Here is a 72,089-nt window from a genome sequence, read left to right as displayed (position 1 = left end):
ACATACACAAAACAACCACACACCCAACATCGCAACCCGTTCATGCCAACCACCCAACAACGAACCATCCAACGTCGCAATCCATTCATACCACCCACCCAAACACAAAACCAAGAACCAAACCCCGCAACCACAACCGTCTATAGCCCAGATGATTCATATGGGTCACGTCATCGTAGCCCCCCACCATTTAACACCCAACCACTGTTTAACTATAGTACGCCCCAAGAACCATTGCTTCGTTTTCAAAACGATTCAATGGGCCAATTTGGGCAACTATACCGTCCCCAATTCACCCAACCCCAACGCCCTAACTACGATAACATGGGCACCGAACTCCATTACGGAAGCGCCGTTGGCCAGAGCCCCTTCGGATATTAGGAGCAAATGATGACACATCTGTCAAATACCGCCGGAACTTCTGTCGGACCTTCCAACCAGTCATCGCTCGATCAGGTCAGCACCCAAAGACCACAAACACCTCAAGAAAATCGTGGGAGACCTCGGAGACAACCTAACGCACCGGGATATGGAACCGGGGGACGTTATAATCGAGCGGGTCATTAGGTTTTTGATCTTTCTAATGTAATCAATTAGTATATATTTAATGAAGTTATTTTATTTTTATTTTTATTTATTCTGTATTAAATAATAAATTTTAAATATTAAAATCAAAAAAATATTATAAAAAAAATATAATTAAAAAAAATTAAAATAGAAAAAAATAAAAATAAAATAACAGGAGGGGGTGTATGCGCCAGATGTGGTGGCGCATACACCCACCACACACACACACTAAGACGCCATTGCCCTTGGCACCTCCTTTAGGAGGGCCAAGCAGGCGCCACATGCATTGGCTTCTCCTTTAGGAGCCCAATGCATTGGCGCCAATACATCTGACGCCTCCTCTCATTTTTAGGGGGTGCGCCAACTTCCCTGGCGCATCCTCTCCCAGACATGGTTATTTTGGATTTTTTTTTGAAAAGTTGGTTATTTTCGTATTTTTTTTGAAAAACATGGTTATTTTAAAAAAAATTCGAATATATTATTTGACCCAACAAATTCTCTCATCATCCAAAGTCTGACATATCTTCATTTTGTCTTCATTCTCCATTGATCAGAATAATTGTAACTCTTCCTTCCTCCCTTGGTAGGAATCTTAGCTATGATATTAGTTGTTAGAAAAATAACACATAAACAAATATTGGCGTTACATAAGCACATTCATAAAAGAAGCAAAAATTAAAAAATAAAACCCACAAATTCATTATTCAACTTCTAATCTTTACAAAATAAAATTACAAACTCTCTTATTAAATTTCAATTTTTAAGGAGAAAATTGCAAAACCTTTAAATTATAATTTTTGAACGGAAAAATTCTATTCAAATTCTATTCTCTTTCCACTATCCGATGTGAGACTTGGGTGAATATACTATTTGACCCAACAAATAGACAATGCCAAAAGAAGAAGGCTCTGACTTGCTTTAGCTACCATACAGAACAATATCAATTTCCTCGGTCTTGTATTGAAGATTTCAACATTATATTAGGCTCTCATGAGCATAGGGGTTCCACTCACCAACAAGATTACCCATGATAGATTTTGTCAACTAGACTGACATTGTAACACCCTAATTCTCGATTCAGCATTTAATAATATAGTTCAAATAAAATTTCACAATTAGAGTCTCACGCATGCTGCACCATAGCATAAAAACATCAACACAATATAATCATTTAAAAATAAGCAGTAGAAAATTATCAAATTTGACATATAAGTCGTAACATCAAAGAAACTCCAACATAAATAAGGCATAATGTAAATAAAAAATGAACAGTTCATCTTTAGTGCTACATATCATAGTGATTCCTCTAAGACCCAATAATAAAAAAGATAAAGAGACATTTACGCCATCCTTTAACTCAAGTTGCTACTATGGTACTTGATTGTTTGTACTCCAGAAGAGCACATACGCCATAACAATAAAAAGGGGTGAGAATACACCTTACAAATGTTACTAATGAAAATTAACAGCAGAATAGTAAACGAGACAACAACATATATAATATTCTCACAAAAACACAATCACAATCCAATTTATAATGCAAATGCTAATGCACTAACTCCTTCATCAATATGCATGTAGTACCGGGTTTTGGGGTCAGAAGTTTATTACTGATTGCCCTTGTCTCTGGTTCTTCTATGAACTGTGTCCCTCTCTGGATATGAGACCATCATTGTCCCTTTCTGAACCTGACCTCACTAGGCCGAAGTCTTATCTAACTTCAAAATTTATGCATGCATGATCATGTACAGCAAACAAACATTCAACTCAAACAATCATAAAAAATAGTCTAAAAAATCATCTTCAAAATATGGTTTCACTCTTGAACCATAAGGTTTCCAATCATAGGCCCAACTGTAATCTCACAGGATTACTAATCTAAAAAATATAATTTAAAATAATTATTTTACGGCTCAAATGGAGTAAAGATATGTTATTACTCAACAACTCTAAAATCAACCAAAATACTTATAAAATCAACCAAAATACTTATAAAGTCTCAAAATTTTATTATATTCTTTATAACTCAATAGAATTCTTAAAAAAACTCAAAAACAACTCTTAACTCTCAAAATGACTCTAGAGTATTCAAAAATATTCTTAAAAAGTGTTATATTAACAACTCTAAAGTGTTCAGACAAGGTGACCCCTGCCATCTTTCTTATTTTGCCTAGCTAAAGAGGACATCAGCAAATGTATTTCCATGTTTGTCAATAATGATAGGCTGAAGCTTATTAAAGGAAAAATGTATGCCAATGTTTCTTATGTTGATGATGTTATGCTCTTCTTCAAAGGTAGCTCCTCTAACATTCAAGTTCTTTCTATTTTTTTATAGAGATATTCTTGGATTTCTGGCCAAGTGATTAACCTCACAAGCCAACTATCTATGGCGGTTCTATTTTACATGTTAGATTGGTCCACATTGTTGACTCTCCAAGATTCTCTATTGGTACCTTTCCGTTCTCTTCCTTGGAGTTCCTATTTTCAAAGGTATGCCTAAGACTGCTCATTTTCAACATATGATGGACAAAATCAAGATCAAGTTGGCCTCTTGGAAAACCTCTTTTTTATCCTTTGTTGGTAGGTTTCAACTTTTGAAGAGTGTGGTTCAGAGTATATTAATATACTCTCATTATTTATGCTTAGCTGGTGAGTTTAACAAAAGAATTGGAGATATACATGAGGAATATATTGTGGAGTGGTGACTTGTACAACAAGAAATCAGTAATAATGGCATGGAATACAATATGTATTCTAATAAAAGAAGATAGTCTAGAGCTTAGATATATTCCTAAGATTAATAAGGCATCTAGTTTAAATCTTTGCTGAGATTTTTTACACTCAGATGATCAATGGGCCATTTTCCTAACGTCTAGAGTTGCTATAGGGAACAACTTTATTAGGTATCACATTTCTCTTCTATATTGTTTGGCATTAGGGATAAGGCTAATGTTATTAAAGAGAATGCAACTTGGTTGCTTGGTGATGGCAAGTTCATCAGTTGATAGTATGTTGGGAAGCTCTGAGAAATATAAATTGTGCCATGAAGGAGTTCATATTGAGGAGAAAGATGCAAATGTGAGCTCTAACATCAAGTAACGCCTTCGTAAGGTTGCAAATGGTTACTTCACAGTGGTCGTGAAAGTGTTGGGCTTATCAGGTGTAACTCCCTATAATGCACATACTAGGAAGGTTTTAAAGGCTAAACACCCTTACAAACCACCTCTCTCCATGCCGACCATTTTGTTCTCTGAAGCTCTCTTAGTTGTTGAAGTTGCATTAAGTTATTTCCCAAAGGGACTTCATGTAGTAGAGATGACTTACGTGCTAAACATTTATTGGACGCAATGTGTGGAGAAGGTTCTGTTGTATCTAGATATCTCTTATCTACAATCACTCTAGTTGTGAACCTATGGTTGGGAGGGAGATGCACGATGAGTTTGACAGGGTTTGTTGCTTCAACACCTTTGACGCCGTTATTGAAGCTTGATGGTGGGATATGACCAATTGTCGTGGGTTCTATTTGGATATTGTTGATATCCAAGGTTGCAATGAAAAGGTCAGTAAGGATGTGGCACGATATCTTAATGACTTCTAGTTTGGTGTTGGGGTATCGGGTGGTGCTGAGGCAATTTTGCATAGTGCCAATAGGGTGTTGAGCAAGCGACATGAATATGGATCTTTGACTATGCTCACGGTAGATTTCACGAATGCTTTTAACCTGGTAGATCGATCATCCATTTTGCAAGAGGTGAAGGTGAAATGTCCATCTATTTCCTTGTTGGTTGATTTTCTCTATGGTCAGGCAACAAGGTTATACCTTAGGGATGGGCATATTATGTCAGTCACTGGAGTCCAAAAGGGTGACCCGTTAGGGCCTCTCCTTTTTCCCTTGTGTTAGGCCCACTTATTCATCAGATCAGTGACAATTGTAAGTTTCTACTTCATGTCTGGTACCTTTATGGTGGGACCATCATATGGGAATCAAAGCAGGTGGCTAAAGCCCTTGACATCATTTGGGAGACCGGACCAGGATTAGGTCTTGAATTGAATATTCATAAAATTTAGATCTTTTGGCCTTCGTGTGATGATAGTAAACCGCAGGGGGCATTGTTTCCTTCAAATATCGGGAGGTCGATGTTGGGGATGAAGTTGATTGGAGGGGATGTTAATCGAGATGAAGGATTTATCGAGGGGTTGTCCATGAAGAGATCGATTAGGGTTATTGAGCTCATGCATCTTCTAACACAACTAAGGGATCCTTATAGTGAGATTCTTCTACTTCGTTCTTGCATGAGTATCACCAAACTCTTTTTTGGCCTTAGAACATGTCAACCTAATCATATGGAGAAATCAACTATTTGGTTTGATAAAGAGTTGTGAAGGGCGGTTGAAGACATCGTGGTTGGAGATGGTCTTTTCTTTGAGGACCTTCATGGGGGTTTGAGTTTCAGCAATAAAGGCTTCCTCATGCGCGTTTGTGGCTTCTGGGGACCAATCTTGGGTGTTACAGGATCATATATTAAGGGGCAGTGAGATATATGGTATGTACCTTGATTTCGATAGAGCTTTGGATGGTCTTAGTGATGTGATTCCAGATTTTAACCTTAGCGGTTTTACTAGAAAGGACATCGTCCCTTCTAAAGCACAATATGTTTTGGAGAGTTCCCTTTTAGTAAAAGTGTTTAGGACATGAATGTAAAGTTTGACACGTCCACAAGACAAAAAACAGTCTTTGGTTGTTTGCAAGCAGCACATGCTCAAGATTTTCTCCTTGCCATCCCTATTGACGATCTATGCCAACATATGTCTTCGTTAGCGTATCGTACCATCCTTAAATACCGACTTATGATTCCCTTATTTCCTGTTGATGAGGTTTGCCCTATTTTCCACAAGGTGTGCTTGAATATATTTGGGGAACACATTATTCATTGCAAGGAGTTTCTAAGATTCAAATACCGACATGAATTTGTCAGGGATGTCCTATTTGATATATTTAGGCGTGCATGGGAATCTGCGAAGAAATAGACGCTTGTGAATTTCTTGGCTGACCCATAGGAGGGGAGATCGACTATTAGGTCAGCTGATGTTCTGGTGTATGACTGAGTTTGAGGGAAACATGCATGTGTCACCTTGATCGGAGTTTCCCCATAGGTGGGACTAAGGACTACAAGTTTTATTGCGGGATAAGCAACTCTCAAAGCTGTTTAAAGTAAAGTGGCCAAGCATGAAAAAACGTGTTTCAAAAATCAACATAGTTTCATGTCATTTGTCTTTGACACCTTTGATTTTCTAGCATTAGAAGCAATTGATTATTTACAGAGAGCGTAAACTCTCATACATAACAATATTGTGTCACCTAGGACAATAAATGTGATATTTAAGAGAATTGATTTTGCCATTTAAAAAGGGTAACGAAACAACTTGTTATTCTTTTACCACCTATTTCTATATAATCTTGATAATATATATTTAATTTATAATGCATGTTGATATTTCAACACTTACATACTTCACTCTTTCCAATTCTTTAGGATATTATGACGGTTTTCATTATTGATGATATTTTTTTTTATGATTATTTGATATTATTCATCTCCAACTTTTATACAACTCTTTTTTACTATTTTGCAAAATGTTTTCTGATCGTCAATCAATTTTCCCAATCTTAAAATTTAATCAATTATATAAGTTAAAACAAACACTTTTAATAAAATAAACATTTTAAACTTTAAAAAACAAACTTTAAAAAACAAAGTACATGCTTATTGTTATATTTCCAATATGCATAATTGAATTGGTCGATACACCTACAAATCGAGACAACTATGGTTTCTATGTAATCATAAATAGGATGATATCAACACAAAAAACTAACTCGTCTACACGGTTGGAAAATATAATCTTTCTCCACAAATTTATTAATGACTCTTACCTTTCTTTTAAGACATAATGTTTGCATTTTGCCCCAGGATTTTTATAAATATTAAAATGACATAACAATCTAATTGAAGTTGAAAAAACAACTTAGGGAAGAATCATTTTGAATTCAATCATCATCCAATGGACATTGATGATGACACGGTTCGGAATTAACGTCGTGCTAACCACCATTTTATACATAATTTAAAGTAGTTGTTTTTTATTGAAAATTGTGGCAGTTTCAAAGGCCATATGTTCACTTAATAACAAATATCTACAAATTATACGTTGGCTAAAACTGCTAAATCTTGTGTTAATTATATCATTTTAAACTATAGTATGGTATTAGCCAAAATAACATTGTAAAAATCGATACAATTTTTAGATAAATTTAATATTTTTAAATATGTTAAAATAAATTTAAATTTTGAGTTTGTTGGAAAAAACCAGAAATGGAGTGGTGAAAAACAGTGTGTTTGGGAAAGATGAAGATGATAATGTGAATAGAGAGAGATAGAGAAATAGAGAAAGATTGATAGAATTGAATCATATGACATTAACCTTTCAACTATGACATACAATGTCTATTTATAGGGTACAAACTGGAACCACAAACAGACCCAAGAATAACAGAAAAAAACAGAATTGCAAAAACAGCTTATTTCCAAAACAACTTATCCAATAAACTGTTTTCATTGCAGTGCTTTTTAAAGCTTCTATCAAGCATTTGAATTATTAAGGACTTCCAATACACCACCTTAATTCAAATGCTCCACACTCATCATGCTCAACTTCTTCACAAGTCTCTTGAACACATCACTTGTCACGCCTTTCGTTAACAAGTCCGTGACTTGTTCTTCGCTTCTGCAGTACCCTAAACGCAACTGTCCGGAGCTCACCAATTCTCTCAAATAGTGGAATCGCATTTCAACATGCTTGCTCCTCCCATGTGCTATGTGATTCTTAGCAAGGTTTATCGCTGAAATGTTGTCCACAAGTAGCAAAACATCCCCATTTCTACTGCTGTCTAACTTCTTACATAGATTCACCAGCCACACAGCTTGACATGCACACATCGACGCTGCTATATACTCGGCCTCGCAAGAAGAGAGGGCTACAACCGATTCCTTTTTCGAACACCAAGAGATTGGTGCCTTACCGAACATAAAGAGATACCCCGTCGTAGACTTTCGATCATCCTTATCTTCGCACCAATTGTGTAGCACCTCAAATTTGCACCTATCATTGTACATACATTCTCATATTAGGTCATAACATAACATGGTCCACTGCATAGCATTGCATTGTCCCATTTGCCTCAAGTGCAAGATCATCAAGAGAATTAGGTTAAACTGATCAGGAGATCAGTCAGTCAAGCAAGCAAGTGTGTTTTTCATTGAGCCAAGGCCCTAGGGTTGGTCCAACATGTTCACATGACTTGGGGATCCATTTGAAGTGTTTAGGTCAAAGATTGGATGTTCAGAAGTCATCAGTCCATGCACAATCAGTCAGAAACCCTAAAAAGTCAAACTTGGTCAACTGTGGTTGATTTTATGGTTTTGATGGATGGATTTGGTTTGAGAGAGTTTATTCATGTCCAAATAGACCTCATATATCATGGCAAACAATATCACTGGAGAATTTGAAGCCAAACAGAAGATTTCCAAAAATAGAAACTGGACCTGTAATTTTAACTGCCAAAAATGGAAACTTCTTGATCCCAAACTTACATCATGATACAAGCTTCAAATGAATTTTTGCCCAACATGAAAGTTGAAGATCTTGTTCTCCCATTTCCAAAAAGTCCAAGAACTCTCAATTCCCATGTATGGTTGGCAAGATATGATCAATTCATTTTCAAAAATTCTTGAACTTCAAAAGGCCATATCTCTCAAACCATTTGGCCAAATTTGGTGAGGTTTTTTCCAACAAGTCATATTTAATCCCCTCTTTCCAAAAATGTCATCCTCATGCACCAAAACATCACCATGCAAAATGGCCTTTTTGAACTTGCCTTATTTAATTTCAAGTGAAGTTAAAATTTGACTTTGTCAAATATTGATTTTTAAGCATTTTGGCCAATTGGAACTTGTTTGAAATGTTATTTGAAGCTTGCCCAAGGCCCAAACTCGGGCAGAACACACACCTCCATGTGCATTTGGTTCAAAATTAGCAAAATGGCAAATGGCTTCATTTAAGATAATCATGCTTAACATTCACTTAGCCAATGCTAAACAGTCAATATATAACATCTTTTTCTGCCATTCCAACCCTAGCAGCTGCCTCAAACTCAGAATTACTCACTCTCTCTCAAAATCGATTTTCATCATTTTTCCAAAATCTGTCAAGAAATTCCAAAGGCCACGACCTTACCATTGTTGTTCCATCATTCAAACAACATTGTGAGCTCTTTGCAACCACATTTCCACATCTGTAAGCAGCCTTGGTTCAACTGGTTTTTCAAAGCAACTTCCATGGCAGATCTGGATTGAGGTATTTCCAAGCTTCATTGAGCCAAAGTAACTTCACCATTCACCTTGTAGAGGCTAAATCTTCATCTGTTCGAGCTCATACTAGCCAAATAGCAACTGAATCCCAACTTTCTTCAAAAACAAGTAAGAAATCGATCTCTCTATTTCTCAAATCCATGCCATGCTTAGTGTAGATCTTTTGTTCCTGAGCATTTTGATCTTTGAATCGCATGAAATAGTTGAGTAATGGTTGAGATATTTTGAAATGAAGTTTGATGTTGTTTTTGATTCTTGCTCGATTCATGATGTGTGCTGTGTTTTATTGAAAATCATTGTTGGATTCATGTTATTGGTTGTTTGCTGAGCATTTGTGTGTATTCAATTTTGGTTTCTGGGAAAATTTTGCTGAAACACGATTTGAAGATGATGAGTATTCATGTTGTTCATGATTAGCAAACCCTAGTTTCCATTAGCCTTGCCCAGAAATCTGTTTTATACGTCGCATGGTTACTGTTGGCCCATGAGCCAATCAAAACATTTCCCTGGCCGCGCCTAAACGGCATCATTTGATTAAGTGAGTTCCAATATTACAGCTTTGCCATCCGGTCCATTAATAAATCCATTTTAATTCATTTAATTTCATATTTTACTTCATTTGGCATGGCTCACTTGCAAAAATCATAACTTATCCATTTCAAATCCAAATTTCACGGGAATTTTTGCATCATCTTCATCATGATCCCTAGTTTTTTATCATAATTTTTGCTGATTTTTTGGATGAGTAAATTTTAAATGGCATTAGGGTTTGTAGAATGTGACCGAATTTTGTACATCTTGCCAAATCTCTTGTGAAATTGTGATGCATTATCCATTTGATCTGAAATTTTTTGTTCTTAATCTACACTCATTCATGTTTATTTTGATGTAAAGATCATGAATTTATCTTATGTGGTTTGAGAGTTGTGAATTTTTGAAGTAGGGTGTGACAACTTGTGTCACACCATGGATGTGCAATTTGCTGATTTTTGTATCCATGCTTCTTGACCTCCAAATGAATTGATTTTTTGCATGAACCTACTCTTATATGTCTAGTTCACTTGTGATTTTTCTTGGAATTAATTATGCCATTTCCTAATTGTTTGAGATTTTCTCCCCTGTTTGACCAAAATGTTGACCTTATATGATGCATGTTGCCATTTCATTTGTGAAATCCTCATACTTTATTAGATGGACATGAATTTTACATGAGATAACTAGACATCCTCATATTTGCCATGGTTTTAGTCCCATTCATTTATCATACACCATCTCTGATTTATGATTTTTCTAAGTTGATGCATGTTTGGTTGACTTCCTTAAGCATGTTCAAAATTGCTTTGACTTTCTGATTTTCATTGACTTCCTTCCACTTGTCCAAATGTGATGAAATTTTACATGCTTACCATGCTATGTGTTAGGATTGATCATGATTTATTTGGTGATTTTTGGAAATGTTTGAGTTGACTTTTGATGCAAGTCTTGCTGTTGACTTCTATAAGCCCTCATTTGCCATGCTTTGACTTCTGTTGCTCATGAAATGATGATAGTGATTGATATGAATGTGAACCCAATTGGCATTGATTCTTGATTGTTTGAACATGATTTTGGATGCTTGCCCTTTGCTGTTTTGACTTTTTCATTCCTTTTTGACCCTAGGCTTGCCCTAGTGGTCCTGTTACTCACCTTTGAGTTCATGTTTTCAGGTTGACCAACAAATGACCAATGAGACCAATTCTTTTTGATTGAGTTTGCTTGAATATCATTGTTTAACTTGTTTGTTTTGTAGGTGGCTTGGCTCACATGCCTTAAGCCTTGTGCCTTGCACATTCATTTGCTTCTGATTAACTGTTGATGTCTGTTTCCTTTTGCTTTGTTTTGAAGTTGCATACTAATGTCTGCTTGACTATTTCAGGTGCTTTTAGTTGCTCAGTTCCTTGTGAACTTTTGCTTTGCTTTGCTTGTATAAGCAATTTGCATTGAGGTATACTTCTAATCTTCATGTAGTCTGGAAGACCTGGCCTGTTACTTGGCCAGGCAACTGTCTGAAGTCCTCCTTAAGAGGCAATGTTTGTGTATGTTTATAATTTGTCCCCGTACATAGTCAAAGACCTCCTAAGTGAAGAGGCAATTGGCAGAACCCAAGGGATATGCAACCTATCCCCTGCTATTCTGTGTGTCATCTGTTTTGCTCACACCACTGTGTTGATGCATTGCAGATACAAACCCAAGATCTTGTACAATTGTACAGTTGAGTCAGTATCAAATGTGTAGAAGGGTTCCCACTTTCTGAACCCACACATTCTTGTCTTAAGCTCTCCCAGGCCAGGGATAAGAGCTGTGAAGTCTTATCTTCACTCACCCTTCATCTGCTTCACCTTAGCCCCTCAATGGCAAGGTTAAGAGCACCATTTACCCCGTTCCAGAGGTTTGTTTGTTGAGGTTGATATGACCCCTCGACTAAAACCTAGCCCTGATGTTTGAGCCCCCTTGTTGGTGTGTTTATTTTATGTTGTATGTGCTTGTGTGGTGTGATTGTATCCCCTAGGTTTGTTAGACTCCGCGTAGTCTCGTTTGCATGTCAATTAAGATAGCACGGTTCCTTCGTATAGGACTTCCTTTCTTGCTTGAGCTTTCCTAAAACACAAACAAACATTATCCCCTCTAAAGGATACGTCCACTCCTTCTACTACAGGTGAGTAAGTCTCCAAAGGTCGAGCATCCGGTAGATTGCGTAGTGACGTTGTCCACTTAAAAAACACAAACCAACAGTAATAGTTTAGCCGAACTACGACAACTCTGATTCTCATGTCCAGATGAGATACGTAGGCACGAGATGCGATGTCTTGTCGAGTTTGACTAACAACTAACACTAATTCTCTTCTCTCGCCCTCGTTGCGATTGAGACATTCTTTTCTCTCACCCTCGTTGTGATTGAGATCTCCCCTTTCTCTTGCCCTAGTTGCAATCGAGACCCTTCTTGCTTCCTGTGCAAGTTAGGTTTGGTGTGGCTTGCTTCCTGTGCAAGTCATGTTTAGGATAGGCTTGCTTCCTGTGCAAGTTAGCTAGAAACCTTAACTTAGGGTCGACTTTGCATGACAACATCTAGGCTCGAGTCGTAGTCTCCCTAGTGTTGTGTCTCCCTCTGTTATCTGGTTAGGCTAAGTTCTTTATCCCTGCGTAGGGGAACTACGTCGCCCTGATCTTCATACCAGATGAAGTGTGTAGGCAGGAGATGAGTTGATCTCTCCGGGCGCCCTTTTTCTTTTTCGCCTTTTTTCTTTTTGTGTGTGTTGTTTGACAGTTGCTAGGCTCGAGTCCCTGACTCCTTAGCAATTTGTTGTCTGTCTGTTTGGGTGTTGCTTGACAGTTATAGGCTCGAGTCCCCGACTCCCTATTAACTTGTTGTGTTGTTGTGTGCTTGGAAGCTGATGTAAGACCATCGAGTGGCATTCGGGTTCCAGTGTGTGTGTGTTTTGGTTCGGATGCTGATGTAAGTCCAGTGATTGGCATTCAGGCTCCACGTTTGCCTTTGCCTGTGTTTGTTTGTGTGCGTGTCAGCCGAGCTACGAATGCTCTGATTCTTCTCTCGTCCGAGAAGATACGTATGCATAGGATGCGACTTCCTAGCGAGCATGTGTCGTTTCCCCAGTCCGAACTACTTCGACTCTGATGTCTATGCCTGATAGACTAAGTAGGCCCAGGATGCGATATCCTGCCGAGTCGGTCTTGTCTGTTTTCTTGTGTCTCTTTCAGCCAGTGTGTGTGTGTTTGAGCAGTGTTTTAGCAACCATTTTCCTTTCCTTTTGTGCGTGGATCCCGTAGAGTACTACGGATGCGTAGGGGTGCTAATACCTTCCCTTCGCATAACCGACTCCCGAACCCATTCTCTTTGGTCGCGAGACCATGTTCTTTCCAGGTTTACTCTGAGCGTTTCCTTTCCCTCTTTTGGGATAAATAACGCACGGTGGCGGCTCTGTTGTTCTTGTTTTCCCGCCGGTTTTTCGCGTGATGCGACAGCTGGCGACTCCACTGGGGAATAAAGAGAAGTTGACCTGTGCTGGTCCATCTTCCCTAAGCGAGTCTCTCCTAGCGCTCTCTAGGTTAGGGCTTTGGTTGCTTTGCACTATTTTATTGCATTCTTTGTATATATTTGCATTTACTGTTGCATTTATTGTTCGCATTAATGTTTGCATTCATTCATATTCATTTGCTGGCTGTGTTGTGTTTCTCTGTTTGGGGTGGGAGTTACTCGAGGTAATGGGCCCAATACCCAGGCTATGAGTGAAATCTAGGAACCTTAGGAATAGAGTGATTCATGGGAAGCGGGTGGTATTGCGCCACTCAGCGGAACATTGATATCACGAACAGTTCAGACCCTGGTGGGATATTGTCGTTGCATACTTCAGGTGTGTATATGAGGATATTCTGCGAAAGGTTATTTATGCTGTGTTTCTCTCGACCTTACCCTGGCCTAGACTACACCCGTGAGTGGGGGGGATTGATCATTTTAACAGGTACAGTTGGTGACTCTCGGTACTGATGGTGACTATGGATTGTGGACATTTATTTCTGGGACGCCGGAGTTCTGTCCGTGGTTTATCAGCGGGTTCCGTTTATTTCGGATCCCCGGGTTGAATTTGAGAGTACCTGTTCAGAGGAGCTGGCTGTCATCCGTTCAGTGGATGTTCCTGTGATGATAGTGATGTAATCTCCAGTTCCGTTTATTTCGAAACTCCACAAGTCGGATTTATGGTGACTCGGTTCTCCAGATTTGGGTTCAGATGCCGGTTGATCAGATTGACCTTGGGTTTCAGATGAATTGTGACTCCGAGTTCAAACCGAAGCTTTGACCCTGTGCCTTGAGACGCACAGCCTGACCAGTCATGTTCGCATCATTTGCATCATAGCATGTTTATTTTCGGAAAAATAATAATGCATGAAAAAAAAAAACCGAAAAAAGTTAACTCGCATACGCATATCCTTTATCAGGATCATTCATGATAAAATAGCATCCGCATCATGCATATCATGCACATATCATCCTTGCATTGCAGACATGTTTGAGAGAGACTTCTCACTTTGGTTCCCGACTGAGACAGGATTGCTGACCGTCGTCCGCATCGGTACTCAACCAGCCTCAATCATCAGAGAAGTATGGATCAAGTCCAAGCTGAGTTGGCTGAGATGAGGGCAAACATGGCCCAGTTTATGACGATGATGCAAGTAGTTGCTCAGGGGCGAGAGGAGCTGCGTGCCTTAGACCAGAGACTGGAAGCCATGATTCCACCAGTCCACCGTGCTTCACCAGTGGGTGTACCCGTTCATGAGAATGCTGCTGTCACTATTCTCGTCAATGATTATGCCGTGAGTGATGAATTGAAGGGGATCAGAATCAGTGAACAGCCTCTTGCTGCAGAGACTGTTAACGTCAGAGCAACCCGCGCTCCGGTTCGCCATCGTCCAATGCTTCCAGTTCTAAGAAGCCATACTCTGGGGCACCCAAAAGGGGAGAAAGTGAAACAAATGCTGTGCACCGTCGGAGGAGTGCAAACAGAGGACAGAATCGTCATGCTGCTGCTGTGACTATTCCAGCTACTCAACCCCAACAGCAGAGAAGGCCAACTCAGCAATATCAGCATCAACAACATCGTCCTCAGCAGCAGGCTTCCCAGCCTCACAATGGAAATCAAGCCAGTACGAGTAATGAAAGGAAGAAGATCATTTTTGATCCAATCCCCACGTCCTACGCCGAACTGTATCCCTCTCTGTTAGAGCAGAACTTGATTACTCCCAGAGACCCGCCGCCCATACCCGTCAACCCTCGGTGGTGGTATAGGCCTGAGCAGCATTGTGTGTATCATTCGGGTGCTCCTGGTCATGACGTGGATAGTTGCTTTCAGTTGAAGATGAAGGTTCAAGACCTCATGAGGTCAGGTATTCTGAACTTTGAAGACTTGGGTCCCCGTGATAATCAAGCTTGAAGATAACAAGTCCTGGGCTGGCGCCGACTTTTCTTCAGAAAGGTTGTTCAGAAAACAGAAGCCGCTGATGCAAGAGATACTGACAGTTGTCATCCCTGGGGGGATCTATCACAATTGGGTCACTGTGGGCGTTCCTACAGTTGTTCATAAGTCAGAGTAGTAATCACTTTGTTTAAAAACCCTTCTCCCATGCCAAAAGGAGAAGTAATGACATTGTTGGCAATATTTTGTGCAATGATATTTTCATTCAAATAATTCATGTTAAAACATTTGCTTTTCCATTTGTTTTCCCTTTTCGCTTTTTGCATGAAATTGGTGATCACAAAAAACCCTAAAAACAAGAATAAAAGCAATCTTTTCATCTGCATAACAATTGTCTTGTTTGATTTTCAAAGTGTTTTTTATACTCAAAATCTTTATGCAGGTTGTTTCTCAAACCCATTGAACATAGTGATCAGACGTCATCTCCCAATTTTGAATTCCCTGTATTTGAAGCGGACGAAGATGATGTTGAAGGGATTCCTGACGGTATTTCCCGATTTCTTGAGCGAGAAAAGAAGATCACTCAGCTGCATCTCGAGAATCAGCAGAACAGCCAACTGGGGCATTATCAAAAAAAAAAAGAGAAAAAAGAGAAAAAGAGGAGGGTGCAAAATAAAAAAAATAAAAAAAAAATCAAATCAAAATCAAAAGAAATCAAAAGCAAAAGCAAAAGAAAACAAAAGAAGATAGCACCCTCAAAGTCCCAAGTTGACTGATGCTGAATTCGATCGAAAGGAAGAGATCAACTGCCATGTGTCATGGTCAGTCATGTCAGCAGAGAGTGAAAAAAAAAAGCATTCAACAAGAAGGTCAAGCCTCGTGTGTTCCGAGGGACCTTGTGCTCAAGAAAGTCTTGCCTCTCGTGCCCAAGTCTAGGGGCAAGTGGACTCCAAGCTATGAACGTCCAGCCTCTTCAGGCAATGTTTTGACACTTACAACAATGGATGGAGAAGTTCACTCGTCCTGTGAATTCTGATGCAGTCAAGAAATACTTCGCCTAAAAGAAAAAAAAAGCAAAACAGCTCGCTAAGTCGAACACCCCAAAGGGCGACTTAGGCAAAAAGGAGCGTCTCGGTGGATTGAAAACCCGAAAGGGCGATCCAGGCAAAAGTTAGAGACATTGAAAAAAGAATTTGCATCCCGCTAGATTGAGCACCTCACACTGGGGCAATCTAGGCAAAATTAGGGATTTGGCAAGTAACTGCATCTTGACAAGACTGTGCTCTATATCTGTCATCCGTCAGGGGTTCTCGATTCGTCGTCAACTGAAGCTCCGAATACATCGAAAATTCGGAATGGTAGAGGAAAGGTCATTATGTTCAATGTAGCCCTCTCCAATATATATCACCGATTTCAAACTTGTACAGATCTATGGAGTCTCGCCCTTTGCAGACTACCATTCCATCACATCAATTTGAGCTTTTATCCCATTATTTGCACTCTTATTTGTTTTAACTCAACAAATGTTTTGCATGTTTTAATTGATAAAGTATCATTGTTTTCAAAACAAACAAATTTTTCAAAAAAAATTGTTCTTTAACAAAGTGAACATTCACAATGATGGAAGGATACTTAGGAGATCTGCAGTGCTCTCCCAAGGGTGGTATGATTACCAACAGGTAAGACATTTGTTTGTATCTCGAGCATCGAGCATAATTGTATCTTTTCCCGTAGAACCTCTTACGTTTTCTCCTCAGTGAGGTCTCTTAGTGCAGTGTCGGTTGAAGTTGTTCATCTTCATGTCCCCGGCAGTACAACATTCTTCCTCCAGGTCCCTGTGAGCCCTATCGTGGGGCATCTCCAGTAGGTTTGTTTGAGCCCTACCGTGGGGCATTCCCAGCAAGGTTGCTGTTGAAATACTTTTGTGGGGCAGCTCCCCTAGCAGAACGTTTACTGAAGACTTTAACTTTCCTCTCTCCAGCAGAGCAGTCTTCTCCTCTCCCCGCAGGATGGTGTTGTTCCCTGATATCCCGGTTTCCAGTAGATCGTGTTTTCTCTCTGGTGTTTTTGGCCTTCCCTATGGAAGAAGAGTAGTACCGGATGGTTGATTCCCGGATCTGTGTATTGAGCGTGTCTGTTTGTCAGCACTCATCATACATTTTAGGTAGAATGCATACATGCATAATCATAGCATTTGGATACTCATGTTGCAGCTGTTGCCGTGTATCTGTTGATTGTTGTCTCTTGCTGTTTGGTGATAAGAATCTCTCCAATAGATTTTCCCCTAGCAGATGTGGGTGTGTCTGATCTCTCCATGTAGAGCCAACCCCTTAAGCAGAAAGTGTCTATCCTTTCCTGCCATTTCCCCACTGAGATACATCCTCGTGGATGACGGTTGCTTCCGTTCCCTCCCTAAACGGGATGGGTTTTCCCTATTGAGTTCTTTCCTCATTAGGATGAGTCTTGTTTCAATCTGCCTTTTTGGATCGATCCTAAATTGGCTTCCTGTTGGCTGTCTCCCGTGCTTCCCTGGGGCATAAATGAATAGTCGCTCACTAACCGGCACTCATTCATCTTATCCTCAGCGGAATTTGTGGGCCTCTACCTACAAACCGGTAGTTGTAAGTCCTATTGTCGTGGTTTTCTACCTACAAGCTGGTAGTTGTAAAATCCCACTTTCACCCCCTAGCAGAGGTAACCTTTGTGGTTCATTCTGTTTGTTGGCCTCTACCTACGAACCGGTAGCTGTAAGTCCTTTCTTTACGGTCTTCTACCCACTACCCGGTAGTTGTAAATCCTTTTTTCTCACTCTGTCTCTCAGCAGATCGTTTGTTGGCCTCTACCTACGAACCGGTAGCTGTAAGTCCTATCTCTGTGGTTTTCTACCCACTAGCTGGTAGTTGTAAAATCCCACGTTCTCCCCTTGGTGGAGTTAATCCTTTGTGCTCATCCTATCGATGACTGGTTACTTTTCCGTGGTTTTCTGCCTACAAACCGGTAGATGTAATCCCCTCCTTGCAGTTATCAGTATCTGGTTTGCGGTGTTGATTTCTTTTCCCCTCTGGATACTTGCCTTGATCAAGCAGTATTGTCCCCTTTGGGTCTTCCCCTTCTTTTTGGATATTTGCTCCGAGTTAGCAACTTTATCCTCTTTTGATTGGTCATCTTTGCATACCTAGTCCTGGTACCGATGCCTTTCTTTTCGGTTGTTTATCCATTTAACAACCTGCAATCCGATTATGGATAATTTTCCATGCGAGTGTATTATCTACGTTTTGAAGGCTATAAATAATATATCTCATGCACTCTCTGGTCAATCTTTCGATTGTTATCTCCAGCAGAGTAAGATTCGTATTCCTTGTGGAATCGAATGTTCATCCTTTAACAAGTTTGCTTTCGCTCTCTTCAGGATGTTTTCGGTCGTTTATCCATTTAACAACCTGCAATCCGGTTATGGATAATTTTCCATGCGAGTGTATTATCTACGTTTTGACGGCTATAGATAATATATCTCATGCACTCTTTGGTCAATCTTTTGATTGTTTTCTCCAGCAGAGTAAGGTTCGTATTCCCTATGGAATCGGATGTCCATCCTTTAACAAGATTGCTTTTCTAGCCCTCTTCAGGATGTTGAGTGTTTTGGAAAACAAACCAATTCACGCTTTGGTCGGTCACCCGTTTCATACCTACAACTCGGTATTCTTGGTGTTCCTTCCTGTTTGCTCGCTGTCGTGACCTTGTTCCCCAGTGAGACCCCCTGCAAGTGTTCAGCCTTGCCCTGTCATCTTGTGGATGTCAGTATCCCGTCAGCACCCGCGTGTGTTGTTTCTTTGGTGTCGGTAAACACCATCCTTCGGTGATTTCCAGTCATGCGTAAGTGTCTGGTCTTCTTTGGTGTCGGTAAACACCATCCTTCGGTGATTTCCAGTCATGCGTAAGTGTCTGGTCTTCTTTTGATATCGGTAAACATCCTCTTTCGATGTTCATAACGTCGCTCTCCCTTTCGTCCTATGACGTCTGGTTGAGTTTTCCTCCTCTCCGTTGGTGTCGATAAACGTGAGTCTCCCTTTCGTCCTATGATGTCTGGTTGAGTTTTCCTCCTCTCCGTTGGTGTCGATAAACGTGAGTCTCCCTTTCGTCCTATGATGTCTGGTTGAGTTTTCCTCCTCTCCGTTGGTGTCGATAAACGTGAGTCTCCCTTTCGTCCTATGATGTCTGGTTGAGTTTTCCTCCTCTCCGTTGGTGTCGATAAACGTGAGTCTCCCTTTCGTCCTATGTGTAACACCTCAAAATTTGCCCTCCTCTCTTGGGACTAAGCATTAACATATTGCATACATTTTTAGGTCATTAGGCATTTCATATTGCATACCATGTGGTTACATTGTGCAAGCCATCTTCCCAAGTCTTGATCAGAAGATGAGGAAGTCAGAAAGTGCAAGCCTAGGGTTTTACTGATTGATCACTGGCCATCTGAGGATTGGGCTGTGAATTAGGGTTTCAGGATTCTCCATGGATATTGGTCTTCATCTTGATTGAAGTGATACATCATCATCATCATGGTTGGATGTCATCAGAAGATTGAAGCTCATTCCTTGAGATTAGGGTTTTGACCACTAGTCAACCCTAATCAGTTGTATTGGGCCAGTCAGGGCTGGATCAGGAGATGAGGTTTCTGAGGATTATGGGGTTCATTATGTGATTATATGGAGCTTATTGAGGCTAGGGTTTCACCCTTGAGCCATTTCAGTTGAAGATTGGGGCTCAATTTGATCTATGCATTGCCAGATTCATCTGTCAGTTGGAAAAGTCAACTGTGGTCGACTGTACATGATCTGATGGATTTGGAGGTGGAAATGAGTTGGATACACTTCATTCATGTTGGAACAAGTGTTATTTGACTTTGCAAAGCCTAAGAATAAAGAAAATCAAGTCAGGACAAAAACTGCCAAAAATAGAAAGTGACCTGTAACTGAAGTTTCCAAAAATGGAAAGTTTTGGACCTCAAAGCCACGTGTCCAAGGAAGCTTCAAATGAAAAATTGTTCAACATGAAAGTTGTAGATCTTGTTCTCACCTTTCCAAAAAGTCCAAGAACTTGAAAATCCCATGTATGGTTGGAAAATTATGGCTCAGTGAAATTCAAAAATGACCTATAATCAGGAGGCCATAATTTCCACATACTTTGTCCAAATTGCAAGTTCTTTATATGCACAAACTCCATTTGACATGTACTTCAAGGGTGCATCATTGGATTTGTCCAAAAATGGCCAAGGCAAAAAGTCACTTTTCAACTGGACAACTGAATTGGACCAGGGGCAAAATTGTCCAACTTTCAAAATAATTGGAATTTTTGAATGGGACTTTTTGCTACACCTCATAAATGGCATTTGGAGTGTGTTTGAATCATCACTTCATGTATAGGACTTGTAAATTGGAATTTGGCTTGAAAAATGCAATGGCTAAAATTGGATTTTGCTACCACATAGTGAAGTTGAGAAATAAGCATCCAATGAGAGTGAAACAAGTTGCAATGGTTCACATATGGTATTTGGAGGTTGCATGAGCTGTCAAAACAGGTGGCATGTGCTGTCATGAGGAAATTCCATTTTTACCCTCATTTGGGAATTGCATTTTCACTAACAATGCCAAATTGCTAATTACATGATTAAATGATGGATTAAGCTCATGTATATAAACTTAATCATTGCATAATCATAACAGAATTCACACACTCCAAGATTGGATCTCAAAACCATTCCAATTCTCCAAGATTTCATCAAGAACATTGAACTTGAAATCGACATTTCTTCATCATTCCTCAACCAAACTTCAAAATTCCTTTTGATCTGAACTCATATCATCATCAACATCAACTGTTTTTGGAATTCGAAGATGGAAAAGGCTTGATTCTCGACTGTTCAACATTGCCTCTTCCATGGTGAATTCGAATTGCAAGCTTTAGGAGTGAAATCAAGTGAACCTGAGCTTGGAACTCAACTTCTTGAAGCTTGTTGCGCAGCTGTTTTGGACTCATAGGCCTGTAAACGTCGCGAACGGTACTGCCATTTCCAGGTTTGGAGTTTTTTCGAGTTTCAAGATTCAATGAATTGTTGTGTGCTTTGTGTAGAGCATTGATTGTAGAGCACGATGATAGTTGTAGCTTAGCAAATGATGAACCATAGGAGGAGAAATCTAAGTTTGAAGTTATGAACACAAACCCTAACTTGCACGATTCGTTCGATTTAGGAACTTTTAGCCAAAAATAAGGTGATATTCATGTTCCTCATGTTTAGACGGTTAGAACGGATATCTATTTGTCCATTTCCTTGAACTTTTGTTGTTCTTCGAATTTTTGGAATTCTGGAAAAGTTGAAGCTGAAAACGATGAAGCTAGGCTTGTAGATCTTCAAACGCGTTTGAATTTTTAAATTTCTTGTTTCCCGCTGGCGCCATGAGTTATTTACGAAAATGCCATTGCAATTTTAATTAATTTTAATTAATTCTAAAAAATTCTAAAAAATACTTTAGCATGTTAAATAATTCATAAAAAAATATAGGAAAATCAGAAAAATATGGAGTTTTTTTCTATGACTTCCTTGTTGACTTTAGAATTTTTTTGACCTATTGGTCAAAGTTGTGCATGATATATTTTTGGATTGGCCTAGGCTTATTTCACATGTGCTTATTTTTGACACCTTGTACCAATTTGATCATGAAATTCTCATAGTGTTAAATAAATTCTTGAAAATTTTTGTGATGATTCTTGACTGATTGATGCTCATTTCCATGTAAATTTCATGAATTTTTGATACCTGGTCATTGAGCAGCAAATTTTGGAACTTAGGTGTGACAATTTGTGTCACACCTCATTATGTCAACTTGCTGGATTTTTTTGAGTGACTTATACTTGTTGTATTAATGTGAAATTTTGCATGATGGTTGATTAACATGTCAAGATGCTATGTGAATTTTTGTGGAATTTTATGTGGCATTTTCAAATTTATTGCTATTTTTCATCTCTGGTGATCATTTATGCAAGCTCATGTGACATAGGTTGGTAGATTGAATGGGAAATGCTCATGTGGTACTGGATAATCATGAAATTTGACATGCTTGCAATAGACACATGATAGGACACCCCTGTTTTGGTCTCATCCATTTCTTTTTTGTTTTCATTGAGTTATGAATTTTTGAAGTGGAAGCATGTGTTGATGTTGTGATTTGGAGCCTATAATTGTGTCTGTTTTTGTTGATTTTCATTGACATGGTTCCATTTGCCCAATTGAGCTCAAATTTGACATGGTAGACCTTGAATATCCCCTGTTTAGGTGTAAATTATTTGAGAATTTTTGGAATTGTTTTGATGTGGATTTGAATGCAATAGTTCTGTTTGTATGCTTGGTGCTCCATTTGAACTAGTTTGCCTTATTTTGTGCATAACATGAGCATGATGAATGATATAAACATGAGACCAATGATGTTTGCTCTTGTTTGACTTTAATTTGAGATTGGTTGGTGGATACCTTGCTGTTTAAGGATTTTTATTGCTTTTGGACCCTAGGCTTGGCCTAGTGGTCTAGTTGCTAATATTTGCTTGATTTTTCAGGATCAAAAGCATAATGCACATGGAGAATGAATCAAATTGATTGAAATGATGTTGTTTGATGTTTGCACACTAACATAACATTGTTTTGTAGGTGGTGAAGCTTGGGCTTAAGCTTTGAGCTTGCCTTGTTGTACATTGAGTTGTATAGATTAATTGGTTGAACACTTGCTGTTTATGGTTTGTCTGTCTGATTACTAACTGTGTTTGATTGTTTCCAGGTACCTTTAGTTGCTCAGTTCCTTGTGAACTTTTGCTTTGCTTTGCTTAAGCAACTTGCATTGAGGTATAGCTTTCTAACTTCATGTAGTCTGGAGACCCGGCTGTTACCGGGCCGGGCAAAATGTCTGAAGTCCTCCTTAAGAGGCAATGATTGTGGTTGTTTATTTTTAAGCCCAAGCAGGTGAAAGTCCTTTAAATAAGGCAATTGGTGGAAGGTAGGGGTATGCAGTCTACCCCCCACTATTCTGTGAGTCTTCTCCTTGCTCCCATTACATGGTTGTAGCATTGAGATCAAAAGCCCAAGATCTGTTGTGTCAGAGTCATCGAGTATAAAAGGGTTCCCCTATTCTGGACCCATGCTCATTTGTCAGCTCTCCCTGGTTAGGGATAAGAGCTGTGAGGTCTGATCCTCACTTCACCCATCATCTGCTTCACCTTAGCCTCGTAATGGCAAGGTTAAGAGCAAACACAGCCCGTACAGACGACTTGCTGAGGCAGTCAAACCTATTGTGTGAGCCCCTTGTTTGGCTATAGTGCGTGCTATGTGGATATCTGATTGACATGATTGTTTGAGATGCTTGTTCTCATTTGATATATGATTGTATGCTTGTGTGCTAGCTTCTTTCCTGGTTAGGATAGGCTTGTTTATGCAAGTAGGATAGAAAACTGAACTTAGGGACGACTTTGCATGACAACATCTAGGCTCGAGTCGTAGTCTCCCTAGTGTTGTGTCTCCTTCTGTTCTGGCTAGTAATTCAGTCCCTTTCAGGGGAACTACATCGCCCTGATCCTCGTTCCAGACGAGGTATGTAGGCAGGTGGTCGTGCGAGACCACTCCGGGCAACCTTTTTCTTTTTTGCGTGTGTTTGTTTGTTATCTGATTGTGTGTTTGGCTCGGATGTCGACGTAAGTCCAGTGATTGGCTGTCGGGCTCCACGTTTGCCCTTTTGAGTGTGTTTTGGTTCGGATGCCGACGTAATTCCATCAAGTGGTTGTCGGGCTCCATGTTTGCCACCCTTGCTTGTTTGTATGTTTTGTGTTGTTTGGCGTGCGTAAGCCGAACTACAGTGGCTCTGATTCTTGTTCCAGACAAGATATGTAGGCATAAGGTGCGATACCTTATCGAGCTCGTTCCTCTTAACCCCACCTGCGTTCCCTTGTGTGTGTGTGTGATGTTTAGCAACCTTTTCTTTTCTTAGAACGTGGATCCCGTCGAGTACGACGGACGTGAGGGGTGCTAATACCTTCCCCTTGCGTAACCGACTCCCTTACCCTGTCTCTTTGGTCGCGAGACCATGTTCTTTCCAGGTTTCTCTGAGCGTTTCCTTTCCCTATCTTGGGATAAATAACGCGCAGTGGCGGCTCTGTGTGTGTTTTTATTTTGAGTCTCGCCGGTTGATTTTTCGCAGGATGCGACAGCTGGCGACTCCACTGGGGAACCTCCGATGTAGACCTATGCTGGTCCATCGTCCCTAAGCGAGTCCTTCCTAGCGTTCTAGGATAGTTTAGGTTGCTTGTGATGTTTGATTTATTGCATTTATTATTCTAACCACTGTTTATATATTTGCATTAAATACTTGCATGCATCATACTATCATGTTGTTGCCGTCCTCTATGCAGGTGATTCTGTTATTTGGGGTGGGTGTTCTGAGTGGGGCTAAAACCCAGGCCCGAGTGTACACTTAGGATTAGTGTGGGTCTCACGTTCCTCATTTGCTATTTCAGTATAATGTTGCAACGTGACATACCACAAGCCGGACGAGGTTCAGTCGATAGTGCTTTCCATTGTGGAACATTTCACTTTGGCTTAGTTACTTCTTCTGAGCTATTGACTCTGGTGACCGAGCATTTCCCGGATCTTTGGTTTAGACGGTCTTAAGGGAGCTACAATGGCACACCCGAAAGGGCAAACCCATTGAGTATCTCCGCCCGATTGTCGAGGCTATTGTCCGCCTTAGGGTGACCTGTTTAGAATTTACCTGTGAGGGGAGGGTGATTCTTTCAGATGCATATCCAGATGGTGACTTTTGGTTCTGTGATTCAGAGACATATTTATAAGTCGGATTTATGGTTATTTATTGCCGTGACGCCGGAGTGCTGTCCGTTGATTTATCAGTGGGGATCCGTTTATTTCAGGATTCCCCGGGCCGAGATATTCATCAGTGGGGATCCGTTTATTTAAGGATTCCCCGGGCCGATTCAGATGATTATTGGGTAACTGCTCAGAGGTTATCAGGTGATGATGTTGATGATGTATCTGTCTTCCGTTTATTTCGGAACCCGTGGGTCAGAATTGTGATTGTTTAGTCCTCAGATGGTTATGATCAGTTCAGAAACCCAGATTCAGTGCAGATGATCAGATGGCTTGGAGGATGGCAACGCATTGCATTCATTCATCAGCATCATTACATTTTGCATTAATCGCATCTAACCCATGTTTACCCATATGCAGGGACACTTTTGATCGAGATTCTGGTTGAGAGACTTTCTGTTCAGAGATGAGGACCGGCCTGAAAAACAACATTGCTTACAGTTTCTTCGATCCAGAGATTGGTGTGCTCAAGGATATGATAGCATTGATTACTCCTGACCATGTGGGGATGTTTCGGGAGGCATATGGTAGTATCCTGAAGATGGTTTTCAAACTCGGGGACAGTGACAGAAGCGCCATCCATACCCTTCTCCAGTTCTATGATCCTGGGCTAAGATGTTTTGTGTTTCCAGACTATCTGTTGGGGCCTCTGATGGAGGACTATGCTAGTATTCTGGGTATCACGATTCGAGACCAAATTCCTTTTTGTGCTATTAGAGTAGATCCAGATGTCCTTGGGATTTCACGTGCTCTTTATTTGAGTCCGGAAATGGTCAAGGAAGGGTTGAAGGAAAAGGGAAAGCTACTTGGGTTTCATTTGAGTTTCTTGGAGGCTAATGCCAAGGAACATGCTGCAATGGGTAACTGGAAGACGGTGTGCGCATTGATTGCTGTGAGCATTTATGGGATTGTTCTGTTTCCTAACCAGAAGAATTTCGTGGACCATAATGCTATCAGGTTGTTTATGCAGAGAAACCCTATTCCTACCCTGATTGGAGATGTCTACTATTCAGTGCATAACAGGAATGAGAAGAGGCGGGGTGGCTTGATCAGATGTTGTTCCCAGTTGCTCTTCAAATGGTTCATGGGGTATTTGCCTTCCCGAGGTGCCTTTGCTCAGATTGATCCCAGTGTCAAGTGGTCCTTCAGATTGATGGGTCTGCGGGCTGATGACATTGCTTGGACTCATAATGGCTTGGCTGGACAGGATTTCGTATATAGCTGCGGGAGATTCCCTAATGTGCCTCTCATAGGAATTCAGGGTTGCATCAATTACAACCCAACACTTCTTAGGAGACAGATGGGGTTTGCTGTGGAGGTTCCTCCTCTTGAGAGGGAGATGCAGGAGTCCTTTTACTTCTCAGCAGAGGGCGATCAGGCCAGGCTGGTACAGGTGTCTGGAGCATGGCGCAATATTCAGAGAAAGGGCAAGGTTCCTTATGGCAAAGTCAACTGCCAGTATTCTCCTCTTTTCGAAGATTGGTTGCGGAAGAGGATAGAGCTCACATTTTTACCATTCCCTGGAGGTGATTCTGTGTGTCCTAGGATCGAGGGTCCAAGTTCTTCTGTCAGTATGGAAGAATTCCTCGAGATGAAGAGGGCCAGAGATCAGCTACTTACAGAGAAGACGGAATTGGAGATGAGTGTGGCTCGGGTTCAGAGGGTTAATCAGGAGCTCAAGGGAAAGATGGAAGATCAAGACAAGCGACATGCCCTGGACGCAAAGCGTTTTGAGATGGATACCGCCTATTATGGGAAGATCAGCCAAGCTTTAGCATCATCCAACCGGGAGCATGACATCACAAAGGAGAAGCTGTTCAGAGCATCAAAGGTGATTGAAGATGAGAAGAGGAGGCAAATCCTAGTCAGGGATCAGAGGGATGAGAGAGCCAGAGTCCTCGCTGCAGAGTGGGAAGCGGAGAAAGCAAAGATCAGGGCTGAGAGAGATCATTACATGGCAGAGAGAGACCACTACTTCAGGCAGATGAAGATTCATCAGAAGGAAGTTGGAAGACTACAGCAGGAGAACACAGAGCTCAGGTTCGCCGCAGAGTTCGCAAGGATGGAAGACGAGATAGGGCCACCTGCGGGACCCTCGTCCAGTTAGATCTTTCATTTGTGTTGGATTACCGTCAGGCTTGTCGACGGAATCCCTTTGCTTGTATTTCTTTCCCTATTCTGGAGGATTGTATTTGATATATCTGGCTTGATGTATGACTATGGCACTGTTTGTGCACTCTTTGGTTATGTGATGGTTATTTTCATTCAATGATTGGTTTTCAAGCTTTATTTGCTTTACTGTATGCACTCACATAAGCACACACACTGTTGGGGGTATTCACGCTAAATCATATCTCCGATCTGCACGATGAAATCAAACACTGCAAGTCAAGATATTAATGCCGGATTATTATTTGTCTCAATGATGCCAGGATCGAGAGACAAGGTGTTCCTCATGGGGATAGACATTGCATTCATGCATAATAACTTGTTTTTTGTTTTGCAGGTGTCAGTTTCTAACCTGTTTTGATTGACGCAGGAAGGATGAATCCGCCCAACGCCGATATCCTCGAATTGAAAGAGATGGTGAGGGATCTGTTCAGTGTGGTGCAAGGGCTTGCCTCGGGGCAGAAAGCCATGGCTGAGAGATTGGAAAAGATTGAGAAGTGGCTAATGGTGGAGAAAGTTCTGGGAAAGGCTCCGCCATTCGAAGTAGCCAATCCTCCTGTCGCTATAACCCAGAAACCCCCTAGCAGTGGTCAGCTTAAGAAGGAGGTTGAGCCAAATGGTTTGCCGGCAAGGAAAGAACGTGGTAAAGATCGCTATCACCCTTATGCTGCCACTGCCACCATTCCTGTTGGTGGTTCATCTGCATCACAGAAATATCCGTCACCTCACCCGGGAGCACAGAAAGCTGGGAACCGAGTAAGAAGAAGGGGGGTTGATCGTCAATTTGATAAGCCACCCATACCGTATGCTCTTCTGCTGAGGAAGTTGAAAGCTCTCGGAATGATACAACTGAGGACATTAGCTCCATTAGAACCTGGTCAGAGGCCTCCTAATTACGATGAGAATGTCAAGTGCGAATTCCATTCTGGAACACCAGGGCATGACATTGAGGGTTGTAAAGCATTCAAGCATGCTGTCCAAGACCTGGTGGATTCCAAGGCCATTAATTTTGCACAATTTCCCAATGTTAATATTAATCACATGCCCGCGCATGGTAAGATGGAGGTGAATGCAATTTCCAGGGATAGGAAGATGATTGGGTTGGCGAATGGGGATCAGTTAAAAGCTCCGAGGCCTGTGGTCCCAAAGCCTTGGAGGGAAGAGGGGGCTTTCTCTAGTGTTGATACTTGTTGTGTGGCCGTCGCCACAGAGGGGTGTGTACCAATGGGGGATATGACCCAGAAGATGAAGAAGGTGGAAATGGACGGTGGGAAATTTGGAATACCCAGTTTGGCAGCTGAAACCGTCACGGTAGAAAGTGCCACTGGTGTTGAGAAAAAGAAAAAGCCGTCCATTTCTTCTTACAAACAGGCGTTAGAAGTGGTGAGAAATGGAGGGATCCCAGGCTGGGGACAGATCATAGGCATTGTGGTAAAGGCGGATATGTCTGGGATTGGTTATCATCCAGGTCAAGACTCGTCTGAGCAGAACAAAGGACGTCGTCCGTCATTCACTTTTGTCAGTGCCGGAATGCTAGATTCAGATCATGCATATGCAGTGGGTGAGGAGAATGACAGTAACTGCAAGTTTGAGGGTTGGATAAAGCCGTGCGTACCAGGAAGCTGGAAGGCTTAAAAAGATCAGCACTGACACTCGTCCGGAAGAGTAATGATTTCCTGTTTTTGATTTTATCTGCATGAAAGCCATACGTTTTGCCCGAAACGTAATGGTTCATTGTAAGGGCCACCTCATGTTCATAAATTTGCATTTTCTGCATCATGAATAAAAGGATGTTTTTCAGTCAAAAAACGGTGTTCCCTGTTTTTCATTTATTTTTGCAGTTTAAAAACAAATAAAAATGGCAATGTTTGTTTTCTGTTTTTTCCTTTTTGATTTGTCTTGTTCCGAATTCAAAAATAATTCTCCGGATCTCGTTGATAACAATTTGGTTACACCTCATATGACTTCGACAAACCGATCTATCTTGCTGAAGAAGAAGACGAAGAGGATTGTGATCTGCTGGGAGATTAGCCAGGTTGTTGAAACAAGAGGAGAAGGTGATTCAGCCGCCCGAGGAGCGGGTTGAGATTGTTATTCCACGCACCGCCGAGGTCAGGAAGGAGATGAAAATCCGAGCCGTTTCAGAGGCAAGTTGAAAGCAGGATGGTAGGCTTGTTGGAAGAGCATGTGGATGTCTCTACCTGGTCATGTCAGGGTATGCCGGGACAGATACCGATATCATTATGTTCAAGCTACTATGGAAAGAAGACTGTCCTCTTGAGAAGCAGAGCGTCGATGCCACGTATCAGGGTGACTTTGTTTCATGATGTGACTCATCATGATATCGAATGCTATGACATGATAGCAAAGTCCCAGTCAGAAGTGGGGCATCTGGCGGACCGGGGCAGGTCGTTTGACCAGTTGAGACAATTCAAACTGAGGTTGAATTCAAGTGAGTGCACTATCAGAGTGCGAGCCGGTAAGCTGCTGGGGGTTCATTATAAGGGAGGAATCGAGGTTGATCCTGCAAAAAAAAACAAAAAAAAAAAAAAAAAAAAAAAAAAAAAAAAAAAAAAAAAAGAACAATAAGAGAAACGCCTGAACCGAGAACATAAAGGAGGGGTTCGTGGTTTCCTAGATAGATTGAACTACCTGTCATGGTTCATATCTTATCTAACAACCACGTGCGGACCTATATTCAAGTTGTTGAAAAAAAAAGAGATCAAACGGTCAGGTGAAATGATGATTGCCAAGGGGCATTGAAAAAATAAAAGAATAAGTTGCAGGAACCTCTGATTCTGATACCTCCCGTGGAAGGAGCAATTGCTAATCTGTACTTGACGGCCTTCGAGGGGTCTACGAGGTGTATTGGGTCAGCATGACGCGTCTTGTCGAAAAGAGCATGCAATTTACCTTAGCAAAAAGTTTATCGACTGTGAAACAATACATTCACTGTTCGAGAAAACTTGCTGTACTTTGGCATAGGCTGCTCGCCGACTGAGACAATGTATGCTGGTTCATGCCACTTGGTGGATTTCCGAGATGGGTCCGATCGAGAATGGGTTTGAGAATCCAGCATTGACCGGACGGGTTGCGAGAAGAGCAAAAGAATGTTGACTGATTTGTGATACTCTCAGAAAGCTATCAAAGGGGTATGGTCTGATTACATCGCTCCGCAACCCATTGAGGATTATCAACCGATGAAGTTTGAGTTCCCTGATGAGGACATCTCGAGGTGCTCCAATCGAAAGATTGAGAGTGACCGATCCCGGAGGAGGGGCCTGACCCTGAATCCGAACGGATTCTGATGTCTGATGGGGAGGTTAAGGTGAATAAGCTTTTATTGCCCGGCTAACGTTTGAGTGTACCCACAGTAGTGGCGGAGTACGAAGCTTGTAGCCCAGGTACTGAACGTCGGTACGCACATCTACTGGGGCAACTCCTTTCTCATTGGTATATGGGATGGAGGCGGTTTTACCCGTTGAGGTTCAGATTCCCTCGTTGAGAGTCCTGATGGACGTGAAATTGCAAGAGACTGAATGGGTAAGGACCCGGTACGAAGAGTTGAGCCTGATTGAAGAAAAGAGGCTGGCAGCCATCTGTCATGGGCAGTTGTACCAGCAAAGGATGAAGCGTGCTTTTGGCAGAAAGGTGCGACCTCGGGTGTATCACGTAGGTGATATGGTGCTGAAAAGGATCCTTCCTCCTCAAAACGATCGAAGGGGCAAATGGACGCCAAATTATGAAGGTCCATTCGTGGTCAAGAAGGTTTTCTCTGGCGGAGCCTTGTTGCTAACGACCATGGATGGCGAGGATTTTCCATCCCCTGTGAATGCGGACGCAGTTAAAAAATACTTCGTATAAATTGACCCGCTGGACGAGAAGAACAAAATAGTCCAGGCAAAAATGGGCATCCCGGCGAACCAAAAACAGAACAAGGTTCGGGCAAAAATTAGGGATAAAATGAAAAAATGTACACCCGGCAAGTCGAAAACCTGGAAAGGCGACTTGGGCAAAAAAGGGTATCCCGGTGGACTGAAAACCCGAAAGGGCGGTCCAGGCAAAAGAGGGATTGAAACGAACAACTGCGTCTGGCATGATCGTTCGCGCTTTGGTTGAAGCATCATGGATAATACCCGGTAGGGATCGGTTGGAATCGTCTTGTTCAGAAGGCAGAAAGCAAGGAGAGTCTGAGGACATATGGGGTGTAACTGAGTTGGAACTCAATGAGATCACGGGTTTCACATTGCCATTAGGATAGATTTTTCCTTTTGAGCGCAATTACCTCTTTTCAGGAATTGCTTCCTTTTGTATTGCTCATTTGAGTCACACTTTTCAAATCAATAAAATGCACATTCGGTCAAATAATTTTGTTTTTGTTTTTCATTACCGCTTTGATTGCAAAAACATCCAGAAATTTTTGATAAAGAATCTTGCATTTTAAGACATACAGGTTTCCTTCCAATGCATGTTTATAAGATTGAAAGCTTGAAATCTTATTTGGAAGGTTGAGTGACCCAAGTGTTGAAATCTTGACACGCCTGGGGCACGGTTTTATCTGACGATCTGTTTTGCAGGAACTGTTGGATATTTTCACTCACTTGCAGGTTGTGATGTGGAAGCTTTATAACAGATCCCCAGAGAGTTCGCTCAGGAACGAATGAATGAAGGGATGATGAAGAGACGTTGAGACGTACGACGATCCTGGATGGTAATCAAGAAGACTCTTCAAAGTCGGAAGATTTGAAAGTTTGTAGAAATTCCCCGCAGAGTCCGATCAGGAACGAGGGCATGAAGAAAGGACGGAGAGACGACGAGACGTCCGACGACCTTTGAAATTAACCAAGAAGACTCTTCAAAGTCGGAAAATCGAATTTCTGTATAAATCCCAGGAGTACGTCTCTCGTCGAGCGCGGAGAGACCTGGAATATAAGATGATGGAGCAGAAAAGGGCCAGACGAGTCTGGGAATTTCTCAAAAGTGGAAAGCTGATATGAGTATTGGAGGTAGATACCGTGGTTCGATGAGTCGGCGGGTGTTGTACCAACTTTTCTCATTTCCCAGCTAGGTTCCCACGCAGAGTCGTAGGACTAGCTCCCCAGCAGATCCCAGGTCTGTGGACTTCTCCAGCCGAGTCAGGATGGTTGTCTCGGCAGGGTTACAATGGTGTTTCCTCAGCGGCCAATTATGAAGGTTGTTATCCCCGAGTGGAGCGGGTTTCAATGAAATATATCTCCAGCAGTGTTCATCCTATCAGTGGATTGAACGAGTTTCCGTAGCGGACGGAGGGATTTCTGCATCCCCAGATGAGCTGATTCTTCCTATGGATTGCATGGGTTGTCCCAGCGGAGTATCTGTGAGCATTTCCCCAGTGGAGTCGTCAGGTATCTGTGAGGGTTTCCTGGAGCAGAGTCAGGTTTGATATTCCCCAGCAGGTCAAGGCTATTGTATCCCCACAGAGTGTTGGTGGTGCTTGTTCCCAGCAGTTTCTCGGGCAGATTGGGTGCAAAAGAGGGTCTTCCCCAGCAAGGGTTGTTTATTCCCAACAGCAGTTATTCCCCCAGCAGGGTGGAATCGGAGCGGTGACGAGTTCCTCAGCAGAGAGTCTCGTATTCCCCAGAGGAGTCCCTTGAGGGGGATGTTTTTATTTTTATGCATTCATCATGAAAAAATAACATGGCATATTGCATAGAAAGATAAACAATCGCGTAGCATTTCCATAAGTATGGAGCATTACGCAGAAAAATCAATCATGCATCATTGCAAGCATAAGCTAGTCTCAAGCCGTGGTTACCGTTTGAGAAGTGTTTTTGCCCAAAGGTGAAGAGGTGTTACTCCGAGGAGTTCAGCATCGTGATTGAATCGAAGATATTTCCCCAGTAGTGCGATACTGGAGGAGGAAATGTTTCCGTCGAGCTGAGATGGGAAATGTTTGGTGTTCAGCGCAATTCAAGCCGTGGTTACCGCTTGGAGTCTTTATTTCGCTTGAAGATTTGGGTTCACCGAAGGTGAAGATGTTACTCTGAGAAGGTTAGCATCACAACGTCAGATCAGCAATGTTACCCAGTAGTGCGATATTGGAGGAAATGTTTCCGTCGGACAGAGATGGAAATAAAGTCAGAGGAAAGGTTACGCGATCAGCGCGATTCAAGCCATGGTTACCGCTTGAGATTTGGTTTTGCCGGACAGTGAAGACGATACTCCGAGGAGTTCATCATTGTGAGTTTGGAACAACAGTATTTCCCAGACATCAGTAAGTGTTTGGTCGGTCATTGTTCGATGTCCTGTCAACATCATTGCTCGATGTCCTGTCAACATCATTGCTCGATGTCCTGTCAACATCATTGTTTGATGCCTGTAAGCATCATTGTTTGATGCCTGTAAACATCATTGTTTGATGCCTGTCAACATCATTGTTCGATGTCTGGTAAACATCATTATCCGATGTCCAGTAAACATCGCATTTTCTCCCAGTCATTGTTTAATGTTTGGTCGAGTTTTCTTTGATGTCTGGTAAACATCATCGTTCGATGTCCAATAAACGTCGAGTCTTCTCCCAGTCATTGTTTAATGTCTGGTCGAGTTTCTTTGGTGTCAGTCAACATCATCGTTCGATGTCCAGTAAACGTCGAGTTTCTTCCCAGTCATCAGTCAGTGTCTGGTTGAAGGTGGTACTCTGAGGAGTTTAGCATCATGACGTCAGAGCAGCAATGTTCCCCAGTAGTGCGATATTGGAGGAAATGTTTCCGTCAGACAGAGGTGGAAATGAAATCAAAGGACGTTACGCGATCAGCGCGATTTCGGGGTTCAACTGGAGAAAAGGAAGTGTTGCGGCATTTTCTGGGGTTCAAATGGAGATTGGAGTTGAAGATTGTATCCGGGATGAGGTCCTTAGGAGCGTCTTCTGTTCATGTGTCACCTTAGGCTTTGGCGGATGCCAATGGAGGTCGTTATAGGTGTCTTCTGAGGAAGAGTTACACATGTTACCTTCTTTATGAAGGTTTACCCTCTGACATGTCGCCCTCAGAGTGGTTTGGTGTTATTTCCGACGTTGCCAGCGGAATTATCACGGAGAAAAGGAGATGTTGAGGCATTTTCTGGGGTTCAAATGGAGAAAAGGAAATGTGGATACATTTTCTGGAGACGGGGTTCAAATGGAGAAAGGGAGATGTTGCGACATTTTCTGGAGAATGGGGTTCATTCTGGCGATCGAGAGTTATCGTCAGGCGACTGGGGTTCAAACTGGAGATGGGGTTCATTATTTTGGCAAAGAAGGAGTGCTGAGGCATTTTCCGGGGTTCAAATGCAGAGGTCCGAGGATCGTTTGCGCGGAAAAAATTTCGGGGTTCAAGAAAATAAGAAAAAGAAGCAGAGAAACGTTCGGGGTTCAAGAAAATGAAAAAGAGATAAGAAAATTTTCGGGGTCCAAGAAAAAGAGAAAAGAAGAGTTGATAATCCCGCGTGGATGTGTGGTGTTCAGACCATGGTTATCCCTGAGTTACCATTTATTTTGGTATCCAGGTCGACGTTGTTCAGAGTTTGTTTCTTCGCCGATGCTGACAGGCGTTAATTATATCCCATCAGAGTGCAAATTGTTCGTCTGTTCTTGGTATTCAATCACTCTTCATCCTGATCATCCGAAAGCCGAGGCTATTTCGTATCGACAGGTTCACAGTGGATTGAATAGGGGCAGCTGTAACACCTCAAAATTTGCCCTCCTCTCTTGGGACTAAGCATTAACATATTGCATACATTTTTAGGTCATTAGGCATTTCATATTGCATACCATGTGGTTACATTGTGCAAGCCATCTTCCCAAGTCTTGATCAGAAGATGAGGAAGTCAGAAAGTGCAAGCCTAGGGTTTTACTGATTGATCACTGGCCATCTGAGGATTGGGCTGTGAATTAGGGTTTCAGGATTCTCCATGGATATTGGTCTTCATATTGATTGAAGTGATACATCATCATCATCATGGTTGGATGTCATCAGAAGATTGAAGCTCATTCCTTGAGATTAGGGTTTTGACCACTGGTCAACCCTAATCAGTTGTATTGGGCCAGTCAGGGCTGGATCAGGAGATGAGGTTTCTGAGGATTATGGGGTTCATTATGTGATTATATGGAGCTTATTGAGGCTAGGGTTTCACCCTTGAGCCATTTCAGTTGAAGATTGGGGCTCAATTTGATCTATGCATTGCCAGATTCATCTGTCAGTTGGAAAAGTCAACTGTGGTCGACTGTACATGATCTGATGGATTTGGAGGTGGAAATGAGTTGGATACACTTCATTCATGTTGGAACAAGTGTTATTTGACTTTGCAAAGCCTAAGAATGAAGAAAATCAAGTCAGGACAAAAACTGTCAAAAATAGAAAGTGACCTGTAACTGAAGTTTCCAAAAATGGAAAGTTTTGGACCTCAAAGCCACGTGTCCAAGGAAGCTTCAAATGAAAAATTGTTCAACATGAAAGTTGTAGATCTTGTTCTCACCTTTCCAAAAAGTCCAAGAACTTGAAAATCCCATGTATGGTTGGAAAATTATGGCTCAGTGAAATTCAAAAATGACCTATAATCAGGAGGCCATAATTTCCACATACTTTGTCCAAATTGCAAGTTCTTTATATGCACAAACTCCATTTGACATGTACTTCAAGGGTGCATCATTGGATTTGTCCAAAAATGGCCAAGGCAAAAAGTCACTTTTCAACTGGACAGCTGAATTGGACCAGGGGCAAAATTGTCCAACTTTCAAAATAATTGGAATTTTTGAATGGGACTTTTTGCTACACCTCATAAATGGCATTTGGAGTGTGTTTGAATCATCACTTCATGTATAGGACTTGTAAATTGGAATTTGGCTTGAAAAATGCAATGGCTAAAATTGGATTTTGCTACCACATAGTGAAGTTGAGAAATAAGCATCCAATGAGAGTGAAACAAGTTGCAATGGTTCACATATGGTATTTGGAGGTTGCATGAGCTGTCAAAACAGGTGGCATGTGCTGTCATGAGGAAATTCCATTTTTACCCTCATTTGGGAATTGCATTTTCACTAACAATGCCAAATTGCTAATTACATGATTAAATGATGGATTAAGCTCATGTATATAAACTTAATCATTGCATAATCATAACAGAATTCACACACTCCAAGATTGGATCTCAAAACCATTCCAATTCTCCAAGATTTCATCAAGAACATTGAACTTGAAATCGACATTTCTTCATCATTCCTCAACCAAACTTCAAAATTCCTTTTGATCTGAACTCATATCATCATCAACATCAACTGTTTTTGGAATTCGAAGATGGAAAAGGCTTGATTCTCGACTGTTCAACATTGCCTCTTCCATGGTGAATTCGAATTGCAAGCTTTAGGAGTGAAATCAAGTGAACCTGAGCTTGGAACTCAACTTCTTGAAGCTTGTTGCGCAGCTGTTTTGGACTCATAGGCCTGTAAACGTCGCGAACGGTACTGCCATTTCCAGGTTTGGAGTTTTTTCGAGTTTCAAGATTCAATGAATTGTTGTGTGCTTTGTGTAGAGCATTGATTGTAGAGCACGATGATAGTTGTAGCTTAGCAAATGATGAACCATAGGAGGAGAAATCTAAGTTTGAAGTTATGAACACAAACCCTAACTTGCACGATTCGTTCGATTTAGGAACTTTTAGCCAAAAATAAGGTGATATTCATGTTCCTCATGTTTAGACGGTTAGAACGGATATCTATTTGTCCATTTCCTTGAACTTTTGTTGTTCTTCGAATTTTTGGAATTCTGGAAAAGTTGAAGCTGAAAACGATGAAGCTAGGCTTGTAGATCTTCAAACGCGTTTGAATTTTTAAATTTCTTGTTTCCCGCTGGCGCCATGAGTTATTTACGAAAATGCCATTGCAATTTTAATTAATTTTAATTAATTCTAAAAAATTCTAAAAAATACTTTAGCATGTTAAATAATTCATAAAAAAATATAGGAAAATCAGAAAAATATGGAGTTTTTTTCTATGACTTCCTTGTTGACTTTAGAATTTTTTTGACCTATTGGTCGAAGTTGTGCATGATATATTTTTGGATTGGCCTAGGCTTATTTCACATGTGCTTATTTTTGACACCTTGTACCAATTTGATCATGAAATTCTCATAGTGTTAAATAAATTCTTGAAAATTTTTGTGATGATTCTTGACTGATTGATGCTCATTTCCATGTAAATTTCATGAAATTTTGATACCTGGTCATTGAGCAGCAAATTTTGGAACTTAGGTGTGACAATTTATGTCACACCTCATTATGTCAACTTGCTGGATTTTTTTGAGTGACCTATACTTGTTGGATTAATGTGAAATTTTGCATGATGGTTGATTAACATGTCAAGATGCTATGTGAATTTTTGTGGAATTTTATGTGGCATTTTCAAATTTATTGCTATTTTTCATCTCTGGTGATCATTTATGCAAGCTCATGTGACATAGGTTGGTAGATTGAATGGGAAATGCTCATGTGGTACTGGATAATCATGAAATTTGACATGCTTGCAATAGACACATGATAGGACACCCCTGTTTTGGTCTCATCCATTTCTTTTTTGTTTTCATTGAGTTATGAATTTTTGAAGTGGAAGCATGTGTTGATGTTGTGATTTGGAGCCTATAATTGTGTCTGTTTTTGTTGATTTTCATTGACATGGTTCCATTTGCCCAATTGAGCTCAAATTTGACATGGTAGACCTTGAATATCCCCTGTTTAGGTGTAAATTATTTGAGAATTTTTGGAATTGTTTTGATGTGGATTTGAATGCAATAGTTCTGTTTGTATGCTTGGTGCTCCATTTGAACTAGTTTGCCTTATTTTGTGCATAACATGAGCATGATGAATGATATAAACATGAGACCAATGATGTTTGCTCTTGTTTGACTTTAATTTGAGATTGGTTGGTGGATACCTTGCTGTTTAAGGATTTTTATTGCTTTTGGACCCTAGGCTTGGCCTAGTGGTCTAGTTGCTAATATTTGCTTGATTTTTCAGGATCAAAAGCATAATGCACATGGAGAATGAATCAAATTGATTGAAATGATGTTGTTTGATGTTTGCACACTAACATAACATTGTTTTATAGGTGGTGAAGCTTGGGCTTAAGCTTTGAGCTTGCCTTGTTGTACATTGAGTTGTATAGATTAATTGGTTGAACACTTGCTGTTTATGGTTTGTCTGTCTGATTACTAACTGTGTTTGATTGTTTCCAGGTACCTTTAGTTGCTCAGTTCCTTGTGAACTTTTGCTTTGCTTTGCTTAAGCAACTTGCATTGAGGTATAGCTTTCTAACTTCATGTAGTCTGGAGACCCGGCTGTTACCGGGCCGGGCAAAATGTCTGAAGTCCTCCTTAAGAGGCAATGATTGTGGTTGTTTATTTTTAAGCCCAAGCAGGTGAAAGTCCTTTAAATAAGGCAATTGGTGGAAGGTAGGGGTATGCAGTCTACCCCCCACTATTCTGTGAGTCTTCTCCTTGCTCCCATTACATGGTTGTAGCATTGAGATCAAAAGCCCAAGATCTGTTGTGTCAGAGTCATCGAGTATAAAAGGGTTCCCCTATTCTGGACCCATGCTCATTTGTCAGCTCTCCCTGGTTAGGGATAAGAGCTGTGAGGTCTGATCCTCACTTCACCCATCATCTGCTTCACCTTAGCCTCGTAATGGCAAGGTTAAGAGCAAACACAGCCCGTACAGACGACTTGCTGAGGCAGTCAAACCTATTGTGTGAGCCCCTTGTTTGGCTATAGTGCGTGCTATGTGGATATCTGATTGACATGATTGTTTGAGATGCTTGTTCTCATTTGATATATGATTGTATGCTTGTGTGCTAGCTTCTTTCCTGGTTAGGATAGGCTTGTTTATGCAAGTAGGATAGAAAACTGAACTTAGGGACGACTTTGCATGACAACATCTAGGCTCGAGTCGTAGTCTCCCTAGTGTTGTGTCTCCTTCTGTTCTGGCTAGTAATTCAGTCCCTTTCAGGGGAACTACATCGCCCTGATCCTCGTTCCAGACGAGGTATGTAGGCAGGTGGTCGTGCGAGACCACTCCGGGCAACCTTTTTCTTTTTTGCGTGTGTTTGTTTGTTATCTGATTGTGTGTTTGGCTCGGATGCCGACGTAAGTCCAGTGATTGGCTGTCGGGCTCCACGTTTGCCCTTTTGAGTGTGTTTTGGTTCGGATGCCAACGTAATTCCATCAAGTGGTTGTCGGGCTCCATGTTTGCCACCCTTGCTTGTTTGTATGTTTTGTGTTGTTTGGCGTGCGTAAGCCGAACTACAGTGGCTCTGATTCTTGTTCCAGACAAGATATGTAGGCATAAGGTGCGATACCTTATCGAGCTCGTTCCTCTTAACCCCACCTGTGTTCCCTTGTGTGTGTGTGTGATGTTTAGCAACCTTTTCTTTTCTTAGAACGTGGATCCCGTCGAGTACGACGGACGTGAGGGGTGCTAATACCTTCCCCTTGCGTAACCGACTCCCTTACCCTGTCTCTTTGGTCGCGAGACCATGTTCTTTCCAGGTTTCTCTAAGCGTTTCCTTTCCCTATCTTGGGATAAATAACGCGCAGTGGCGGCTCTGTGTGTGTTTTTATTTTGAGTCTCGCCGGTTGATTTTTCGCAGGATGCGACACTATGATGTCTGGTTGAGTTTTCCTCCTCTCCGTTGGTGTCGATAAACGTGAGTCTCCCTTTCGTCCTATGACGTCTGGTTGAGTTTTCCTCCTCTCCGTTGGTGTCGATAAACGTGAGTCTCCCTTTCGTCCTATGATGTCTGGTTGAGTTTTCCTCCTCTCCGTTGGTGTCGATAAACGTGAGTCTCCCTTTCGTCCTATGACGTCTGGTTGAGTTTTCCTCCTCTCCGTTGGTGTCGATAAACGTGAGTCTCCCTTTCGTCCTATGACGTCTGGTTGAGTTTTCCTCCTCTCCGTTGGTGTCGATAAACGTGAGTCTCCCTTTCGTCCTATGACGTCTGGTTGAGTTTTCCTCCTCTCCGTTGGTGTCGATAAACGTGAGTCTCCCTTTCGTCCTATGACGTCTGGTTGAGTTTTCCTCCTCTCCGTTGGTGTCGATAAACGTGAGTCTCCCTTCCGTCCTATGACGTCTGGTTGAGTATTCCTCCTCTCCGTTGGTGTCGATAAACGTCGAGTTTTTCCCGGTCATCCGTTGATGATTTGGTTGTGTTCACTCTCCCCAGTAGAGTTTCCTCCTCTCCGTTGGTGTCGATAAACGTCGAGTTTTTTCCTATTCGTCCTATGGCGTCTAGTTGTACCTGTCCCCACGTGGATTTACCTCTCCGTTGGTCTTGGTAAACGTCGAGTTTTTCCTATTCGTCCTATGACGTCTAGTTGTACCTGTCCCCACGTGGATTTACCTCTCCGTTGGTCTTGGTAAACGTTGAGTTTTTCCCATTACGTCCGCTGACGTATGGTTGTATCCCTTCCAGTCATTCATTAATGTCTGGTTACCTCTCCGTTGGTCTTGGTAAACGTTGAGTTTTTCCTAGTTGTCCGTTGGCATCTAGTTGTGTTTTCTTTTCCCATTCATCGTCGTTGCGATGTCTGGATGTGGCCGTACCATTATCGGAAAAAAAAAAAACCAAAAAATACCCAGTAATAAAAATCAAATCCCAGTGGACGTTTCCATTGTTGGATCCCTGTATTGTGCAAATTCTACGGTTCTTGGTATTCAATCCCTGTTTACCCTGAAAGTCTGACAGCCATTGCTATCATCCATTCGGGTTCCCAGCTGATTGAATAGGGGCAGCTGTAGCACCTCAAATTTGCACCTATCATTGTACATACATTCTCATATTAGGTCATAACATAACATGGTCCACTGCATAGCATTGCATTGTCCCATTTGCCTCAAGTGCAAGATCATTAAGAGAATTAGGTTAAACTGATCAGGAGATCAGTCAGTCAAGCAAGCAAGTGTGTTTTTCATTGAGCCAAGGCCCTAGGGTTGGTCCAACATGTTCACATGACTTGGGGATCCATTTGAAGTGTTTAGGTCAAAGATTGGATGTTCAGAAGTCATCAGTCCATGCACAATCAGTCAGAAACCCTAAAAAGTCAAACTTGGTCAACTGTGGTTGATTTTATGGTTTTGATGGATGGATTTGGTTTGAGAGAGTTTATTCATGTCCAAATAGACCTCATATATCATGGCAAACAATATCACTGGAGAATTTGAAGCCAAACAGAAGATTTCCAAAAATAGAAACTGGACCTGTAATTTTAACTGCCAAAAATGGAAACTTCTTGATCCCAAACTTACATCATGATACAAGCTTCAAATGAATTTTTGCCCAACATGAAAGTTGAAGATCTTGTTCTCCCATTTCCAAAAAGTCCAAGAACTCTCAATTCCCATGTATGGTTGGCAAGATATGATCAATTCATTTTCAAAAATTCTTGAACTTCAAAAGGCCATATCTCTCAAACCATTTGGCCAAATTTGGTGAGGTTTTTTCCAACAAGTCATATTTAATCCCCTCTTTCCAAAAATGTCATCCTCATGCACCAAAACATCACCATGCAAAATGGCCTTTTTGAACTTGCCTTATTTAATTTCAAGTGAAGTTAAAATTTGACTTTGTCAAATATTGATTTTTAAGCATTTTGGCCAATTGGAACTTGTTTGAAATGTTATTTGAAGCTTGCCCAAGGCCCAAACTCGGGCAGAACACACACCTCCATGTGCATTTGGTTCAAAATTAGCAAAATGGCAAATGGCTTCATTTAAGATAATCATGCTTAACATTCACTTAGCCAATGCTAAACAGTCAATATATAACATCTTTTTCTGCCATTCCAACCCTAGCAGCTGCCTCAAACTCAGAATTACTCACTCTCTCTCAAAATCGATTTTCATCATTTTTCCAAAATCTGTCAAGAAATTCCAAAGGCCACGACCTTACCATTGTTGTTCCATCATTCAAACAACATTGTGAGCTCTTTGCAACCACATTTCCACATCTGTAAGCAGCCTTGGTTCAACTGGTTTTTCAAAGCAACTTCCATGGCAGATCTGGATTGAGGTATTTCCAAGCTTCATTGAGCCAAAGTAACTTCACCATTCACCTTGTAGAGGCTAAATCTTCATCTGTTCGAGCTCATACTAGCCAAATAGCAACTGAATCCCAACTTTCTTCAAAAACAAGTAAGAAATCGATCTCTCTATTTCTCAAATCCATGCCATGCTTAGTGTAGATCTTTTGTTCCTGAGCATTTTGATCTTTGAATCGCATGAAATAGTTGAGTAATGGTTGAGATATTTTGAAATGAAGTTTGATGTTGTTTTTGATTCTTGCTCGATTCATGATGTGTGCTGTGTTTTATTGAAAATCATTGCTGGATTCATGTTATTGGTTGTTTGCTGAGCATTTGTGTGTATTCAATTTTGGTTTCTGGGAAAATTTTGCTGAAACACGATTTGAAGATGATGAGTATTCATGTTGTTCATGATTAGCAAACCCTAGTTTCCATTAGCCTTGCCCAGAAATCTGTTTTATACGTCGCATGGTTACTGTTGGCCCATGAGCCAATCAAAACATTTCCCTGGCCGCGCCTAAACGGCATCATTTGATTAAGTGAGTTCCAATATTACAGCTTTGCCATCCGGTCCATTAATAAATCCATTTTAATTCATTTAATTTCATATTTTACTTCATTTGGCATGGCTCACTTGCAAAAATCATAACTTATCCATTTCAAATCCAAATTTCACGGGAATTTTTGCATCATCTTCATCATGATCCCTAGTTTTTTATCATAATTTTTTCTGATTTTTTGGATGAGTAAATTTTAAATGGCATTAGGGTTTGTAGAATGTGACCGAATTTTGTACATCTTGCCAAATCTCTTGTGAAATTGTGATGCATTATCCATTTGATCTGAAATTTTTTGTGCTTAATCTACACTCATTCATGTTTATTTTGATGTAAAGATCATGAATTTATCTTATGTGGTTTGAGAGTTGTGAATTTTTGAAGTAGGGTGTGACAACTTGTGTCACACCATGGATGTGCAATTTGCTGATTTTTGTATCCATGCTTCTTGACCTCCAAATGAATTGATTTTTTGCATGAACCTACTCTTATATGTCTAGTTCACTTGTGATTTTTCTTGGAATTAATTATGCCATTTCCTAATTGTTTGAGATTTTCTCCCCTGTTTGACCAAAATGTTGACCTTATGTGATGCATGTTGCCATTTCATTTGTGAAATCCTCATACTTTATTAGATGGACATGAATTTTTACATGAGATAACTAGACATCCTCATCTTTGCCATGGTTTTAGTCCCATTCATTTATCATACACCATCTCTGATTTATGATTTTTCTAAGTTGATGCATGTTTGGTTGACTTCCTTAAGCATGTTCAAAATTGCTTTGACTTTCTGATTTTCATTGACTGCCTTCCACTTGTCCAAATGTGATGAAATTTTACATGCTTACCATGCTATGTGTTAGGATTGATCATGATTTATTTGGTGATTTTTGGAAATGTTTGAGTTGACTTTTGATGCAAGTCTTGCTGTTGACTTCTATAAGCCCTCATTTGCCATGCTTTGACTTCTGTTGCTCATGAAATGATGATAGTGATTGATATGAATGTGAACCCAATTGGCATTGATTCTTGATTGTTTGAACATGATTTTGGATGCTTGCCCTTTGCTGTTTTGACTTTTTCATTCCTTTTTGACCCTAGGCTTGCCCTAGTGGTCCTGTTACTCACCTTTGAGTTCATGTTTTCAGGTTGACCAACAAATGACCAATGAGACCAATTCTTTTTGATTGAGTTTGCTTGAATATCATTGTTTAACTTGTTTGTTTTGTAGGTGGCTTGGCTCACATGCCTTAAGCCTTGTGCCTTGCACATTCATTTGCTTCTGATTAACTGTTGATGTCTGTTTCCTTTTGCTTTGTTTTGAAGTTGCATACTAATGTCTGCTTGACTATTTCAGGTGCTTTTAGTTGCTCAGTTCCTTGTGAACTTTTGCTTTGCTTTGCTTGTATAAGCAATTTGCATTGAGGTATACTTCTAATCTTCATGTAGTCTGGAAGACCTGGCCTGTTACTTGGCCAGGCAACTGTCTGAAGTCCTCCTTAAGAGGCAATGTTTGTGTATGTTTATAATTTGTCCCCGTACATAGTCAAAGACCTCCTAAGTGAAGAGGCAATTGGCAGAACCCAAGGGATATGCAACCTATCCCCTGCTATTCTGTGTGTCATCTGTTTTGCTCACACCACTGTGTTGATGCATTGCAGATACAAACCCAAGATCTTGTATAATTGTACAGTTGAGTCAGTATCAAATGTGTAGAAGGGTTCCCACTTTCTGAACCCACACATTCTTGTCTTAAGCTCTCCCAGGCCAGGGATAAGAGCTGTGAAGTCTTATCTTCACTCACCCTTCATCTGCTTCACCTTAGCCCCTCAATGGCAAGGTTAAGAGCACCATTTACCCCGTTCCAGAGGTTTGTTTGTTGAGGTTGATATGACCCCTCGACTAAAACCTAGCCCTGATGTTTGAGCCCCCTTGTTGGTGTGTTTATTTTATGTTGTATGTGCTTGTGTGGTGTGATTGTATCCCCTAGGTTTGTTAGACTCCGCGTAGTCTCGTTTGCATGTCAATTAAGGTAGCACGGTTCCTTCGTATAGGACTTCCTTTCTTGCTTGAGCTTTCCTAAAACACAAACAAACATTATCCCCTCTAAAGGATACGTCCACTCCTTCTACTACAGGTGAGTAAGTCTCCAAAGGTCGAGCATCCGGTAGATTGCGTAGTGACGTTGTCCACTTAAAAAACACAAACCAACAGTAATAGTTTAGCCGAACTACGGCAACTCTGATTCTCATGTCCAGATGAGATACGTAGGCACGAGATGCGATGTCTTGTCGAGTTTGACTAACAACTAACACTAATTCTCTTCTCTCGCCCTCGTTGCGATTGAGACATTCTTTTCTCTCACCCTCGTTGTGATTGAGATCTCCCCTTTCTCTTACCCTAGTTGCAATCGAGACCCTTCTTGCTTCCTGTGCAAGTTAGGTTTGGTGTGGCTTGCTTCCTGTGCAAGTCATGTTTAGGATAGACTTGCTTCCTGTGCAAGTTAGCTAGAAACCTTAACTTAGGGTCGACTTTGCATGACAACATCTAGGCTCGAGTCGTAGTCTCCCTAGTGTTGTGTCTCCCTCTGTTATCTGGTTAGGCTAAGTTCTTTATCCCTGCGTAGGGGAACTACGTCGCCCTGATCTTCATACCAGATGAAGTATGTAGGCAGGAGATGAGCTGATCTCTCCGGGCGCCCTTTTTCTTTTTCGCCTTTTTTCTTTTTGTGTGTGTTGTTTGACAGTTGCTAGGCTCGAGTCCCTGACTCCTTAGCAATTTGTTGTCTGTCTGTTTGGGTGTTGCTTGACAGTTATAGGCTCGAGTCCCCGACTCCCTATTAACTTGTTGTGTTGTTGTGTGCTTGGAAGATGATGTAAGACCATCGAGTGGCATTCGGGTTCCAGTGTGTGTGTGTTTTGGTTCGGATGCTGATGTAAGTCCAGTGATTGACATTCAGGCTCCACGTTTGCCTTTGCCTGTGTTTGTTTGTGTGCGTGTCAGCCGAGCTACGAATGCTCTGATTCTTCTCTCGTCCGAGAAGATACGTATGCATAGGATGCGACTTCCTAGCGAGCATGTGTCGTTTCCCCAGTCCGAACTACTTCGACTCTGATGTCTATGCCTGATAGACTAAGTAGGCCCAGGATGCGATATCCTGCCGAGTCGGTCTTGTCTGTTTTCTTGTGTCTCTTTCAGCCAGTGTGTGTGTGTTTGAGCAGTGTTTTAGCAACCATTTTCCTTTCCTTTTGTGCGTGGATCCCGTAGAGTACTACGGATGCGTAGGGGTGCTAATACCTTCCCTTCGCATAACCGACTCCCGAACCCATTCTCTTTGGTCGCGAGACCATGTTCTTTCCAGGTTTACTCTGAGCGTTTCCTTTCCCTCTTTTGGGATAAATAACGCACGGTGGCGGCTCTGTTGTTCTTGTTTTCCCGCCGGTTTTTCGCGTGATGCGACAAATTGGAATCGGTGTATCAGAGTAACTCACAACTTCTGCCCATGTCGCTTGCCGGAAACAAAATTCCACAACCAAGAGTACCTTTCACATATCTAAGGATCCTCTTAACTGCTGCCAAGTGTGATACCTTCGACCTCTCCATGAATCTACTCGCAATACCGACACTAAATGCCAAATCTGGCCGCGTATTGCACAAGTAACGCAATGATCCTATCAATCTCCGGTATTGAGTAGGATCCACATCTTGTTCTTCTTCACTCTTGGACAGCTGTAATCGTGTCTCGGCTGGTGTTGTGGCAGCATTGCAATGCTCCATATCACACCTCTTCAGAATTTCCATGGCATACCTTCTTTGGTGCATGAGCAGTCCCAATTTTGTCCTTTGGAACTATATGCCTAAGAAGTATTTCATGATACCAAGATCACTCATTTCAAATTCCTTCATAAGCTCTCCTTTGAACTTTGAAATGTTCTTTTCACAGTTGCCGGTAATCAACAAATCGTCCACATAAAGACAAAGAATGATTACTCCTTCACTTGCATCCGGTTTCACATAAACTCCATGTTCGGATACGCATTTCTTGAAACCAACATCGCTAAGAAATCCATCTATGCGTTTGTTCCAAGCTCTTGGAGCTTGTTTCAAACCATAGAGTGTCTTCCTCAACTTATAGACCTTTGCCTCTTGATTTTTGATCACAAAATCAGGTGGCGTCTCACATAAACCTCCTCATCAAGTGGACCATTCAAAAACGCAGATTTGACGTCCATTTGATACAACGGCCAGCTGTTGTTATTTGCCATCGCAACAACTAACCGAATGGTTTCATGCCTTGCAACTGGAGCAAACACTTCATCGAAGTCTATCCCTTCCTTTTGCAAAAATCCCTTCGCTACTAATCGAGCTTTATGCTTGATTATCTCGCCTTTCGGATTCGCTTTCACTTTGTAGACCCACTTCACACCTATCGCCTTTTTACCTTTCGGTAAATCAACCAACATCCAAGTACTGTTCTTCTCAATCGAATTCAGTTCTTCTTTCATCGCACACATCCACTTTGGATCGCTTAATGTCTCCTCCGTATTCACCGGTTCAGATTCGGCCATTAGAGCGAAGTGAATAAGATCACCCTCATTGTTGATCTTGCTATCTCGGAATAATTCACAATCACGGAGTCTTTAAGGAAATCCTCTTTGCCTTGTTGGTCGTCTACTTGATTCACCTGTTTCGGTTACAAAAGGTTGTTGAACAGTACCTTCAGCAGGCTGAGAATTCAAATTTTCCTGCATGAAATCAATTTCACCTTGAGGCAAATCGATTTCAACCTCACCAGAACCAGTTCCATCAGCTCTAGAATGCTGATTTTCCTGCATGAAATCGATTTCATCTTGAGGCAAATCGATTTACTGAACTGATATGGCAGATTTTCTCCTGTCAAACTGCCGAAACTCGTCCACGATCACATCTCGACTTATCACAATCTTCTTGTTACTCATATCAAACAGCTTGTAGCCTCCGGTAGGATGATAACCAACCAGCAACATCATTTCACCCTTGTCATCTAATTTCTTTCGAATCTGACCCGGAATATGTCGAAACGCTACCGAACCGAAAACACGCAAGTGACTCAAGCTTGGCTTGTGTCCACACCATACCTCTTCTGGAGTAACCTTGTCCAGCTTCTTTGTAGGACACCTGTTTATCAAATAGGCAGCTGTAGAAACAGCTTCTCCCCACAACTCTTTCGGAAGATTTTTCGCTTTCAACATGCTACGCACCATGTTCATAATCGTCTGATTTTTTCTCTCGGCAACACCATTTTGCTGAGGCGTATAGGGTGGTACAGCCTCACGCACAATACCCTCATCGTCACAATAACTCCTAAATTCCCTCGAAGTAAATTCTCCTCCTCCATCGGTTTTGAGAATTTTGAGTTTGTGACTACTTTGTCGCTCAACCATGGATTTAAATCGTTTGAACATATCAAACACCTCATCCTTCCTCTTGATTAGATAAATCCACAGCTTCCTACTGAAATCATCAATAAACGTGACAAAGTATCGGTTACCTCCATACGAATTGACTTGCACCTCAAGAAGATGCTTGGTCCTATGACCTGTATCCTTGCTGAAAACACTCTTGTGTTGCTTCCCTTGAACACATTCAACACACAACTCAGCTGGAACCACGATTCTTGGCAGCCCGGTCACCATACCATGTCTATGCAACGCGTCGAGGTCTCGAAAATTGAGATGACCAAGACGGTAATTCCACAACCACTCCTCACGACTTGCCGCTGTAGCTAAACATCGATGCTCCATTATTTTCAATGCTATCTTGAAAGTTCGATTGGCAGTCATCGGTGCTTTAAGTACCAAAACTCCCTTTCGGTCAAAAACGCGCAGTACCTTATTTTCCATGCGAATAATGTAATCTTTCTCGAGTAGTTGGCCAATGCTCAAGAGATTACATTTGATTCCTGGAATGTACAGCACATCCTTGATCAATGAACGACCACCATCTTTCTTCACGATCAAGACATCTCCAACGCCATCGGCGGATAACGTCGTATCATCGATAAATCTCACTTTATTCTTCGTGGCTTGATTGATCTTGACAAACCAATCCTTTCTTCCCGTCATATGAGTCGAACAACCAGAATCAAAGTACCACTCATCGCTACTTTGAATTCCATCTCGAACCGTTACCATTGCGTTTTTCTCCGAACGCGTTTCTGCAGAATTGTCTGCACTACTGCCACTGCTGTCCAGCCCTTCTCTCATGCCATAATTCTCTTCCGTGATCATCACAAGAAGCGTATTATCATCATTCGCTTCTTCCCTAGCAAACTTCGCCTCATCCGCGCGATTTTCTCTTCGTTTCGCGTGGCAATACTTTGCGAAATGCCCAAGCTTTTGACAATTGTAACACTTCACGTTACTTTTGTCGAATGGCTTGTGGGTTCCTTGATCACCCTCCTTGGAGTTTCCCTCACCTTTTTGCCCCTTTGAATTTTGTGAATCTCTACCACCAAAATTATGGAAGTTGGACTTCCCTCTCGGATGCCCTTTCCTCTCCGATCGTTTACTCTTCTCATGAAGTCGCGCTTGCAATGCTATTTACGACTTCGCTTTATCGTTTCCCCTCTCATCCATTCGTTGTTCATGAGCTTCTAGTGAGCTTTGAAGCTCCTCCTTAGACAACGACGATAAATCCTTCGATTCTTCAAGCACAACGACAATGTTGTCGAATCTTGGCGTTAAAGAACGCAAGATCTTCGACACAACATTCTGCTCTACCGTAGTTTCCCTGCACGACTTGATTTGATTCACCACACGCGTAATACGCGTCACATAATCGTTTATCGACTCCTTGTCCTCCATTTGCATTAACTCGAACTGTCGCTTGTGAATTTGTAACCTCACCACTTTGGCTTTGGCAGCCCCTGCATAAGCCTTCTCAAGAATCTCCCACGCTTGCTTTGCGGAATCGCAATCGCCTACTTTTTCAAAGTTGTCACCATCGGCACAAGAATGGATCAGGAACAGCGCTTTGTAATCCTTCTTCTTCTCTTCTTTGAACGTAGCCTTTTGAGCATCCGTAGCTCCTTCGACGAGAGACGTAACACCATCTTTGATCACCTCAAGAACGTCTTGATAGCCGAACAAAACCTTCATTTGCTTCGCCCATTTGTCGTAGTTTTTCGAGTCAAGGATTGGAAGATTGGTAGGTATTTTATCGTTTGAAACGGACATGATTGCAGCGGAATTGGATCAGAATCAGGCTCTGATACCAAATGTTAGAAAAAACCAGAAATGGAGTGGTGAAAAACAGTGTGTTTGGGAAAGATGAAGATGATAATGTGAATAGAGAGAGATAGAGAAATAGAGAAAGATTGAGAGAATTGAATCATATGGCATTAACCTTTCAACTATGACATACAATGTCTATTTATAGGGTACAAATTGGAACCACAAACAGGCCCAAGAATAACAGAAAAAAACAGAATTGCAAAAACAGCTTATTTCCAAAACGACTTATCCAGTAAACTGTTTTCACTGCAGTGCTTTTTAAAGCTTCTATCAAGCATTTGAATTATTAAGGACTTCCAATAGAGTCACAATTTAACACCAACATTAAAAAGTATATGTTAAATTATATGTATATTTGACATCAACAATTTACTATGAATGCATTCTTACAAAAAAATAAATAAATTAAAAGCCGTATATTAAGAACCCAAAAATTATATATATAAAAGTCTACAATTGTTCAACTTTTTTAAAATTAAGTTTAAATGTTTGATATAAGTTGAACATACGTGATAGCTATGGAGGGGCTCACGGGTTAAATGAAGAAGGCGACTGAGTTAAATGAATTTATAGGCTTTCAGTTGAATGAAGTGGCCACCTTCAATATTCTTCATCTTTCCGACGACACTATTCTTATTGGAGGCTGTAGTTGGAAAAACTTGTGGAGTGCTAAGGCCATTTTGAGGTGGTTCGAGCTAGTGTCTGGACTGCGGGTTATTTTTTTCAGAAACAACATTTATGGTGTTAATGTGAAAAATAACTTCATTCAGACTACTTCATCCTTTCTTTTCTGCTATATTGATAGGCTTCCCTTCAAATTCTTAGGGGAACAGGTCGATTCTAGACCTAGAAGAGCTAGCTTATGGAGAAAAGTTGTTGATATGCTGAGACAAAAGCTATCTAGTTGGAAAAGTAGATTATTGTCAATAGGAGACATGATTGTTAGGATAAATGTTGTGCTAAACTCTATCCTCGTTTATACTTTGTCTTTACAAAGATCTAATTAAAGTCTTGAAGGAGATTCTAAGATTCAAAGTGATTTTTTGTGGTGCGGGTCCGATAAGAGTAAATAGTATTCATCCATGAATTGGAAGAAAGTGTCTTTTGCTAAAGAGAAGGGTGGTATAGGAATCAAGAATTTAGAAGTTTGACTTAAATAAAGGATACTCTAATGTGATGATTATTTGGGCCGATGGATAATTAAGTCAATAGGATTTTATTTTGAAATTAAAAATTTAAATGCCTCTTCTCTCTCTTCATGGATATTACGACATGTCTCTTGGAATGAAATATGTTTGTTGGAGTAAGATAACTATAAATAAAGACCTTTGTAAAAACAACAACACCTTTTCTCATTCCTTCTCATTTTCTCACAAATACACAAAAGTATCATAATCATCAAAATATATATATAAGAAAGATGGAAGAAATGAGAGAGCAATCGAAAATCGGACAAGAATCGGCGTCATGGATCCGAGTACGTTTTTACTGTTTTTCATAAAAAAATTGGAATAGTGTGAAAATTATAATATCAAAATCCAAAAGATGAAATTTTGCTAACAATTGATATCAGAATATATATATTAATACGTCATTCTATAATATTGTATTCATTTCGATTTACAGTGATGTCGTGCGTTTATAACCATTACATTAAACTAAGCATGAAGTACATATATATTTAGTATGCAAACGATACTGTTCCAGAATATGATATCATATTGTGATTCCAATATGATACATTGGAATTGCATTAACAGTAACATGATGCATGATGATAATATATATCTGCTAGTGTTTATGTTAACATTTTAATAAATTCAAATATGCTACAATACTATTATTTACTGTGTTTAAACATATTAAAACATTAAAAGAAACTCAATATAAATTTGAATTGATTTTTTATATTGATATTTTTTATATATAATTTATTATTTTGGATTCATTATACTGGAAATTTGTTAATTAAAGTTTATAACTCTAAATTATGAAAAATGAATTTTGATTGGATGCTATATGAATAACATGTTTATGTTAAATATATTGATCATCCAAAGATGAATCATAACTTATAAGTAATGAAATTAAAGTGTTTCTTAACATACTTGTTACTTGTATATCCAAAGATATACATGCATGTTATTTTAAGTATCATTAATTCTTCGTTAAAGTATGTTCATTTAGCCTCGTTTTATTTTATTGGAATGTATTTATGCATCACCCAAAGGTGAATTTAGATACATGATTACATTTAAATTGGTTTGAATCCATGACATTTATTCAAAGCATTAACATATGAATGTGTTTTAAATGTTTGCAGTTGCTACTAATATGTTTGCCTTGGGCAATGCAATGACAAAGTTCAATGGGCTGAACTATGTTGATTGATCTGAAAAGATTCAGTTTCAACTGAATGTTATGGACTTGGACATGACATTGATAATGGATGAGAAGCCCACAGCCATCACGAAGGACAATACGGAAGATGAAAGGCTTTTTGAGTCTTGGGAAAGGTCCAACAGGTTGTCTTTGAACTTGATGAGAATGACAATGGCTGAAAATGTTAAACCCTCTATACCCAACACTGAAAATGCAAGGGAATTTATGAAAAATGTGAAAGAGTATTCAAATTCTGAAATCACAGACAAATCTGTTGTGGGGAATTTGATGAGTGAGTTGACGACTAAAAAGTTTGAATGGTCTCAACCCATTCATGATCATGTGACTCAAATGGGAAATTTGACAGCAAAATTGAAGTCCTTAGGTATGTATATGAATGAATCTTTTCTTGTACAGTTTATCATTAACTCGCTTCCTCTTGAGTTTGGACAGTTCCAGGTGAATTACAACACCATCAAAGAAAAATGGAACTTTCAAGAAATAAAGGTCATGTTGGTTCAAGAAGAAGAAAGGCTAAAGAAAATGAAAGATCATTCTATTCATCTCACGACTCATGATGGAGCCAGTTGCAGTAAGGTCAAACATGGAAAGAAGGACAAGAATAAGGGCAAAGGTCCTTTAAAGGTTAATGAGGACGGAGTCCAAAAGGAGAAGAAGTGTTATTTCTACAAAGAGAACAAACACTTCAAAAAGGATTGTCCTAAAAGAACGATGTGGTTTGAAAAGAAAGGTATATTTTATGTTTCCATAAATTTTGAATCAAATCTTATTGAAGTACCAAATAATACTTGATGGCTTGATTCAGGTGCAACTACTCATGTGTCACATATTATGCAGGGATTCCTTTCGATCCAAACCATAAAAGGAAGTGAAACGTTTCTTTATATGAGAAACACAATGAAGGCACGAATAGAGGGAATTGGGACGTATATATTAATCTTGGATATTGATTATCATATAGATCTGAAAAGTTGTCTTTATGCACCTGGATGTACTAGGAATTTAGTTTCTGTTGCAAAGTTGGATGGATTGAATTTTAATTTTAGGATTGGAAACAGTGTATTTTCTTTATTTAAAAATTCATACTATTATGGTTCTGGTATTTTAGTTGACGGTTTATATCGTTTTAATCTTGATGTTAATTTTAAAGAATCTATGTTTAATATTGAACATGTTGTTGGTAGTAAGGGAAGTACAAATAATGAGAGTTCTGCTTATTTGTGGCATCAAAGATTAGGTCACATATCCAAAGAAAGAGTAATGAGGTTAATGAAAGATAAAATATTACCTCAATTGGATTTTGGTGACTGAAATATATGTTTGGATTGCATTAAAAGAAAACACACCAAACAAATATCTAAGAGTTTGTCTACAAGAAATAGTGATCTCCTTGAATTGACACACATTGATATTTGTGGGCCCTTTGATGTTCCTTCTTGGGGAGGAAAAATTATTTTATCACTTTTATTGATGACTTCTCACGTTACTGTTACTTGTATTTATTGCATGAAAAATCTCAATCAGTGGACATGTTAAAAGTATTCATTGATGAGGTGGAAAGGCAATTGAATAGAAAAATAAAGATAGTGAGGTCTAATAGAGGTGGTGAATATTATGGAAAATATAATGAGAAAGGACAATGTCCAGGTCCATTCGCAAAGTTTCTCGAAAGTTATGGTATATGTGCACAATATACTATGCCTGGTACACCATAACAAAATGGTGTGGCTGAGAAGCGGAATCGTACTCCCATAAATATGGCTAGGTCAATGCTAAATTATAGCAATGCACCATTATCATTGTGGACTTATGCATTAAAGACCGCTGCGTATTTTCTTAATACGATTCCTAGCAGGGCAGTTCCTAAGACTCCTTATGAGCTATAGACAGGAAGGAAACCTAGTTTAAGGCCTCTTCATATTTGGGGATGCCAAGCTGAAGTAAGGGCATATAATCCACATGAAAATAAGCTTGATGCAAGAACCATTAGTGGTTTTTTCATTGGGTATCCTGAAAAATCAAAAGGGTATAGATTTTATTGTCCTAATCATAGTACAAGAATAATTGAGTCTGGCAATACTCAGTTTATTGAAAATGGTCAGTTCAGTGGGAGTGAGAAACCACATAAAGTTGATATTATGGAGAATCATGAAGAGTATTCTTCGCCTACAAAGTCTTCTCAGGTTGTGGTACCTTCATGCAACACACATAGAAGGCAAATTAATATTTAACACCCACAAAATGAACATATAATTTATGAATCGGTTGACAATATAGAAGTCACAAATGAGCAAGAACAAGTGAATGAAGAAACACAAGAAATAATAGTAAGAAGGTCTGAAAGGAAAACAAGACCAGTTATTTCGAAAGATTATGTTATTTATTCACTTGAAGGTGAATGTGACTTGAGCATTGATGATGATCCAGTTTCCTTCACACAAGCCATGGAAAATGACAATTCTGAAAATTGGATCAATGCTATGAAAGAAGAGTTAAAATCAATGGATGACAATAATGTATGGGATCTAGTTGAGTTGCCTAAAGGTTCAAAACGGGCTAGCTGTAAATGGGTCGTTGAAACCAAACGAGACTCGAAAGGCAATATTGAAAGATATAAAGCTAGACATGTCGCCAAAGGTTTCACTCAAAAGGATGGCGTTGACTACAAAGAAAACTTTTCTCCTGTTTCAAAGAAGAACTCTTTGAGAATTGTTTTAGCTTTGGTGGCTCATTATGACTTAGAGCTTCATCAAATGGATGTGAAGACCGCCTTTCTAAATTGTGACTTAGAGAAAGAAGTGTATATGGCTCAACCTGAAGGGTTTGTTACTACAGGAAAAGAAAGTTTAGTGTGTAAATTAAAGAAGTCAATATATGGACTAAATCAAGCTTCCAGACAATGGTATCTTAAATTTAACAATACTGTTTTGTCATATGGTTTTGTAGAGAACATCGTAGATCGGTGTATCTATATGAAGGTCAGTGAGAGCAAACTCATAATTTCAGTCTTGTATGTTGATGATATTTTACTTGCTGCCAACGATTTTGCTTTGTTACATGATGTAAAGAAGTTTCTCTCCAGTACATTTGAAATGAAGGATATGGGTGAAGCATCATATGTGATAGGAATATAAATATTCCATAATAGATCACAAGGACTGTTGGGATTGTCTCAGAAAGGCTATATAAATAAAATATTAGAGAGATTCATAATGGATAAATGCTCTATTGGGATAGCTGTCATTCAGATAGGGAACAAGTTTAGTCAAATGCAATGTCCCAAAAATGAATTAGAACGAAAAGAAATGAAGTCTATTCCATATGCATTAGTAGTTGGGAGCTTGATGTATGCCCAAACATGTACTCGACCGGATATCAGTTGTGCCTTTAGTATGTTGGGTCGATATCAAAGTAATCCCGGAATGGATCACTAGAAAGTTGCAAAAAAAAGTTCTTAGGTACTTACAAGGTACCAAAGATTCCATGCTCACTTATAGAAGATCAAATCAACTTGAAGTGGTTGGCTACTCAGATTCAGACTTTGCAGGATGTGTGGACTCTAGAAAATACACATTTGAATATGTTTTTCTTCTGGCTAGAGGAGCAATATCATGGAAGAGTGGAAAGCAGACCATCATTGCTACCTCTACTATGGAGGCAGAATCTGTGGCATGCTTTAAGGCCACAATTCAATCATTGTGGTTGCAGAACTTCATCTTAGGGCTTAGTGTTGTCGATAGTATAGCTAGGCTGCTAAGAATTTATTGTGATAATTCTACAACTGTCTTCTTCTCTAAGAATGATAAATATTCTAAAGGTACTAAACACATGAAATTGAAGTACTTATCAGTGAAAGAAGAAGTGTAGAAACAAAAAAGTGTCATTTGAACATATTGATGCAGATTTAATGATAGCGGATCCGTTAACTAAAGATTTACCGCCAAAGACATTTGTTGGTCATGTAGAAAGGATAGGCATTATGTAAAAGTCATCGTTAACATTATAATATGATTGCTATATATACATGTATAGTTTAATGTTCCTATTATATGACACTTGTGAATTCAATTAAGGTTATGTTTCTACTGAGTTTTGTCATTCATATTATACATTACTATTAATATGTGGTGACAAGGGTGTCTTTATAAAGACATGAAAGACACATTATTGTATCCCTTAAATTTATTTGAATTGGATTGATTCGTGATGCATGGAAGAAATTAGGTTGATGAATAATTTGTGATTGTGTTAGAGTATCCTTTATTTAAAATAATTATTTGATTTATTTTGTAGGGTTATAGTATCCTGCTTTTTGGCGATAAATTTCTTACTTACACAAAAAATTATATACTTATTTTAACTCTTCCTTTGGTTTTACATTTATTAGGTAGTGGACACATTGAGTTGTACAAGAAAATTCAAGTTCACGTACCTTTGTCTTTAACTCTCTTTTGTCAATAATATCGAAAAAGTTAAATGTTTTTCCTAATGTCTCCTGTTTTTCAAAAAAGTCCAATTGTGCCCCTTTTTCTTTTTCGTGCTACCCCACCTTTCATTTCCTCTTAAAAATTGTGTTTGGTATCGATAGAGATAAAGTATCTCAAATGTGAAGAAATGCCAACTTACAAGTACAAAATAATTCACGAGTTGTCCTAATAGAGAAACTGCATCTTGATAGAGAAACTGCATCTTGATTTGTAAACATCTACAAAATTCACTCTTAGCAATATGGCATATATATACCTCCTTAATACAAAATCGTATAGTAGCCCATAAAATAGAATACTATGACGGTGTTCAATATTGGTGTTATTTTCTTATGTTGTGCCCAAAACAACACCTCTCCACAAGTATAAATAATATGTAAAAGAAATATAGACTATAAATCAGTTAATGTTTATATATAAATTAATAAGTTTTATATCAATTTATCTTAAAAATATATTCGTAGTAAAAAAAATATTAGTAAAAATTATCTTGGAAATCCACCAAAATCTATAGAGAATTTCAATCAATCTTGATGAAAAAGATTGTTATCACTCACACAATAACAATAAAAAAGAAGAACAATGGAGAAAGAAAGAAAGTAAAGAACAATGAAGGAGAAGAGTAATATAATCCTATAGAGTTTCTCTTTGTCCACAAACTGTAGAAAACTTTTTATTTACTTTGCAACTGCAAAATATTGTGAATACAATGTTATGAATGTTCTATTCACTTCATTACAAGAATAATGATTACTCCCTCTATTTATAGATTTAGGTTAACTTGGACCCCAAGCAAGAATAAGGATTACTCAGTCTATTTATAAATTTAGGTTAACTGGGATCCAACTTCACCTTGTATACCCACTTCACATCGATTGCCTTCTTGTCTTGGGGGCAATTCGACAAGTGACCAAGTGTTGTTGACTTCGATTGACTTCAGCTCTTCGTCCATTGCTTTCATCCACTTTGAATCTTTCAATGCCTTAGCGACATTAAAAGGTTCGACATCTGTGTAGAAAACATAATATACCAACTCACCTTCTTCATTGACCACATCATCTGATGTAATCACACATTCTTGCAACTTTGTAGGCATGTGTCTTGTTCTTTAAGGTCTGCTTGGGTCTACTTCACCTCTGACTTCTTCCTGTCGAACTTCTCTTTCGACTTCACTAGCTGGTTCATCATAAAAGATTCTCATTGAATCTTTCTTGACATTCTCAGTCCAATCTCATCCTTTAAACTCATCTATGATCACGTCCCTGCTGATCACGACTTGCTTATTCACTGGGTCGAACAACTTGTATCCTTCAGTCGAATGATATCCTATCAGGATCATCGGATTCGACTTGTTATCAAGTTTTCTTCTCAACTGATCTAGCACATGTCTATGTCTTATAGATTCAAACACCTTCAGATGACTTAAGCTATGCTTGACACCATACCAACATTCTTCTGGCGTGATTCCTTTTAACTTCTTCGTCGGACATCTGTTCAGGATATATGTCGCAGTCGACATAGCTTCTCTCCATAATTCTTTGGGTAGATGCTTGCCTTCAACATACTTCTAACCATATTCATGATGGTTCTATTCCTCCTTTCTGCGACTCCATTCTATTATGGAGTGTAGGGTGGAACCACCTTATGTACAATCCCTTATTTCACACATAATGCGTCGAAGTCTTTCGGCACATATTCTCCACCACCATCAGTCCTCAAAATCTTAATCTTTTGACCGCTCTGTTTTTCGATCATAGATTTAAACTTGGCAAATACCTCAATCACTTCACTTTTCTTCTTGATCAGGTAAGACCACAGTTTTCGAATGAAATCATCTATGAATGTAACAAAGTATTTGTTACCTCTAATCGAATCCACTTGGAGAGGACCATATACATCAGAGTATATGACTTCAAGAATTGCCTTCGACCTGCTTCCTGCATTCTTATTGAAGTTGTTCTTATGATGCTTCTCCTTCGCACATTCTTCACACACTTCGTTTGGAATATCGATTTCTGGAAATCCTGAAACCATATTTCTTCTCTTTAGATCTATGATGTCTTTGAAATTGAGATGGTCAAGTCTATAATTCCATATTCATTCATCTTTGTTGGATGCTGTTGCAAGGCACTTATGCTCCATCACATTTAGTTCAATCTTGAAGGTTCTATTCTGAGACATTGGAGACTTCAAGATCAACCTTCCATTTGAGTCGAGAACTCTCATCATCTTGTGTTTGATTGACACCTTGTAGTTTTTTTTCGACTAATTGTCATATGCTGAGCAAATTGCTCTTCATGCCGGGTATATACAACACATTTGAAATTACTGACCTCTTGCCATCTTTCCTCATAATCAGAACATCACCAAAACCTTCAACTGCTAGAGTGTTATCATTTGCAAATTTCACCATGTTCTTCATTGAGGGCTTTATGTTGATAAACCAATCTTTTCTTCCATACATGTGTGATGAGCATCCCGAGTCCAAGTACCACTGGTCCTTGAATCTCTCTTCATCTCTTGTTGTAACCATCAGCAATGTCTCTTCTTCTTCTTCTTCATGTTTTGCCAGCTTTGCATAAGTTTCTTGATTCTTCTGTTTTTTTGGACAATCACTAGAATAATGACCATACTTATAACAATTATAACACGGAATGTGACTCTTGTCTGCCTTTTGACCACCACATCTTCCTCTACCTGCAACACCACCTCTTTGGTTGCTTTGGTTCCAGGATTTTCTCTGATTCGACCAGTTTCCTTCTTGCTGATTTCCACCAGTCAAACAGTTGTAGCCTCCTTTGCCTTTTTTGATATTCCAACTTCCTTTGCCTTTCCTTTCTTTTGTTGATTTGTCCTGCAAAGCCACATCACTCTTAGACTTTCCTGCAACTCATTCATTCATTCTTTGTTCATGAGATTCAAGCGTCCCTTGAAGCTCTTCCTTTGTTAGTTTTGACAAATCTTTCGACTCTTCTATGGCTACTACCACGTGGTTGAACTTTGGAGCCAACGACCTCAAGATCTTTTCAACAACAGATCTTGATGCTAATACTTCTCCACATAGCTTAATTTGATTCATCAGTTTCGTAACCTTGGTGAAGAAATTAGTTATGCTTTCATTGTCTTCCATTTGAAGAAATTCATATGTCCTTTTGTGAGTTTGTAACCTCACCTCTTTCACCTTCTCTGTGTCTCCAAACAATTTCTCCAGAATTTCTCATGCTTCTTTCGCTGACTCTGCATCACTAACCTTTTCAAAGTTATCTGCATCAACACTGATGGATTATAAAAAGAGATTTATAATTTTTCTCCTTCAATTATTTATGTGCAGCCTTTTCTTGAATTGTCGCGTCTTCTGCAAGCGTTGCTACTCCTTCCTTCACGAGATCCTAAATATCTTGATCCCATAACACAACCTTTATTTGCTTACACCAACTCTCATAATTATTGTTCTTAAGAATCAGAAGATTTGCTGGAAAATGTCTGTTTGGATGATTCGTTGCCATGGTGATTTTCTTCCCACGAATCGATTAAACCGGAACTCTGATACCAGATGTTGGAAATTCACCAAAACCTATGGAGAATTTCAATCAATCTTGATGAACAAGATTGTTATCACTCACACAATAACAATGAAAAAGAAGAACAATGGAGAAATAAAGAAACTAAAGAACGATGAAGGAGAAAAGTAATATAATTCTGCAGAGTTTCTCTCTGTCCACAAACTGTGGAAAACTTCTTATTCACTCTGCAACTGCAAAATATTATGAATACAATGTTATGAATGCTCTATACACTTCATTACAAGAATAAGAGTTACTCAATCTATTTATAGATTTATGTTAACTTGGACCCCAAGCAAAAACCCAAAACTATAAAAACTCAAAATAGTTAACACTACTAAAATATGCCTAAGTCAAAATCTTGTGTGAAACAACATAACACAACTCAACATATTAGGTGGTTCGACACTTTCTTATTCTGTCGAGCAATTTGTTTTGACACAAAAACCTACAATTTAACAAAATTATAGATATATTTTGTGCATTGGACAATTTAGACTGAACTTCTAGCATTTGTACATCAACTTGATATATTTGAGCATCAACTCTATTCATGTCTAATTCAATTTAAATAAATATATTGCTACTAGTATTTTGATTTAAGATATATGAAATAATATATGTTAGTTTAGAATACTAAACTTTTTAAGGAAAGTATAGCTAAACTTTAATTATATTTAATTAAACATCTATTTGATCATCATTAATTCAAAGATGTAAGATGTTTCTTTCTTGTCACAATCACAACGTCCCTTTTCTTGTAGTATCTCTTTTGATGATGAAAACGTGAACGTAACTGTTTTTGGGACGATATGCATGTGCAATTAATATTTTCAATTGTGTTTTGTTGATATATTATAATCCTTGTAGTTAAAGCTTTTGCTAGGTGTCAATTCTATTAAGAGGAAAAAAACTTCATCATTCAACCAAATGCGACTTCTACAATCATTTTAGATTTATATAATTTAATATTATTTTGTCCATTGTCTGGTTTGAGAATGTGACTTATTAGCTAACCATCGATGTTATTTAGATTATGTATTAAATAGACTATGATATCTAAAAACATTTAATATCTTAATGCATTTAATTTATATACATTGGTAATGTTAAAATATTAATTTTAGTTGTTAAATGTTTAAAACAATTTGACTTTTATTTTAATTAATCTTAAAGTATTATTCATAAATGGTTTTGAAGAGTAGACCGGGTAAAATTTTGAGTTTTCTTTTCCATCTTTTAAGGCTCTTAGAAGCTCCTCAAAAACTCAAAAATATATTCTATAATTCGAAGCAACCCAAATATAAAGAAAAGAGAAACATTAATAGTTATATTAAAACAAATTGATTTTAGGATTCAAACAAATAAAAAGGTATCAGATTCTAAAGAAAAAAACAGAAATAATTATATCCAAACTAATTATAACCTCAATAAATATATTAAATAATTAATTTTAAATCATATACATTTTACATAATCATGTGGCTATATGTGTTTAATAGATTTAATATGTTTTGATAATGATAAAGGAATAATGTAATCTATCATAATGAAGAAGAAATTTTGAAACGGCGTCAATGGGTAAAAGCTCGTATGTGATCATGCTATGTTGTTTATTTAATTTCGTAGTATATTTGTTTATTTATTTTTATAGGATAAAAGAATCTAAAATCAAGTGTGTGCGCTTTTGAAGTACTAAAGCACGCGCACATACATACACATGTTCTTAAACATCTATTTTCAAAACTTTTTTAAAAATATATTGGTTTGGAAAAAAAATTGAAAACATAAGTTTAATCGATTATACAGTAAAAATTCACTCTCTAATTATTTATGATACTTGTGTAATTGATTATTGGGAAAGCTCGCTCAATAATCGATTAAGGGATCCTTTTAATCGATTATGCTTCAGATCCATAAAAAACTTTCCTGTTTTGATTGGTCATAATCAATTATGGTCTTAACCGAATCAACTATGATGTGAATCCAACCTTATAAACCTTCCTTTCTTGGAAAAATATTTTACTATAAAATAAGGACTTGTGATCATTTGAAAACAAATAAGAAATCTAAAAAATATCCACTCTTATGCTCATTCACTTGATCTTATGATTTTCACATTCACTTAAGTTTTATTTTATTGTTGACAGTAGAGCTATCTTGTGTAAATTGGTGTTAATTTGTAATTGTAACAAATGAAGGTTGTTCTCTTGGACTCTGATATAATGATATAAAGGTTGCAAGTTGAATCTGAGATAAAATCTTGGTGGAGGAAGGTTGTGGATTGATTCTGTTGTAAAAGTTTTGTGATAGTGAAAATATAAAGGGTATATCCTTGGGGATTAGACATAGATCTCATGGTCTTGGACCAACCCAGGATAAAATCCAGTGTATTCTTACCTGATCTCTTATCTATTTGTTTTTTATTTATTAACTTATTTTAGTCGACCTCAAATTCCCGCCACTGCGACTATGAGGTATTGTCCTCTTTAAGTGTGAGAACCCTCACAACTTTATCCTTTAGAAAAGGTGTTATGTTGGGTTGAGTTGTGTGAGTGTTGTATATAAATACCCTTAATCTCTATATCCAAGTAATGTGGAACTTTTTTTCCATCTCCTAAAAATCTCCCCTAAGTCAAGATTAAGGGGCATGATGCAAACTTTGAGTTCCCACAAACGATGTTAATATTCCGGTAGACCTCAAGTTCCTGCCACTGCAACAACATGGTATTATCTGCGTTGGGTGTAAGAACCCTCACGACTTTATCCTTTATAAAAGATGCCTTGTTTGGTTTAGGTGCATGGATGTTGTATATAAACTATCCTTAGTCTCGCTTCCCAAGCAATATGAGACTATTTTGGCCATAAAAAGGGATTTAATTTTAAACTCTGGTGATAGTCTCTCCTATTAGAGTTTTATAGCATGTTTTAGAATCTTTGTAGTAGTATTTTGTATGTAATCGCATGGTTTGAAGATGAATTTGGAAATATTGAGACATCAGAGAAAGCTAACAAAAGAAGAAATAAAACAATAATTTGGAAGCAAAGAAAAGAGAAAATCAGTTTTGGAAAAATTGTGGCGCGGTCTGAATGGATTGTTGCACGATTTGAAGCTCATTGGCGTGCTGAAAGGTGGAAAAATGGACCAATCGCGTCGCGATTTGGAAGCATAACAAGGTGATTTGGCACGTTTGAAGCCTAATATCAAGGCGAAAAGACATTTCTGATTTTGAATGTTCTATAGGCGACTGCAAGGTTAAAGATAACCTTTTTGGATCTTTCTACACAATTGAAGTTCTTAATTCATTTGTAATTCATGTATTACTTCTTAAACTCATTGGTTATGATTACGTACACTATGAGTAGATAAGTTCTTATTTATTTGGCCTTAGATGAATTTATTTTGAGATATTTAATACATGAAATTGTTGAGTACTATGATATTGCAATCCTAGTATTATTTAGTTAAATTTGTGTTTAAATACTTTTATATGTTGACGAATGTATGGATTGATTCCAAGTAGCAATTGATTATTAACCACAACTTTTGAAACTCGATCTAACTTAATTGCTCGATCAAATAAATACTTTAGACATATTGAATTATTCAACTCTGACGATAGTAATTAACATTCAAGAAAACCTCTTTTAATTATGAACTCGCCTAAGAAATTCAACATTGTAACTAAAAGAGAGGGTTATGAGCCAAGAAATTGGTCATAACTATTTTTCTAATTCATCATTGTACTAGAGATACAATTTTAAAGAATAGACCCAATTACCAGTTAGTGAAAAAGAAAGGATTCAAAAAAGCATGATTGTTTTTAATCTGTCAAATTTACTCTAATTTATTTCCAATTCTACAAACCAAACTCGTATGCAAACTCACCCCTCCCAATTTAATATCTTTAGCACAATAGTATTGTTTAATCGAAATTGAACAATCTCTAAGGATACAAAATTTTATTTATTACTTGACATGATTTACCCATCTAGTTGTTTGCACCGTTGTCGATGATTATTGATTAATTTCAACAAGGAAATTAAATTGTTCTTGAAATTATTAAGTATTTTATTTTTTGTTAATTTTATTTGCTGCTAATTCAACTTAAATAGAAAATTTTATTACTTATTGAGTTATTTTTGCGTTGTGTAGTGCTATCGAGGTACTTTTATTTCTAACTGTGAATGCCAGGTGAAAACTCTAGCGGATTGCTATTTGTTTTGGAGATCGAGAAGACAACAAAAGTAAACTAGTTCACACAGTTAGTAGAAAGGGGGCGCGGAAAAAAAGTTAACACCAATAACTTTAGACAACGAGACTGATAACTAAGAATTAGTAATGGCTAATGATCCACCTAAAAGGACTGATGTTGGGAAATTTTTTGTTGGGCTCCAACCAGCAAATCATGTGGTTTTCGATATCAAAAATACAATTCTAGCAGGTTTAAGGAAGAACCAATTTGATGGGAATGCTATTAGGCACCCATGTGAACATATCTCTCATTTCTATGAGACTTGTACTATGTGCAGACCAGATGGAGTGACTAACGGTCAAATTAAACTTAGATTGTTCAATTTAACTTTAACTAGGAGAGAAAAATATTGGTTGCAGTATCTTTCTAATGGAACTTTCCATACTTGGAAAGAGTTAGAAGACAACTTCTTGAACGTATTTATACTCATTCCCAACTCTTGGAAAGAAGGGCTGAAATTTCTAGTTTTGAGATATGTGACTCAGAATCTCTTTATGATGCTTGAGATATGTTAAAATTATTGCTCGGTGAGTGTCCTAATCATAACATGGAAAACATAGAACAAATGCAACATTTTACACGGGGATTGAATGTTAAAACTCAAATTCTTCTTGATGCCTCAACTAGAGGTACTATAAAGAATAAGAATGGATATTAAGGAAAGGAGTTGATTAGGAATATGTCTCAAAAATGAGTATCGTACACAAAGTGACATATCTTCAAAGAATAAAGGTATGATAGATCTTGATACTTAAATTTCTCTATTACTACAACTTGAAGCTTTAACAATGCATATAGTGGTCACTACTATCGCTCAAGCAAATACTAGTTAAGTCCAGGTGTTAAGATGTGATTTATGTGGTGAAGGTCATGCAAATGGAAATTGTGTACCAGAAGGACAAGCCGAAGAGGTTAATTATGCTAGAAACTTTCAAAAGTCAAATCCTTATTGGAACACCTATAATTCAGGGTGGAAGGATCATCTGAATCTCAAATGGAGGGACAATCAAGGTCAAAATTCTACCTAAGAAGATCCTTATAATTCACTACCAAGGAAGTCGTCTTCTTTAGAAAAAACTATGAATAAACTCATGAATATAACTCAAAAAGACTTTGAGAAAAATAAAGTTTAATCAATAGACATCCTATAGGAACCATAAAACATCCATAAAGAATCTTGAAACCAACATTGTCTAATTAGCTCAACAATTAGCATCTCAATCAAGTAGAGGTTTTTCTGGGAATACTTTGGATTATCCTAGGAATGAGAGTTGCAAAGTTATTGAGTTGAGAAACAGAGTAGTACACATAGTAGTAAATCCTATAAGTGAAAAAATAAAATGACTGGAGATGGGTTGGAATTCATAGACGAGGGAGAAGTTGAAAAAGAACAAGAAGAAAAAATTTAAGGTAGAAAAAAGTGAGAATGGAGTGAGAAACACCATTGAGGGAGAAAAAGGTGAGAAGTTGATTGATAAGGAATCAATTTTGAGGAGAAAAAAGAAGTAACTTCTTATGGATGATGACAAGAAGCAAGATATTCCATCTTATGTCAAACTACCGTATCCACAAGTGAATAAGGAGAACAAGAAGACAAAAAAGGAACATGGGAAATTCAAGAGATTTATAGATATTGTTAATAAGCTTCAAGTAAATATTCCCTTTGGTGAGGCTTTAGAGTAAATTTCGGTTTTTGAAAAACCCATGAAATACTTATTAATTGGAAAAAAAAAGTCGAGAGATTCTGATTTACCATTCCTTGTTTGATTGATAAGATAAATGTTGGATAATCACTTTGTGGTTTATGTGCGAGCAAAAACTTGATGCCTATTGTAACACCCGAGGTTAGAGAGGCCGAAGAGTGGTTACATGTAACATCCGAGGGTGATAAGAGTGGTTGTCGATGCATGAGGCATGACAATGAGACACTCCTAGCAGCTTATAGGGGAAAACTCGAATTCACATCGGAATGAGAGGGATCCTGAGGCTATGCAGGTATGGAACTGCATGGTTGAATGAAGGCTTATAAGGATTAATTGGTACTACCTATACCAACAAGATGCATCTTCTTTTCGGTAGCCCAATAGATAAGAACTCCATAGTTAAGCGTGCTTGACTTGGAGTAGTATTGGGATGGGTGACCTTCTGGGAAGTTTCCCGGAAAGTGTGTGAGTGAGGACAAAACATGCCGAAAAGACCCGTGTTGGTTTGTGGGGTTAGTCGATAATCCTGAAAGCAGTTTGGGGTGTTACACCTATTTATATGATGAAAAAGCTTGATTATGGGGATGTTAAGTATAAAAGGATGACTTTGAAACTAGCAAAATTTTGAGTTACTTATCCATAAGATGTATTGGTCAAAGTGAATAATTTTTTATTTCCAGCATGTTTTTTTATTTTAGACACGGATAAAGATTTTGAAGTATCTCTCCACCTTAGAAGATCTTTCTTAGAAATTATTGGAGCTCTAATACATGTATCTCTCCACCAAGAGGAACATGTAGTTTTTAATGTGTTTGAAGCAATGCATCATCGGAACAAAAATCCAAAATGTTTTCATTTTGATGTAGTTGAAGATTTAGTTGAGGAAGTTTCTCAAAGTGAATCACTCTTGTTACCTATCTAATGGGTTATTGTGAATTCTATTGAGACAGTTGAGGAAGGAAATGGTAGAGAAGTTGAGGAATTTGTGGTTGAGTTGAAAGAGCTTCCTACAAATTTAAAATATGTCTTCTTGGGAGAACAAATGATGCAACCAACTATCACCAATAATTCTCTAACTAGTTTGGATGAAGAGAAGCTCATGACGGTGTTGAGATAAAATATAGGGGAACTTTGATGGGACATATTTAATTTGAAGGGAATATCCCCAACCTAGTTTATGCATGATATTAAGCATGAGGAAGAATTCAAAGTGGTCATCCAACCATGGCGATGACTTAATCCTACAATGAATAAAGTAGTGAAGAAAAAGGTGCTCAAGTTCCTAGAAGTTGGGATGATCTATCCCATTTCAAGTAGTTCATGGGTTAGTATGGTTCATGTGGTCCCTAATAAGGGAGGAATGACAACCATCCAAAGTGATAAAAACTATTTGATACCAATTCGTACAGTTAATGGATAGACGAATAGGAAAAATTGTTTTCCTCAACCATTTAAGGACCAGGTGTTGGAGAGGTTGACAGAGCAAACCTACTACTTTTCCTTGACAAATATTCAAGTTAAACTCATATTTTTACTGACCCAATAGATTAACAGAAGAATGCTTTCACATGCACTTTTGTAGTATTTGCTTATTAGAGGATACCTTTTGGTTTATATAATGCTTCAACCATATTTCAAAGGTGTATGATTTCTATATTTTCTTATATGAATAAAAATTCCATTGATGTGTTTATGGATAATTTTCTATTTTTGGTAAAACCTTTGATATTTGTCTTGATCATTTAAATATTGTTTTGAAGAGATGCATTAAAATCAACCTTTTTTTTTAATTTGGGGAAAACATTATTTTTTGGTAATCGAAGGAATTAATTAAGGCATAAAATCTTTTCAAAAGACGTTGAGGTGGATCAATAAAAAATTGAAGTGATAGAAAAATTGCCACCTCCAATTAATGTGAAAGGAGTAAGAAGTTTCTTAGGCCACATCGGCTTTTATCTATGTTTCATAAAAGACTTCTCAAAGATTTCTAAAACATTGTGTTATCTCCTTATAAAAGAAAATAAGTTTTTTTATAATGATTGTTTGAATTTATTTATTTTGTAATTAAAGAAAAGTTGGTCGTTGCGCCAATAATTAATGCACTTATTTAGAGATTTCCCTTTGAGCTTATCTGTGATGCTATTGATTATGCGGTTAAAGTGGTACTTGGCCAATGACATGAATAATTTTTCCATGCTATATACTATGCTAGCAAGGTCCTCAACCAAAATCCAAGTAATTACTCCATCATTGAAAAGGAATTCTTAGCGATAGTATTTCTTTTGGGAAAATTTGGCTTGTATTTAATTGGTTCCAAAGTTGTTATTTTTTTAGATGATGCCACACATACATATCTACTCAGAAAGGGTGATTCTATGCCCCCATTACTCATATAGATACTTTTGTTCCAAGAGTTTAACTTGGAAATTAAAGATAAAAAAAGAGTTGAAAATGTGGTAGCTTGCCATTTTTCACGGTTGGAGAACTCTGAAGTAACTAAGAAGGAGAAGAACATAGTAGATGAGTTCCTAGACAAGGATCTATTTACAATAACTGAAAGTCCATAGTTTGTTCATATGGAAAACTTTAAAGCCAAAAATATCATTCCAGATGAATTCACATGGTAGCAGTAGAAGAAGTTTTATAAGGAAGCTAATTTTTATCTATGGGATAAGTGTGCTTATTTAAGGTGAGTCCTGCAGGTTTTATTCGAAGGTGTGTTACTGATGAGGAAGCACTAAGTATCATGTGGTACTACCATAGCTCAGGTTATTTTTTTACAACGCTATTTTTAGTGGCCTACTTTATTGAAAGGTTGTGTAGAGTTTGTTCAACACCGTGATAAATGCCAAAAAAATAGGTAGTATGTCCAAGAGGAAACAAATGTCTCAAAATGGAATATTAAAGGTCGGACCCTATGATTGTTGGGGCATCGATTTTATGCATCCTTTTCCTTAATCTCAGTATAACCTTTTATATTTTAGTTTGTGTTGATTATGTCACCAAAAAGGTTGATGCTATAGCTTATGTAGATAATGATGCTCATAATGTAATCAACTTTTTGAAAAAGAATGTTTTTCCAAGTTCAATGTACCCAGAGTCTTGATCATAAAGTGTATTGGTGAAAACTAATGATTGAGGGAGAAATTTTGCAATAAATATCTAGAAGGTGTATTGGTGAAATAAAGTGTGAAACATAAAGTGTCAACTCCATATCATCCTCAAACTTGTGGATAAGTTGAAATTTCTGATCAACAACTGAAACAAATCATGGATAAGACAGTAGCCACTTCAATGAAGGATTGGACAAATACGTTATATGATGCACTTTGGGCATATATGACAAATTTTAAAACTAATTTGTGGTTGTCACCTTATCATTTGGTTTGCAGGAAGGAATTTCGTTTACCAATGGAGCTTGAGCATAAGGCATATTGGGCAGTCAAGTTCTTAAATTTTGATGAAAAGCTTGCTAGAAAAAAGTGATTGCTGAAATTGATCGAGTTAGAAGAGATGAGGTTTCAAGCTTATGAAAACGTGGTCATTTACAAAGAAAGGACGAAGCGGTACCATGGCAAGAATTTGGTGAAACAATAATTTCATCTAGGACAACATGTATTTTTGTTAAATTCAAGGTTGAAGTTATTTCTCGAGAAGGTGAAATCTAAATGATCAGTTTTGTGTATGATCTAGAAAGTCTCACCGTATGGAACCATGGAGATATAAGTGCTTGGATATTCAAACACTTTTAAGGCAAATGGATAGATACTCAAGACATACAAAGTAGGACATATTCCATATGAGGGGGTCTCTCTGATACTAATAGTGCCTCAAGTTCATCAGAAGCTAGTGATGACATAAAAATGCTTAATAGAAGGAAACTCGTCGACTTAGCAAAATTGTCCATTTACCAATGGTTATTACAAGTTGCAAAGTAGAGATTTTAAATACTTTGATTAGATGACTCAGTTGTGTTGTTGATGTTCCAATGGAAGATTTAAGGCCAAGAAAGATGTAGGTGTTTAATTGGATGCATTGTATGGTAAAACACTAGCTGGATTCTAATGTCTTGACTGATGTCATGACATGCTGTGGAGGTGTTTGTTTGACTGCATTGTATGTTAGAATATCTAGTTGTACTCTGATGTCTTGGCTGATGTCATGACATACTTGAGTAGTATACTGCAAGATTAGCTAATACAGGATTTATTGAATGTCAAACTGGATGTTATGACATTCATCCCTGTCAGCAGATACTGAGGAATAGAGCAGTTGGTGTTCTGTTAGAACTCAGTATTTATTTTCAGTCTGGTTATCAAGGAAATACCAGACCTGGCATAAGGCCTACTGTCTGAATGTCAAACTGGATGTTATGACATTCATCATTGACAGCATATACTGAACAATAGGCAGAGTGGTTTTCTGCTACACGTCAGTATGTATCTCAGTCTGTTCTTCAGGAGGATAATAGACCTGACATAAGGCTAATTGTGTAAATGTCAAATTGGATGTCTTGACATTTATTAATGTACGCTGAGACTGAGATATGGACAAATTGGTCATGTACAGTTCAACAAATTTGTACTGTCTGTTTTCAGGAAAAACAGACTTAGCATATGGTCCTTGATTTGGATGTCAAACTGAATGTTGTGACATTCATTCCTGACAGCGTATGCTATATTGTAGGTTGTTTAGTTTTTCTGTTTCAGCATTTTTCTCAGGCTATTCTTCAGGGATTCAACATCTAAGAGAAAATCCAAGAAACCAACAACCAAGCTACAATTAATGAACCTAACAAATAGCCTATTTGTTAGTAACCTAGATGTGGAATTTAGGGGAACTCGCGTGACCTTAATTTCAGGAAAATACAAGTACAAGCCCCAAGTGCTGCAATATAAAAGGATGGCAATCCTTCATTCAGAACTGGGGATTTTAGGCGTGAAGATTTAGTGTGTCTATCATACTTCACTACTGTATTTTTTGTGTGTCTTGTATTAGACGTATCTTGTAAGCCAAGCTATTATCACATAGATGATTGCATTGGTATAGGGTGTTCATTGAGTTGTAAGTGTTGTGTCACTCTAAGCTTTTAAGCGTGAGTGCTGTGTATCTTGATTAAAGCTGTTAAGCACAATCAAGAGTTGTTTGAAGTGTGACTTCATAATTGTCTTTAATATTGATTAAAGGTAGTAATCACTGAGGTGATTGAGGGGGAGTGAGTAGGAACTCTGATCTTAGTGTAAGATTGAAATTGCATTGGGTAGGTATTAAGTGATAGGGTTAAACAGTTGGTTTAAGGTCTGAATTAATACTACTAATAGTGGATTGCCTCCCTGGCTTGGTAGCCCCCAGACGTAGGTCATGTTGGACCGAACTGGGTAAACAATTACTTGTGTTATTTACTGCACTTACATTTTAAGTTCTGCATAATTCTTGTCTGCGCAGAATTGGATGTCATAACAACCCTTGTGACATCGGAAGTCTGTTAACTAGAATTTCAATTGGCATCAGAGCAGGCACCCTGCTTGTTAATTTCTGGGTGAGATCTAGGGAAGTTACTTTCTAGTACCATGGACAAGGATATAGGACACTCAAATAGACCACCCATGTTGGATGGCTCTAACTATGATGACTGGAAGCCTCGTATGATAGCCTTCTTAAGGTTTCTAGATAGCAAAGTCTTGAGAGCTGTCAATAAAGGATGGGAACATCCAA

General features: G+C 38.9%; 1 protein-coding gene across 1 annotated transcript; it reads left to right on the top strand.

Moving 5' to 3' along the window:
- The first annotated feature begins 50,501 nt into the window (after nt 1-50,501).
- Nucleotides 50,502-50,969, top strand: LOC127093664 (uncharacterized). Its single transcript, XM_051032597.1, has one exon. The coding sequence runs from the start codon at nt 50,502-50,504 to the stop codon at nt 50,967-50,969; it is 468 nt and encodes a 155-aa protein (XP_050888554.1).
- Nucleotides 50,970-72,089: the final 21,120 nt, after the last annotated feature.

The sequence above is a fragment of the Lathyrus oleraceus genome, chromosome 6 (genome assembly GCF_024323335.1).
Source record: "Lathyrus oleraceus cultivar Zhongwan6 chromosome 6, CAAS_Psat_ZW6_1.0, whole genome shotgun sequence".
Classification (NCBI taxonomy): domain Eukaryota; kingdom Viridiplantae; phylum Streptophyta; class Magnoliopsida; order Fabales; family Fabaceae; genus Lathyrus; species Lathyrus oleraceus.
The sequence above is the reverse complement of the archived record's forward strand: the minus strand, read 5'-3'. Positions and strand labels throughout refer to the sequence as shown.

What these genes read in the sequence shown, in the direction of transcription:
- LOC127093664 (XM_051032597.1), top strand. Translation starts at nt 50,502, where the DNA reads ATGAAGAAGGCGACTGAGTTAAATGAATTTATAGGCTTTCAGTTGAAT.